The sequence below is a fragment of the Bidens hawaiensis genome, unplaced genomic scaffold (genome assembly GCF_021521415.1).
Source record: "Bidens hawaiensis isolate Kalapana, Puna unplaced genomic scaffold, B.hawaiensis_p1.1 tig00020785_1, whole genome shotgun sequence".
NCBI classification, from domain to species: Eukaryota; Viridiplantae; Streptophyta; class Magnoliopsida; order Asterales; family Asteraceae; genus Bidens; species Bidens hawaiensis.
In genome coordinates this window covers 203,688-275,776 of record NW_027493199.1, presented here as the reverse complement: position 1 = coordinate 275,776, position 72,089 = coordinate 203,688, and the positions used below count along the sequence as shown (strand labels likewise).

The window sequence follows — 72,089 nt, the reverse complement described above, 5'->3', positions numbered from 1 at the left end:
ACTTCGCCTAACATGCTAGGCGAAGTTGTCAATAACTTCGCTTGTTCCACAAGTTTGCTTATAACAGGCGAACTTGTGAAACAACTTAACTAAAACATAACACAACCAACTAACACGATTACAGACACTAGATACTGAACTACTGGCATCATGTACCAACATACTCCCCCTTGGCAGTAGCTTCATATCTTTAACTTCAATCACGTGTCTTGTAATCCCAAAACCCGAGTCACCCGTCTTCAAGCATTAACTCCTTCTCTGACACAAACGGAAACTACTCTCTGATATTTCTTGCCTTCTTCTTTCCATGCCGGAATATAGAATATTTTTTTCTCGTTCAGCACCTGCAAGTCAGCTTGAGACAAATTCACCAAGTGCATTGGATCATACACTCTCAGCAACTCTTGTTCATCTTCATCCTCCATCACCGCTTCAGCTGTTTCACTATCGACATACCACCATTTCAGATTCTTTAGGACATCCTTGGGCATCTGTTTCATCGGCACTTCTTTTAAACACCGGATCGGCTTATACTTCATTACCATCCAAGGCTTGCCATCAGCTCTCATACCTCTGTCTTTATCTTCAACGAGCTTTCCTTTCTGCGGCTTTAATAAGTCGAACTTTTTCTCTTTGATGCTTTCATTCCACACGATCTTTCCAATAATCCTAGACATATTGTCATCACTCCTGTTTATCAACCCCAACTTGGCTAAGTCCTTCACCTCACACTCCGGCAAGGTATTCAACGATCTCAACAATCTCTTGAAGTATTGAACTCCGTCAAAACGTTTAATCACAAACAGCCTCAACTGCTCATCGTATAACCAGCATATAATCCCCTTCTTCGATTCAGCATATCCTTTGATGCTGTAACTCTTCTTAAACATAGTAGGAACCGCCGGTTTCTTTGTCTTTACGAACCATTGAGCGTAGCCTTCTTTCCATCTCGGCTGCTCTTCTCAATCAGTCTCATCGCTTGCCATATCTTGACCCATATCTGACTTATCAACTTCGGGAATTTCATGCTCAACGTTTTCTTCCACAATCTCTCCCTCTTCAATCTCACTATCAATTACAATATCAGCCCCTATCTTCTCAATCTCTTCACTCGGTAACAGATCGTCATCACCTTCATCCTCAACATCCAACACCTCCTCAGCATCCACTACCACCACATCATCACCCCCCGATTCACCAGTTGCACCAGTAGACTCCCCCTGAGATGTGGAAGTCCCAAGAGCTTGTTCAGTTCTTGGCAACTCACCACCTGCACCTTTCAATGCATTGGGATCATCGTCTCGATCGTTACTCTTCTTCGTCCTCAGCTCATCACCCTTACAGCTCGTCTCCCCGTGAGATGCCAAGAAATGCTTCAAGGCATCAAAAAGTTTACCATGTTCAACTAGGAGGGACGACTGAATCTGATTCTCTGCAACAAGGCGTTGAATAGCGTGAGTCTGGATCAGATTTATTCTCGACTGTTCTGCCACGACCCTTTCAAGAGCTGCTATTCTTTCCGAGTCAGATAAGGTTGCATCAAAATCAAACCTCATATGTGAAATGTCTTGAGCGTACGGAGGAGGGATTCCCAAGGTAACCGGCACATCAGAAACATGCGTAAAAGTAACCGCAGGTGGTATCGTAACAAACAACCCTGCAGTGGCAACCAGTGTCGACTCAACAAATCTTGCAACGACCTCCGATGGAGTAAGAGTTGGAGGTGGCAAGGACACAATTTCTGGAGCCGAGAGCTGAAATGTAGTGGGTGGTATGCCAAAGGAGGATAAGGTAGTCAACACGGGAACACCCGAGGTGATCGGTCCTGTAACTGTCAACGATGTAGGAACCATAGTCATACCAGACAGTGCGGGTGGAGAAAAATGAACCACCCTCGAGCTCTCACCAGCTCCCGATCCTTCACCCGTTCTTGCCCTTCTCGCTCGACGAACCAACCGATGTAAATCCTCCTCAAAGTCTGATTCACTGTCATCTGTGTCTTTCTTTCTCTTCCCATGAATTCTTTCTTGAGTAATCAGAATCTGACTTGCTTCAGCAACATCATTATCTGAGGAATCAGAATCAGTTCTTTCGGAATCAGCCACAGTCGTAGCTGCCATCGACACATCCACACTAGAAACCTGTGCAGCCGAGACCTGTACCTCTTCCTCTGGATCAACACGTTCCATATCGAAAAATCCTTGACCGCCAAAAGCAGCTTCAAGGTCGACGTGTTCCTCCGGTGCCACAACAGGAGCAACAGGAAGAGATTGCTGTACCACAGGTGGTGGTTGAGGTGCTCCAGCCTGTTGCGGTGCCGGATCCCGAAACTCGTCCCCACGAGCTGCAACATACTCCGGGTTGATCAAGTACCCAAATAACGGAGTATGTCGAGGACGGAGCTCTGGTTTACTTCTAGCACTTGATGATCTACATTGGGCGAAGATTATCTTGCTGACACTCTCCACATACCGAATCGGACGGCGCTGAGGTAGCGTAGGAGCCACGTGATTCAAGATCATTTGTAAAAATCTTGGATACATCAAGAATCTCTCACGCGCCACCGCTCGTCTCTGACGGTCTATCTCATAGAACACCATCTGACTGAAGCTATAACGCTTGTTGTAAGTCAGTGCTGTCATTGGCGACTGCATCGTCGCACCCATTCCATCCGTACCAGCCTTTCTACCCGACATGCACACGATCATCACGTGCATGAGATAGCGTCATTGATCTAACAAAAACCCCTTGCGTCTCTGAGTATCCCCCAATGGACCAGAATAGCCCATTCTTAAAAAAGCACCATCTCTGAATGGAGCCACGAAGTCTGTAGGATCATCTCTCGTTTCATCCCCAAACTGCAAAGCAACCCGTATCTTTCTGATGAGAACTGCACTTCCTGATTGTTAACCGTTGCACGCATAACTGGGGGCTCGACTCTGCAATCATATTCAACCGTCTTCCAGAAATCTTCTATGTTTGGTAAAGAGATGGGCAGAGTTGTAGTAATAGCATGGAAGATACGCGAGTGGATAAGAAAAGTGGTTATCTCGCGGTAATCATCAACACCGCTAGCATCCGGGTCCAGTGTGATGTACATATTATGCCCCGGGAAAAATTGACGGTTGTTATCACCACCTTCGTCACCACCAGCACCACCGGCTCCTGCTACAGCCGCCATATCTGCACCACAAACGGTCTAAGTTAGAGAATCGTCAAGGCAGATCGTAACTTCGCTTATTACCATGAGCGAAGTTAAGATAAACATAAGTGTGCAAGCGAAGTTAGACATAGGGCGAAGTTGAGCACAACTTCGCCTATACAATAACTTCGCCTGACAACAGTTTAAATTGCAAATAATATTTAAAGCATCAGGCGAAGTTAAGCCTAAGGCGAAGTTAAGGATAACTTCGCCTAATCATAACTTCGCCCCTGATTAATTAAAATATAAAGTAACAGGGGAAGTTAAGCCTTAGGCGAAGTTGAGAACAACTTCGCCTAAACTATAACTTCGCCTGAACTGAAACGGCAAAGGTTTAGACGGCCAAACGAAGTGAATTTGGTGAGATTGGTGATTGTGGACAATAAAGACATGATACTAAAGAGATCTAGACGATCACATTATTTACGAACACGTTAAAATAAGTTTGAAAAGTAGGTGTTTAAAAGTTTGCAAGAACGAGATCTCGAATCGGACCGGAACGGCATCTTATTAACGTGATTAACATTGATTATACATTATCCCGACCCTACACACCTTTAATACGGGTTGAAATTGAGGAATAATAACAAGGTTTGATTCGATTGACAAGTTCGCCGAGGGTTGTTATGATAAGTTCGCCTGTATTTTTGAGAATATGAAAGGTTTGACCAAAAAGTTTCATTATATAGTGTTTATATTATACAGGCGAAGTTAGGGTTAACTTCGGTTACCCCTTAACTTCGCTTGTTAAACACGTTCGCCTTTAAAATCTGTTAAAACAACTTCGCTCAAAATTTACATAACAAATCCTTAAAAATTTAGCATTATGCTATTAACTTATGAAACTTCCTTTAAAGAGTTAAATGTTACGATCAAAGACCAAGTAACCAAGTTTTCAACCAAAAAACAAAATATGCAATGAAAATTTTAGAAGCAAAATACACGGGATCAAATTTCAGTCTTGACAGGGACTAACATGTTTTAGAAAAGAACCGAACAGGAATCAAACTAATTAGATGACTGTCACATAGATCCATGTTTAGCTGTATTATGACATAAAGAAACAGGTTGTAAGCAGGTAAACAACTTAGTATGGTTTTCATCGCTTCTGTGATACGGGTTAGGTTCAATTAAGCTCAAAATATAAATGGACACCACATCAGAGATTGTGATGCCTCCTATCTATTCTCAAAGCGTATTTGGCTTTCCCCACGTCACCCCGAGTTGACCTCGACCCATAGTGTCTGATTAAGCTGTAAATACATCTTGATCTTTTAGAGTCTTCGTCTCGTTCTCGTTCTTGCCTCTTGATTGATAAGTATTACATAATAGACTTCAAAAGGCTTTAATAATATATATATATTTTTAATGATTTACATAGCCTCAAACAGTAGACTACTGCAAGTCCCGAATCTGGATCACTGCAGTTTCTTGACACACTATATTCTCGCGAATCAAAACACTCACGGGCTCGTGTATGACTGGGTAATCACTTTTCTGCCTATCATTCAGAAAGATATATATGGAGACATACACAACTCTTAATGAGTTGTCCCTTTAAATCGAGAAGATTTAGTTAGAATCACCTCTACTTTTACGCACCATAAAAAGCTACCATAACATACAATGACTGTTCTAGAGTCTTTTAGGCCTAATAACTTCACTAGTTAAGCACACAGAAATAGTTTGTGTATCACTTTCCAAGGTTGGATCAATTTTCATATAAACATTGTATAGAAACTTCTTACGAAGTAGTAGACTTGAAAAATTATATCATCTCCCAAAAAAAATTTAAATTCTATCGCCCCGATCAAGTCAAAGTCATCAGGTAAACGGCTATCCTGAAGATCCAATGGATCAGCTGGACCGACCACATACGAATATGCGTCCTTTTAACTAAGTATGAACGACTATTTTTCAGTGACAGAATAAAAACACATCATAAACCGCCCCAGTCGCTTTCAGTCATCTGATTATTCCTTTCTCATCTCTCTTACATTTGAAAACCCATTTAGTGTCAATCGCATGCACATTCTTCGGTTTTGCAACCAATTTCCATACCTCCATATTCTCGAACTGGGCTAACTCTTCTTGCATGGCTTCGACCCACGAGCTGTCTTTTAGAGCCATTTAATAGTTCTTTGGTTCAATCTGGCTGATGAAGCAGGTGTACAAGCACTCGTTAATGATACCTGTTTCTTTAATGCTTGCGTAAACACAGGTGTGCTCATTCAAGCTTCGTCTTGTTTGTACACCGTCAGATAGATCACCTATTACATTCTCCAAAGGGTAATTTTTGTGAATTCCAGTAGTCGGAACCGAACTGACTTGCAGATTGTCTTCCAGGTTCGAAGAGAGATCATCAATGGGTGATTGATGTTGAGAGTGAAAAGGGTTGTAAAATTCTTCTTCAGTAGAGGCGGCAGGTGCATTAACGTCACTTGACGTGGAAGGTTGACTTTCGTCGTGTCGTGGACGTTGCACAATATTTTCCTCCTCATCATACAAAATCTGTGAAGCAATTTTCTCATCAACTTCTGCAAAATCCAAGTAAGGCATATTAAAGGATTTGAACAGTTTATCATAGTCAAAAACTTCAGCGGGTCCCGTGCTGGGTATTGGTGGTTTGTAACTCGTGATGTCGGTGTTACATACCACTTCAACCTTGCTGTTCGATAAATTAAAGACTCTTCTGTTGTGTGTCCCAACAACATATCCTACTAAAATACCTTTGTCGGCTTTCTCCCCAAATTTAGAGTTTGTCTTTAATATCGTACATGGGGACCCGAATGGTTCGAGACCATTCAAGTTTGGCTTTCGACCATGCATAAGTTCATAGCAAGTTTTATTTAGCCTTTTAACAGTTAGAACACGATTAAGGATATAACAGGCTGTGGCAACTGCTTCAGCCCAGAACACCACGGGAAGTTTAGCATCAGCCAGCATGGTTCTGGCTCCTTCAATTAGCGTCCTGTTCTTCCTCTCAGCCACCCCATTTTGTTGCGGAGTATACGGGGCGCTGTACTGGTGTTCTATCCCTTTCTGTAAGCAGAACAGCTCCATTTGGTAGTTTTTGAACTCTGTCCCATTATCACTCCTGATGTACTTTACCTTTCTCCCCATAATATTCTCAACCTTGGTAATCAAGTTAATTACCAATTGAACCGTCTCATCCTTTGTCTTCAGAAAATACACCCAAGAGTATCGCGAGTAATCATCAGTTACTACCAAGCAGTATGAAGTTCCACCAAGACTTATTACATTCACAGGACCAAAGAGATCCATGTGAAGTAGGTCTAGTGTACTGACAATTGAGTTGACCATCTTGGAGTGATGAGGTTTCTTGTGTTGTTTTCCCTTCTTGCACGATAAGCATTGATCTTCAAAGTTGAAATTCTTCAAGGGAACACCAAGCACCAGCCCATTCTTGACAATGTAGTTCATTTTTCTAAGATGTATATGCCCCATTCTTCGATGCCACAATTCGGACTCCGATTCAGTTGCCTTTGACAGAAGACATGATTCTTCTGTTGCCATCTCAGTTGACCTCATATCCATGACGTATGTGTTCTTTTCTCTTGGAGCTTTCATCACTACCCATGCCTCTGGTATCTTAAAACCAGGATACAGAACAATAGCTTCATTTTTAGTAAAGTGCACTGTGTAATCTTTGTCACAAATCTGAGACACGCTCAACAAATTATGCTTCAACTCCTCAACAAAATTCACCTTCTCTAGTTTCATTTTACCATTTGTCACTGTTCCAATACCCGTAATCCTACCACCGCTCTCTCCAACGAAACTTACTCTTCCTCCTTGAACAGGTTTCCATTCATGTAACAAATTCTTGTTACCAGTCATGTGCCGGGAACAGCCACTATCCACAACACACCGATTGTTTGCAGTCCTGTTCAACTGTTCCTGCACGATTAAATCAAAGGATTAAAATCTGGGGACCCAAGACCTATAGGTCTTGGGTCGATTAAATCTGTTAAACGGCATCCCGTACTTTGGCTGTTCAAAGTCAGTTTGAGAATAATTTCTGTAAGTTCTATAAGGATACCTTCTTGAGAATTGACTATGAGGCCATCCAAACCTTAGTGAATTAACTGAATTATAATTGTTGGTTCGGTTGTTTACTGGGAAAAACTGAGATCGATTTCTTTGAAATCTTGGATTAGTCCAATGTCTGAATTTTGGAGAGTTAACATTCTTACCATTATAGTAATTACTATTAGTTTTATTCTCAGTTTTCAGAGGCCTCGTACCTCTGAATCTCTGATTCAGAGGGCAATTAGCAATTAGGTGCCCGATTTGATTGCATCTAAAACAACTCCTGTGTTCAACTTTCGTCTCAACAGTTGTTTCAGATGTTGAGGTTGCATTACTATTTGTTTGTCTAACATATGGTGGGACAAACGGGTTTAGGGGAGAAATCTTTTCAGTTGGCTTATATTCCTCCCCACGTTTTAGTAATACTACCTCTTCTTTTATCTCACTAGATTCGGATGTCTTGTCGAATTTGATGAGACAGAACTAGGAACAGAAATCTTAACATCCGAAACAGGCGTACTTGTTTCGCTTCGACTAACTTCAGGTTCTTTAATCGAAACTTTGACAGGAACTGTCTGACTCATCTCATCATCAACAGATTTCTGATTACTAGTATTATACGTATAGTTATGATTATATGGTGGTGGAACTTCAGAATATCCAATTCCCCCTTTTTTAACTGGGGAACGTTGAACACTTACGATGTGATCAAGCATTGCAGAGGAATTTCTAAACTGTTCAATTTTTCTGTTCAGTTCCACCACTTTTACCTGGTAATCAGCTATCAGTTTATCCCTCTCAGCAATTAGTTTGGTTTTCTCTTCTACGACTTCATAACTAAGATCAATTACTTGTATTTTCTCAGCTAGACTGGCTTTAAGACTCCTGATATCTTTTTCACTAGCTTTTATTTTTACCTTGTAACTGTTTTCTCTAGTTTTAGTGTAATGATGATCTTCTTTTAATGTTTTAAATTGAGCGTAAACTAATAAACTGATCAGTTACGGTTTTCAATTGTTCAGACAGATTTTCACATTGCATACATGGGAGTTCAGGACTTATCTCAGAAAGCTGGTCGTTCACTTCTGCCATGTAAGCTTGAATTTCTCCTGTCTCTTTCTCACTTTCTGCAGTTTCGATGTTCACCAAATTTGTCTGTTCGAAGACTTCCTCAACCTGTAGATTCCAGTTATACCCACTATTGTGTCTAGATACCATAGCCTTATACTCACTATCTCCCCCATTCTGTTGTGCAGGCCTGGTCTGGCTGCGTTCGACTCTCTCATTTGTACATTCCTTGGCAAAGTGACCATTTTGTTGACAGTTATAGCATCGAACCTTTGACTTGTCAAACCTTGGTCTTTCACCAACGAACTTTCTACCTGTTTTCTTCATGAACCTTTTAACTCTTCTTACTATCATCGCCATCTGCCACTGCAAATCCATCTCTTCCAGATCATCAGCATCAATCTGATCATAGTCTTCATCCAAAGTTGCGGGATCGACTATTTTACCTTTGATGTAATTTTCATAAGATGCAATGAAAGATGCATAGAAGGCAAACTGCTGTTTAGCTGATTTAACACTCATGGGAATCTGTGAGTATTTGTTGGTTTGAGCATTTGATGAAAAGTTACCAGTTGTGGCTTGAGGTTTTGAAGAATTACTTCCTCCAGCTACAAAACATACATCACCATCCATGTTGAGAGTCACATGACCATCATGAGTTGAGTTTGAGCTTGAGTCTCCCTTTGAGTAGTAAGCAGATGATTCTGATCTTGAACTTGAACTTGAACTAACTTTTGCACCGTACATTCCCGGATCCTGAACCTGATCAGTTGGTGTCTCTTTCCAAACCATGTTTAGTTCAAAAGTTCGTAATTTATTGACTGCTGTTTCCAAATCAATATCGGCAAACTCTTTATCTTCTCTCATCAAAACCGTGTACATTTCCCATTTCGGTGGAAGAGCATCAAGAAGTTTCTCGACTATCTCTTCTTCTTTGTACACAATGGAGTAATTGCTGAGTTCGGTCATCAGGTGATAATATCTTGTGATGATATCATCAAGTGATTCATTTTTCAAATATTTGAACACCGAGAATTGGGTTTTTAGTAGTTTAATCTTGGATGCACGTATTCCCACATTACCTTCATATCGGTTTTCTAGAGCTTCCCAAAGCTCTCTAGCAGTTTTGTATTTCTTGAAGGTGTGTAAAATCTCTTGTGGAAGAGCCATGGTGATTGCTGCATGAGCTTTACTCTCTGCCTCATACATCTTCTTTTCTTTCTCTTCCATCTTATTGTACTTCTTAATCTGATCACGACCCTCAAACAAGGCCGTTGGTGGAATGTATCCATCTTGAATGCACACCCACATCTTAGCATCTTGATATTTAACATACTGCTCAAACCGATCTTTCCAAGCCACGAAATCGGTACCCTTAAGCATTTTCGGAGCCTTAGTAGCTGAACCTGCTTCCACCTCAATCTTCACCAGTTCCGTAATGTTTATAGAAGTCATCTTTGAAAGAAATACGACTCGAAAACACAAAGAAACTCAAAAATAATATTTTATTATTCTGAACAGTACCCAGTAGGTGAAGTTATTCTTAACTTCGCTTGAATACTTAACTTCGCTGAAACTCTTAACTTCGCTGAAACTTTTAACTTCGCTTTCTTCTTAAGTTCGCCTGATGTTAACTTCGCTTGATGACAACTTCGCTTATTTAAGCGAACTTGTGAGGCAGGCGAAGTTAAAGATAACTTCGCTTGAACTTATATCTTCGCCTAAACCCTACAAACAGTGGCGGCAACTTCGCCTGATGAACAAACGGTTTTTGCAAGTTTTAATTTGACGTATTGCGAGGTATGCGAAGGTGTAATGGGTTATATTTGATAGTGGGAGATGAGTAGGACACAAAAACTCGGTATTTCAACGTAAACTCGTTCCGTGAATAGTCGAACGGAACGATTTCTACACTCGTGTGATAATCCCAAACCACACAATCACGAGCAAACGCTCTGATACCAACTGTAGATTCCCAGCCGGATCTACACGGAAATATCTCGTATTACGTAGGTGCGGAATCTCTACGTAAGACGATACGAGTGTTAGACGCGTTATACGTTAAACCCAAGTACAAAGACACGTTACAATACTCAATAGACACGTTGTATTGCAACTCCTTTAACACGTGATAGCCAAATCACAATTACACGTACTGAACCACCGTTACAAAATAAGCCGTAGCTATACATATATATCATTCGACAACTTCGCCTAATATGCTAGGCGAAGTTGTCAATAACCTCGCTTGTTCCACAAGTTCGCTTATAACAGGCGAAATTGTGAAACAACTTAACTAAAACATAACACAACCAACTAACACGATTACAGACACTAGATACTGAACTACTAGCATCATGTACCAACAGAGCTACACGTTCACGTTTGAAGTTTACGGGTTTTATCATCTTCGATTCCCCATTCTTTATATTTTCACCATGCTTTCATTATTTGTTTTGTTTGATTTAGACTTTATGATGCTAGGCTAAATTTCATAAACTACCTAGGTCGTGATGAACCTTAGTTCGGTTTGATTTTTATTTGAATTTCATTTTGTTATGGATTTTATGTTCTAAGTAAACGGTTGAGTTTGATTTAATTGATGCGCATGATTGCTTGTTTTTGTTTACTTGAATTTATTGTTTCACATTGCCCTTGTTGATTGTTTCATAGGATAGGGTTTTGTTAGGTCATTTACTGTGTGTTCTTTGCTAGTTTGTGATTAATAAGCATTAAAAATCATAGAAACAATAAAATCAAGTAAATAGATAAAACTAAACTGCCAGCCTAGAAAGCTGTAAGGTGATAGGTTGTTGATAGATCTTTGCTTGTCAGGATTGCTAGATTTAGTTCTTCGTAAGGAGTCCGTCTAGGTTTGATTGTCAGCTTAGTCTATTAAGTTAATTGGGTCTACTTTGCTATCTTTTGAATTCCGCGCTGTAAAGTAGGTTTTCGTCATAAAAGATACTTAGACATAAGCAATTAAATAACCGTAAGGAAGTTTAATATAAAACTGGTGAGTCTTAAAACTTGTTAGAAATCCATAGGCGTCTTCTTGAAGTTCAAGGTCCTGTTCGGGTTTTATGTCAAGGGTCTATTTTATGATCCCAGTTCCATAACTTGAGTTTTCCATTTAATTAATAACCGTAACTTTAGGGATTCTAGCCTAGGTAGTTATCTTTGTCATCCGAATTAATCCAAGTTTTATAAATTGTTTATTAGTTTAAAGTAATTAGGGTTAAGTTTTTATTAATTAATTAATTAATTATTTTAAGGTTATGATTATGTTTTATTATTATTATATTAATTAGGGTTAGGTTTTAATTAGTTTATTATTAGTTTAATAGTTAAGTAATCATTAGTTAATTGTTAGTAAGTTAACTATTATTAGTTAATTATTATTTAGAGTTTTAATTAATTAGTATAAAATTCTTCCTCAAACATTATTAATAAATAGTCGTGTCTTGTAGTTGAGTCTAATTTGCTAGTTTCGTAATTTATAGAGTCATGTGGGTTCGATATTTCGGACTTACTTAGCTTTAGTACAATTGATCGGTTCACTTGCCGGTATTTTGTGTAGTTTAGTCTTAAGTCTAGTTTTTATTACTTGTTTAGTTTAGTTAATATTTAATTGACTGTTTTTAGCACATCAATTATCAAAATATTCTTTCTTTCAAGAACATGAACTGATCATGAATGATTGTCAATAATGATTGTCAATCACCGACTTTAAATTGTTGAATTAAGATAGTGAAACATTTCTCATCAAAAGATAATTGCAAAATAACCATGTATTTTACTAAATTAAATCGCATGTTAAGCATAATCATCAAGTAAAACAAAGTTTCTTCATAGCTTTTAGATGGTAAAAGGAGTTTAGCTCATAATGATCATGGTTATGAACTTTAAAAAAGATGAAGATAATGATGTATATAAAATTATACATCTTTTAAGCATCAAATAATCTCTAAAAACTGCAACTTTTATCAAATAACATAGCACAGAAGCGTACTTATCATAATAAAATGTAATTTCAAGTAAACCCAAGCCTCAAAAGAAGAAACAAGCGAAAAGACAAAGAAAAACGGAAGAAAAACAAGAAACATGCCCACATGCCTCAAGAAACACGCCCCATGCTTCTGAACACAAGAAAAGACAAAAATCTACAAAAATCTAAGCACATGTCAATAAAAGCACGGGGCCGTGCTCCTTTGGCCATGGGGCCGTGGTCACCTCCAGATAAAGACAAAAAGAATTGAAGCACACGTCAATAAAAGCACGGGGGCGTGCCTCTGAAAGCACACCCCCATGGTGAGTCATCATGTACGATCTGACAACATGAAACTGAGACACGTGGACACGGGGCCGTGCTTTATAAAGCACGAGGCCGTGCTTCTACCTCCAGACAGCCTATAAATAGAGGCTCTTGTGGCATTTGAGAAGTGTGATTGAAGAAGAATTCTAAACGGTTTTCACTTATAAAAACACCCACTAACACTCATATTGAAGATCTTGTGAGGATTTTGAAGGCTTGGAGGTTATCATCATCATCCATCATCATCAACACCATCATAATCCATCATTAAGAACGGAGACTCATCTACATTTGGTTAGATTGTTCTAAGTTTAATCTTGTGTTTGTTATCATCTCTTCTTATGTTCATAACAATGCTCATTATGAGCTAAACTCATTTTACCATCTATAATCTATGAAGAAGCTTTGTTTTACTTGGTGATTATATGAAACATGTGGTTTAGTTTGGTATAGTACATGGTTATATTGCAATTATCCATTGATGAATAAATGTTTTATCACTTTAATCCAATACATCAAGGTTGATTATTTATAATCATTCATGGTAATTCATGTTCTTGGAAACTAGAAATGGTAAAAAGAATACTTTTATACTTTATTTAAGACAAAACAGGGATCCTTATGTTGTACTTAGAAATGATGAGATATAAGTTATGATCTATTTCTCTAGTTTTGAATTTTGATAATTCTGAAATAACATTGTTAACACGATTGCTTAGGTTATCATGCTAGTTACAGAAATCATATGTTAATGGAATGTGTAATTATAATCTAATTAAATCAACCAAGGGGAGGTTGTGTGAGTTAACTACAACCACTCGAAGTTGTTAGAATTGGTATTTGAGAAATCAAAGTCAATCGTAATCATTCTATTATATCAAACTGCTTGTCTACTTAAATTGACATTCTTGTGGTAGCATGACATTAGGAAAGGATGGACTTTAAAATGCGCATGTTACTTTCTTTTATGTCATAGAATATGTTCACTTAGAAATGAGGGACTATTCTATCATATATTATTAGGACAAGTCTATCACATGTTTATTTAATAATCATCAAGGAACACGAAGTAGATTCTTGATATTAGATTGTAAACCTTCATATAATTGAATTACTCACTTAGAACTTCTCTTCTTGTCACCTATATATATTATATATTTCTATTTTATAAAAAGTTTAAAAATCAACCTCAAAATTATTAAACCTTTCGATTAAAGTAAAACGAAGATTTATTATTGGAAACATTGATGTGGTCTAAAATATACATAAATTATATTAATATGCCCTACACTTTTGAGTTGTTTTGAGTTGGTTTTTATAAAATATTAGTCTCAGTTGGCTCATATTTGGATTTTATAAAGTTTCATGAGACTACGAGTTAAAATAAAGTATTTTTGCTAAACTTGAGACCAACGAATAAATAGTCGAGTATATACTATTATTATTGTTATTATCATTTATAATTATACATGTAATTATATCGTTCAAAACTATAATTTAATTTTGGTACAAGATATGAATTTAATTATCATAGTAATATACAAACTAACATACGTTTCGAACGGTGAGTGGCATCAAAAAGGAATTTTATATGAGTAATTTGTAATATGACATTTATTAAAATTATTAGTATGTTTGGTGATGTGGCTCTGTAAGCAGAAATCAAAGTGGGCTTGGGCTGGAGCAACTTATTGGTTGTCGGCTATGGAAATTAAAACCTATAAACACACATGAAGGGACGGCTGATTGGGGATCATCACGTCAGGGAGTTTGGAGGGGGCTCCCCTGCTGGGAATCCGTGAACAAAGAATCAAAAAATTCAAGCAGCCAAGCACCTCTCAAAGTCACGGTCAGAAAGAAAGTAAGCAAGCAAGCAAGCAGGCTAGCAGGTCTTATTTATTATATTATTCTATGAACTTTAATAATTATCATATCTTTGTTTCGTCGAATATAATTATGAGAGGCTAACCTGTTATACTGCATGGGTTTGGATGAATACTTGTTAGACTCGTATTATTTTCGGTTTTGGATTATTATTAATTGGTTCATGCTTTGGTAAAGTTTTTATTTTATTTGGTTGTGATACATATGCGTATTTGGTATTAATTTATTATCAATTAATTGTTCCATATGTGTCTTTGTGAATGTCTTTCATGTATGGATGCGTATTAGGTTAGTTACTGTGTGTTTGTAACTAGTTTATGGTTAATAGTCGACGTTTTCCATAGGAGCGGTAATTGTGAGTTTAGAGATACCTTATATTCTGTCACTTGAGAGACCGGGAGGTAATTAAGTGTCGCATGTTTTGGTCTTTTGTGGGTTTGGGTAGTGATTGCACGGGAGTAAGTTACCCTAGATTCCTTTAGATTCTTACAGATCCGAATTATAACTGAATTTAATAAAAATACCTCTTTACGCCTTAGGGTGTTTTGTGTGATTAGAGAGACCGGGAGGTGATTTAATCTTTGGGTACCTTAGCATAGTTAGGTAAGGTGAGACCGGGAGGTAATCCGAACCATTAAACCGTTGAGCATACATGATATTTAAGGTTCTTAGGTATAGTTGGTGAGACCGGGAGGTGATCTAGCTTACTATAGTTATTCCTTAAATTTCATATTTTTAGAATACGGTACCAATCATAAATCCAATTCCGAGAGTTTACGAGTTGACTAGTAAGATTCCTTACCTAGGTAGTTGTTCCCCCTATTTGAGTTCTAAACCGATTTGTTCGTGTTAGTTTTAGAGTAAGTATTTTTTTAGTTTAAAATTAATAATTAAAAAAAACATAAAAATCAATTAAAAATCAATTTATTTAAGTTATTAGTCAAAGTCTAGTTTAGGTGTCGCTAGTGTCCTTTGGGTTCGATATCCGGACTTCATTAGGCTTTACTACAGTCGATAGGTACACTTGCCTGTCTAGTGGTCTAGCATTAGGAGAGTCTAGATTTATAAATTTAAAACTAGAGTGTCTAAGTTAGGTTAGGTTTTAATAGACCGTTTCGCACATCAAACATTTGTGTCCACGAATCGATACTTTGTTCTTACCAATACTATTCTACATATACGATAGGTACACTTGCCTATTTTATGTGTGTTTACTCTTAGTAGAAATCACTTTTATAAATTTAAAACACGATTTTATGCAAAAGCTAAATATCCAATCTCTTATATGTTAACTGCAACGCATGCAGCACATCAGATAACAAACACATGATTAAACTAGAGCAATCTAACAAAGTGTAGATAAATCTTCCTTCTTAATGATGATGGTGGATGATGATGATTATTATAATGATGGATGATGATGATAACATCCAAGCCTTCAAACTCTCCACAAGATCTTCAATATGAGTATTAGTGTGTGTTTTTATAAGAGAAAATCGTTTAGGAACCTTCTTCAAGCACACCAAATTGGCTTTTTCGCGTCGTTTCTGTCATCGTGGTCGACGGGGAAGAAAGAAATGAATGAATGTTCTTTTGGGAAAATGTAGAATAATACACCTACCGAGACGAAAGCCAAAGGTGAGTCTAGTAGGTGGACGTATCGAACCGAAATAAGATCTAAGATTGACATCTTGATACACTAATTTACCATAATAATAAATAGAGTCAATGCGGACTCCGCCGTGGGAAGAGCCGCTTCTTTCTTGCTTGATAGGGGGGCTTCCATTCACCAGCGCAGACTAAAAGTGCTCTCCGAACCGTGCTGGATAGTCACCCATCACACGGCTCTCAAACCCAACCTGTGGTGGATCCCGGGTGACAAAGTAAAAGCCTTTGATCCTTTGCCCCATACTTTGAGATGCTCCACAGCTCAGTCTTTTTGGTTCTTGAGAATGGTCGCCACCTCTCCCAGGACCGGAATGATTATCCCTGCCTGATGGGTCTACATCCATCCCTGAATGTCGTCGGGTACTGTTAACTTCCCCACCATTCTTGTAACTGTCACCTGTAATCCGCGCAGGTGTGTCCGCACCCCCCTGAGTGGACGAGAAATATTTATATGTTGTCTGGAGGAAGGAGCACGACCCCGTGCTTTATGAGGCACGGCCCCGTGTCCACGTGTCCCAGTTGCATGTTGTCAGATCGTACATGATGACTCACCAAGGGGGTATGCTTCTGAGGCACGCCCCCGTGCTTTTTATTGACATGTGCCTAAATCCTTTTTGTCTTATCTGAGGGTGACCACGGCCCCGTTATTTTGTCTTTTCTTGTAGATTTTTGTCTTTTCTTGTGATCAGAAGCATGGGGGTGTGTTTCTTGTTTTTCTTCTGTTTTTCTTCTGAAATTTATTCTTCGGGATCTTCCTCAGATTCTTCCCCCATCCACATTTCTTCATCATCTTTATTTAGATCTACTTGTATCCTCACATTTTATTGAGGTTGCATCACCTTCATTTTCGGTCTCCTTGATGGACCTGCTATAGAATCAGGGTTAGAATCCGTTGGGTTATAATTTGGAGTTCCAAAATGCCATCTTTGTTGATTGGAATGACATTGCATCCAACCGGATGTGTCTTGCTCGGATTCGTACTTAATTGGTTCGTCAACTTGCATTTCATTGGAAGGATGATAATCCGGAATATAGGACGGATGATATTCGGGAGTTGGTGGATCACTTGGTATATGGATTGGCATTTGCTCTGTTCTGGGAAAATAAACTGGTTGGCTTCCATGGGGTACCACGGGTATGATCGGACGATCTTGGCTAAAGAAGTTATCATAGTAGCTGTCACTTTAGTCTCATTTGAGAATAGCTGGCTCGGGACAATTTGCCATCCTTCGTTCCTTGCAAAAGGTATCCATATACTTTTTGAACGATATCTATTAGTTTTAGAATAATGAGGGATAGGAAAGAGTATCAACCTATCTTATCCCTATAATATAATAAAATATTGAAACATTATCCCTTGATCAAAGCCTAGGTACAATTAAATATCTAATTCATTAAGATCGATGGCTCTGATACCAACCTGTCACACTCACACCCCAACTTAGGGTCTAGGTGTGTGACCAATAGTTGGCACATATTTTGTAAATATATCAGAGTTTATGGTTGTAAAGCAGAAGTCTTGATTAAAATATTAATATAATTCAAAAGTCGGGAATTAAACACCCGATAGTTGGTACAAAAGTGTTTGAATGAAAACCATAATTTACATTATTTTAATATTTAAAACTTCATATGAGCAATCAGATCTTCTAATGGCTATCCTCCATCTCCAAACACCTACTCATGATTACCTGTAAAATTGTTTATAAACTACGTCAGTAACGCATGTTGGTGAACACATGACACAAAATATTTTATTTCTTAATTATTTCCTCAATACATAACTTAGGTCTCGACCCAACTTGGCTTATAAAATAATCAAGTTCTGAAATCTGAATAACAATGACAAACTCCAGCTCAACTCAAAACCGCTCAGCAAACACCGTGGCGTTCGAGATTACTTAGCTACTAGCAATATACACAAGATAATCCTCACTCGAACATTACTTAGGATCGGCCCAACGTGGCAGGGGCATTATCAAGCGTGATGCGGTGTGCTCACCGTCGAACCACATATGTAAGGATCCAGGCAAACGTATATGATAGCCTGAGGTCCAGCGATTACTTTTGTTTATAACGTTTTAAGGATACACAATCCCATGTAAATAGTTAAAGACACTATTTATAAAGTTGTAAAGAGTTTGGACATATTCACCTTTGTTATGATCATTGTATCTCATCGATGTATTCTTCTTGTTACATCGGACCTATAGTACGAGAATAATCTTTTATAAATACTAGATCAACGATCTAGCTTTAGACCTTTAGTCTTTTTGCATAATCATTACCTTGGTAATCATTTCTCTTTTTATAAAATACTTGTACCTTTAGTCCAAGAGATTTCATCATTTAAATACTACATTTCTTCATGATGAAGAAACGTATATACTATGTTTCTTATTTCTTAAGAAACATTTAAAAATCTTTATAATCATAAAGAGATAATACTTTATATATACCCTCGTCTTATGAAAACTATGTTTCACTTATTAATTAATCAAGGTATAGACTATATCTCCGACTAGAGTCTAAGTCATATATAATAAAATCATCGAGCAGAACTCCTACCTTGTATGGCTAGTTTATATGAAATGCCTAGGCTTGTGCGGCCAGCACTTCTACTTGTCGACGGGTAGTCAAAGAAACAAACGAACAGAACTTCTACACTTTACACGTACTTCGAGCAATCGGGATCGTGGAACGTATTTTGAAAAAAGTGAGTGTGAAGTGGATTTGGGATGCAAGAATGCAAAGCCCGACACCCCTATTTATAAGCTAAGTTTTCTGACTCATCGCGTATCGGGATGGAGCTTTAAGGGGATCCATCTCGTATCACGATGGATCGCTCTACCGTCTCTGAATATTTTAATCATTCGCGTAACACGACGGGTGTTTAGGGTGGCCATCGTGTATCGCGAAGACGCACACTAGGAATGATTGGTCATCTAGTAGACCTGCCACGTGTTTCCACGTGGCGACATGTGGTTGGACACGTGTCCATAGTTCTTTCGCCTACCCAAAAAGTTTGGACGATCGCGTATCGTGATGCTGCCCTTTCTGAGGTGTTGTGTTGTACCCATCGCGTAATGCGATGGGTTATCTCCTTATCCATCGTGTATCGCTATGTGTCTTGAAATCCAGATTTTTCAATTTAGTCCCATGACTTTGATAACTTGTCACATCTTGGCTTCGTTTCTATTTTCCAAAAATATTAAGGCGGCTCTCAAGCGGTTCGCAACGATGCGAGCGTGCGCCATCAAAGCGCCACGTTATGCCCATCGTCCGAGCCCGTGCCCGTGCGCGTCAGGTGCTTTGCACCCTCTGCTAGGACCGTTGGGTGAATGTTTGGCATAAAAGAATATTACTATGGAAACTCATTTTCTTATAAAGAGCTTCCGAATTTTTCTTACTTTCCATATGGGATGTGTTTACCTCTTCTATATATACCTATGTGAAAGACTTTCATTTTCTTTCTTGTTTCATGTGGGATGGATTCATTTTCTCATTTTCTTAACATGTGATGCTAACAACTATTTAACATCTTACCATGTCATAAAAATTATTTTTGGGTCCTTCGACTTTTAAACTTGACATTTTCACCCAAAATAAATATGAAATTTTTTGAGATGTTACACAATTTAGTGTTAAGCACTACATATTTTGTTACGTAAAATGTATGAACCCGGGGATAAATGACATAAGCAATGTGTATAATTTTATACATATAAAGACACCAAAATCACTGATCTTCACTATGCCATTGGAAACTAGAACATTCACCGACTTTAGGTCATGGTGAATGTAGCCGTTGCGGTGCATGCATCAAAAACCTTTAAAGATTTGATAGCACACTCGTATAACCTCGGTTTCCAAGAATGGTTTCGTTCGGTGAACCATATGGCCGTAGAGACTGCCTTGCAACATGTATTGAAATACCAAGAAGATGATTTTGCGCTTATCAATTGTTTCCTTGAGTTTGATGATGTTTTCATGGTTGTTAAATACAATTGATTTGACTTCTCTTTTGATCATGATCTTGTTCGATGATGATTTGTACTTTTTTTCCAAACGGTAAACTTTTATAAACAAACACCAACACACAAAGAGCAACCTCCACAACCAGAGCAAAGCCACCAAACAAACAAAAACAAAGGAACTACACTAACAAAAATTTACACCACTTCGACTATTCTGAATTCCTATTGTTTGACTTATTCTTGTACCAAATAAAGTCAAACGACTTTATATCTCCTATTAACTCTTAACACTAACAATACACATAAATCCCATTTTAAAACTTTCTAATGTTATTAATACTAATGTTACAATAGTTTAACTAATAACTTGTACGCAATGAAAATAGAAAGGGAATTTCTGAAGTGTTCTTAAAGAAGAAAGTACAAATGAGCAACATGATCAAATTCGAACCAATAATAATTTAGTCTCACTTGATTAAAATTATATAAATCCGCTAACTATTTTATCAAATGTAACAAATTCACAGGATGACTTATCAAATTAATGACGGTTGTCTAATTTGAATAACTTTGTCAAGAAAACACCAACTGAATTTGAATTGAAGTGGACGCCTACTTTTGGAACTATTGACTAGTAGTATGAAGAAGGGACATAACAGTAGTCAATTCAAGGCTTGGTTTGACTATTTGGAAGCTACTAACATATAACAATATAACAAATAATAATAATATTATTAAAGTATTAATAAACCGGCCTTTTCATTTCTGTGAGACTACGACACACACGTAAGCACCACTACATATGTCAAACCAATTTAACGTGCAAGGTTTAGATAACTTCACCGTTTTCTTAAGTCTTGCTTTTGGTTGTTTAATTATTATCAGTACTATATTAAAGTAAAGGTAATTAAATTCTTGGTTTGTTGATAATATTTTTTTAAGTTAATAAAAGTTATTTGGGTTTTAAATACTGTAGAGATCATGTCTGCTATCTAGTCATACCAGGCCTTATACGTCACACGATGCATTCGCCTGTGTATATAACTAAAAATATACAAGTTTCAATCTTATAGCAGAAGTTCATGATGTTTGGTTTTGCATGTTGGTTTTACCGTTTTTGGCATAGCATAAGAACCAATCTGTATCATACTCTTGATTACCCAACAAAAGTGTAGATGCAAACCAAATCGAAACAAAAACCAACCATAGTCCATATATGAGTTTAATCACATGTGGCTTTTGCGACCAAACAACTGACCACCGAGATCGAAGAACCAGCCGTTGGATCCAATGAGAGGAAATAATTAAGACCTGAAATCACATGCAACTAATTGGTTTACCTTTGTGATTAGATGGAAGGCGGTGACGGTTTGATGACCTTCAGCAGACATGACGCAACAGTGAGAACACATAACTCTTGAAAAATTAAAATTTAGATTATTATTATTATTATTATATATTTTGTAGCATTAAATTTGATTCCCAAAATCTAACTACGTCGACTTATTAATTATTGCATAACCTTTGACCAACAACTAGAATCCTTGATAAATTAAATTACTATATGAGTCAAATATTGTATTTTATTTAAAGTGAAAAAGCACTCTATATTCTTCATGTTATTTTCTTATCAAATATACATATATTTTGTTTAGGGGTAATAGGCTTAACGAGGGTACCTCTTGCTGGTATACTACTCGCAAACCAAACACCACTGCAGGTGGTTTAAGTTGTAGTTCAGGTACCCGAAAAACGGGTACTATTACCCGATTTGATATAGCCTTGGACCATTTTTGACCTTTGCACCATGTATTAAATTCTACAATTAAAAGATTTTCTTTTCCTATTTTAAACCCACATTTTTACCATTTTAATCAGACAAACTAAAATATAAACACTACTAGCTTTAGATCTTGTGTAACACATGGGGATTATCTAATACAAATAAAGCAATACATAATGTATATAGAAAATTGTATTACATCGATACTTGTATCATTATGCATAAATTGATTTTATTTATATCACTAAATGTTTTTTTCCAAAAAAAATGAACTTGAGCCAGATGTAGTCGATTTGTATCAAACGATCTATTTACCAATTTTTAACCCGTAACACTTAAATTTAAGTTTCACAAAAGACCTTAAGCAATCCTCGATAAAAAAAACCCAATAAACTAAATATGATAAGTATATTTGAAATTGATTGGTATATAATATCCTTACAATTTAACATATATATGTATAGTTTACTAAATTAACCGAAAAATAAATAGATAGATTTCATTCATATATTTATAATTTATAAATTTATATTAAAAAAACTAATAAATAAATAAATGAATTTATTTTTAAAAATTGGATACACTTTTAAACATATATTAATAATTTAATGATTAAAAAATTATTTCGTAAATTGAAAGCATATTAGAGTTGTTGTTTATGTACAATCTTCAACAATATACATAATATAGTATGTTAATGATGACATTTCAAATTATATTCTTTTCAATATTTAACAAATACGGGTTGTTGATTTTTGGATTTTACCAAGTATGTTGTTAAATATATATAACAATTTATAGTAGTATAATATATAAATATTTATTTTTATAAAAGTGTATAGATATAATATAAACAAAGTTTTAAAAAAAGTGAAATAAAACAATTATAGAGATAATATAAAATAATCACAAACTGATACGTGCCTACGATTATTTTAGTTATCACAATATGTAGATTCTACACACATAACCTTCAATCTTCATGGAAAACTTAAAAATTCAAGTGACCAAAAAATCCTCTAAAACCCGAGGAATATGATTGACCTTGTGATTTTTAAACTTTTATATATTTTTTTAAGTTATTTTATAATGTAATATTTAAGTTTCAATGGAACGTTAGTTTTATTTTTCATAATATATATTTACTTTTTATTCAAAAATGAATAAAGAAAAAAAGAGTTTTTTGAGGTACTTAAAAGAAATGATGCATTTTGTTTAAGTGAGTTTGAAATAGTTAATGTAAATGACATGATAAGATGGATGGACATCGAGATTCTTAAAATATAATGATAAATCCGTAAATGCAGTGGCGGATCTAGCATTTTTTTCCAGTGGGTTCACTATCAGGTCGGTTTGACGATTTGGATCGATTCGACAGTTCGGGTCAATTAAGGTGTATCACATAACAAAAATACAATACAATAACAAAAACCAAGCATCGTCATTAGAAACTGAATATGATGGTAGTTTTGAATTAAAAGCAAATGCGGTTCGGATCATTCCGATGGTTCAGTCCAGTTAAGATTTATCACATAAATATGGTGGTGTTCTTGAATTTTAAAAAATAGTATTAAGTGTTCTCTACAATGACTACAAAGAAAACATAAGGCATTCCCTTGGTGATCTGCACCAATTTTCCCACACCATCGGATTGTAATGTCAAACAGTATTAGCTGTTCTTCAATCTTGATCTCCTTTGAATCCATATGTAAGTTCGTTTAAAATATTTTGTCATCTTCAACCTTTTTAAATTGTTCAATGACCTTCTAAAAGTTAATTGGTTAAAAGAAATTTAAAAAACAAAGAAGAAAACAAAACCCTCAAAGACTGAGAGTCGAACCTGGGTAGTTACTTAGAAAGGTCCAAGTGTTTACCACTAAACCAAAGTCTCACTTTGCTTATGGGTTCACTCATAATTTATATGTGGGTTCACTTTCATATTTTATAAAGACATTCTACATAAAATCCAAAACTCAGTGGGTTCCCGTGAACCCACACTCGTATATATAGATCCGCATCTGCGTAAATGCTTCTTATAACAATAATATCATTCATACTACACGATCAAATAATGAAAAAAGTGTTCGACTTATAAAAATGTTTTGTTAGCAAACTTAATTAAAAATAAAAAATAAAAAGCATTTTATAAAAAGAAGTAATTATTATTTAATGAAAGAGAAAAGTGAAAATCACAAAATTTTATTTTTTAAGAAAAACAAAGGAACATGAAAAATAAAATAAAATGATGATAACGCGTTAAAAAATGACGCGTGACAAAAAAACTGCTCTTTTATTATGTTGATGATATACACATATAGATCGGCAGAAATAATTACTTCTTTTCATAAAACGATAGAATAGTATAAATACATGATTTTAACACGTTAAGCGTCATCATACTAATTAAAATTTTATAACCTTTAGATTTTTTCGGATATTTATTTAAATATTGATTAAATTACTTTTAAATAACACACTTAATAATTACTCTAATATTTTTTTAATATAAAATAACAATTATAAAAAAAAGTAAAAAGAAATAAAATAAATTTTAGACCCTTAAAATTCCAACCAATTCGGGTCCATCCCCAACAAACCGTACATTTATTTCATTTATAAATATATAAATATATAGAAAAAAAAACAAAGCCCCAAATTCCTCTGTCAACAAATTACTTGGTTAATCAATCAAAATCCAATGGAAGAAGAAGAAGCCTGCTGTTAATCACACATACACACACACAGACAATACAATAAAATACAATCAGCTCATCACACAACGACAAAAAAAGATTCAATCTTTTCATTTCCATCAGGTTCTTCATCACTTACCCATTTCAATTTCACTTTTTTTTTCATGTATTCTATCATCAAAAATTGATTTTGACTTCAGATCTTTGGTTTTCATGACTTAATTTCATCTGGGTTGTTTTTATATTTTGTTAATTTGGGCGTAATTTATGTGAATTGTTGTGGGGTTTTTGTGTATAATTAGAATCTTGAAATATGATTGGTGTTTTTTTTACCACAAGTGGAAATTGAATCATTGGGTTTTATTTGTTTTGTTGTTGTTATGTAATCATTTTTGTTTTGTCAGTGCAGAAAGTAAATAAATGTTGTGGTTACTGTTTTAAGCTCAGTGATTTGTTTTTGTTTGCTTAAAATGGGAAAAATGATTTGATATTTGAAACTGCAGTTTTACCGTTACTAGCGCTGTAAACGGACCGTTCGTTTTTGGAGATTTTATCTGACAAATGAACGGTTTGCGAACAGCTAACCAATAGGAAATGAACTTGTTCGTGGTTCATGAACAAAAAGAAACGAACATGAACAATGTTTTATTTTTTAATTTGGCTAACCGAGAAATGAGATAGGTAGCGTCATGTGGTCAGTCTGTCTACCGAGTTTGTGTTGGTATTTTATTTAATATTTGTATTCATATGTTAATTTTACATATTCATTAATTACATAATTATTTTGGTCAAATCTATATGACAAGATTAGAAAAGTCATTAAAAAGTTATTAAAAACTTTTAATTTTAATGAACAAAGTAAACAAACAAACGCAACGGACGTAAAAAACACGTTACTTTCTTACTGAATGTTCACGAACACAGTTGAACGGACATGGTCTCTGTTCGTGTTTGTTCATTTAGTTAATTGAACAGAATTTTTTGCTCATGTTTGTTCATTTATTAAACAAACAAACGCAATCGAACAGTTTGTCAAACGTTTAGTTTGTTTACAGCTCTAATTGTTACTAAATATGTTTGATGTTATTTCTGTTATCATTAGCTGATATTGAAGTAAGGAGCATTGACTTTTGATGGGTGGATTTGATGACAACGGTGCGATAAGTGGAGATTGGAGGCCACACAACCCTAACCCTAACGATGGCGGGTTCTCATTTCCTGGACCAGATCGACAAACGGGGTCCGAAAACAATGATAATCAAAGAGGTCAGACGGGTAATTTTGGTGAGCAGAAAACAGGCCAGCGGGGGGGCCTTGTTGAAAGGATGGCAGCTAGAGCGGTCATAATGCGCCTAGGTTGAATACTGATATTATTAAGCCTGCAGATGGTTCACAAAACCAACACGCTCAGTCAGCATACTTGACTAATTCACCTAGTATCAGCCCGGGTGCTTTTTTGGATTTGCCTGTTTTTCTGTCAAACTCACTGGTAAGCTAATCATAATACTTATAGAACTATTGTAACATACATTATTGTTTTTGGGTTCTTATTTATATTTAGATATGTTTGAAGATGAATCTTTTTTTTTTAATTATTTGTGGTTTTATATAGGTTCAACGTCTCCAACAACTGGGAAGTTTCAGTTTGCTTTAACTGACAACGATGGTAATAAGAGTAAAGATAATTTCTTTGAGGAATCTAATAACGCATCTTTTGCCTTCAAACCTTTCCCAGATTCAGCTCCTTTACCTCGTGAACATGTAAGCAAATAACATACAGTAAGCGTTTGTCTTATGTTTATGCAGTTGTGGCAATGTTGACACATTTTAGTATCAATGAGTCAATTTTGGTTGTGTTCCTTTATCTCAGACGGGCCAAATCAATAAATTTAGTTTAAAGGGTAATGGGTCAATCAGGATTCAGGTTGAAGGTCAACTAAAATTTAATCTTTGATTCATACAAGTATACGATCTCTTAAGTCGTTTTATTTTAAAAATATATATTGTTATCGTAGTAAGTTTTCTTAGTTATCCTAATTTATGATTTTTTTTTAATAAAAATATGGAAAAAAAGTGTTTGCGGGTCAAGTTGGCCGATTTTGACTTGTATTAAAGATGATTTGTTTTAGTGTTTCGCCCCAAAACTGCTTTGACTCATTATCTGAATTCATTTGACTCCTATTTTTCTGCCACGTTTATATTTGATGAGTATCATTACAGAACTGAAAAAAATTTTAAGAACTTGAAGGAACCCTTGAAAACTAACGTTTTTTATAAAAATTTTTGTATGTTAATGTTATTTGAGTGTAGTTTTATAATTTTTTATATCTATATTTACGATTACAATTTTGAAAATTAGTTTTTATACATATCTATGTTTTGTTTTACACTTATGTAAATTTGTTAGTACATAAATTTTACACATGTTTAAACTTGTGATTAATATATGTAATAAAAGAATTTTATATAAAATATGATAATACTCTTAAATAATGTTAATATATAAAAAAAAATTTAAAAGAAATGTTTGGTTGTTTAGAGTTCCTAAAAGTTCTTAAATGATACCAACACGTTTGTTATATATATTATCTTTTTAACTTTTTTAAATGCTAATGATTGTTTCCTTCTAATCATTTAGGTCAATCCACCCTTTATGTCTGCACAATCTTTTCAAACTAATGAAGCTGCAGCTCAACCCGAGAAACAATTCCCACCTCAAAAGACTGAACCGACCCAAAAATATCCCGACTTTACTGAAAAGAACAACTTTTCTCTACAAATGGCTCCATTTCAAGCTCTTAATGGCAATTCAGATCGATCACAGCACCATCACGAAGAACAACATCATGATGATAATGCTAATGCTAATGCTAATGCTAACAGTGCATCATCTGATGACGGATATAATTGGCGAAAATATGGTCAGAAACAAGTGAAAGGAAGTGAGTATCCGAGAAGCTACTATAAATGCACTAACTCAAACTGTTCTGTTAAAAAGAAAGTTGAGCGGTCGCACGAGGGTCATATTACTGAGATTATTTACAAAGGGGCCCACAACCACCCGAAACTTGCTCCTAGCCGTAGATCGGGAATCGGGTCATCAAACATGTTGAGTGATATGCAAGGTGATGTGAATGACCAAAATGGGGTTGATGGAGGTTCAGTTTGGGGACAAGAAAATAATTTTGAGGCGACATCATTGGGGATGGCTATGCAGGGGCAGAATGGTCAATTTGAGTCAAGTGATGCGGTTGATGGGTCGTCTACTTTTTCAAATGATGAAGAAGATGATCGAGCAACGTATGGTAGTGTGTCACTTGGTTATGATGGTGAAGGAGATGAATCTGAGTCAAAAAGAAGGTTTGACTATCTATGTTATGTTTAAGTTACATGCGGTTTTAGTCTGTTTGACCCGATTAACTGTTTTAAGTCCAAACGTCCAAATTTGAGATTTTTAGTCTGATAGTTTGATCTTCGTATCAATTACACTCTAGTACACTGACCCCATCCAACTCTAAGGTACCGGCGGTTTAAACTTTTGTAATTGATATGAAAGTCAAACTATTGGACCAAAAATAGTCAAATTTAAACTTTTAGACTAAACAGTTATTCACTTATTTGGGTCAAACCATAGGGGCTAAAATTGTATTTAACTTTTTTCTTTTCTGAAGTAATTTATTTTTGGTTTTTAATGTTTGATAACAACTCCTAATTTTTAAGTCTTGTTTGCTATAACAGAAAAGTCGAAGCGTATGCAGCGGATGTAAGTGGGGCCACCCGAGCCATCAGGGAACCGAGAGTTGTCGTTCAAACAACCAGTGAAGTGGATATTCTTGATGACGGTTATCGCTGGCGCAAGTATGGACAGAAAGTCGTGAAAGGAAACCCGAACCCGAGGTTATTATTTCGTGTTTTTATGTTTATATGCTGTATTTTAAGGTAAACATGTCGTGTTTTGAAATGATGTTAAATTTTTTTTTTTTTTTGACACAGGAGTTACTACAAGTGCACAAGTGCGGGCTGCACGGTGAGAAAACACGTGGAAAGAGCATCACATGACCTGAAATCAGTTATAACAACATATGAAGGAAAACACAACCATGATGTGCCTGCTCGGAAAAACAGCCATAATAACAACTCCATGGCGGCTGCACAACAGATTCAAGTTCACATGCCTGAGCCAACACGTATTCAAAACAACATGGCTAGGTTCCAAAGGCCGCCTTATGGTTTACCCAATGGTCAGCAGCTGGGCCCCACTACAACCCATGGTTATGGTTACCCAATGAACCAAGGACCGGGAGGGTTAGCTCATATGGCTATGGCTAAACAAGGGCAAATGCATGTTCGTCCTGTTCATCATTTTATGAACCAACCACAACAAATAAATGAGATGGGATTCATGGTGCCAAAAAGTGAACCGAAGGTGGAGCCCACGTTGGACCCTGGTTTGAACTTAGCTAATGGTGCGCTGAACTACCGTCAGATGATGAACCGGTTACCGCTCGGGCCTCAGATGTAAATTTTGATCAGAATAAGCTTTCCGTCTTCAAGGGTTTTTGGGAGAGTAGAAATATTTAAGCTTTATATTACAGTATCTTTTTCTTTTTTATTGTTACAAACTTTGAGGAATTTTCTTGTTTTTAAGTATGTGTTTTCAAGAATCTGAAGTTACAATCAGATAAAGTTTTATCATTTTACAACAATTTTCAAGTTTGTTAAACTTTACATGTCAATTATATATAGAAGTTTTGGCATGGAAGATAATTTATATATCATGTATAAGGGCAAAATAGATTAAAAAAATAAAATAAAAATAATTTTATTTTGATGATGTATAGATTAACAAAAAAATATAACAAGCAACATGTTCTCTTAGTTATGACTAAATCTATAGTCAGAAATGGGTAATAACAAGCAACACCACCTTCAACTATTTTAACTCCAAAACTTCAACAAACTATATCATTTTGCGCATCAAGAGACCATATCATATTGTCATTATCTTAATAAAACTACAATAACTACCCAATGAAAGATGTCTTTTCTTCAATATGATCTTTGCCGATCCCTGTTCCCTTGCGATTGATCTCCTCACTGCACCACAACGTCGACAATTCATCTTTAAAAAGTTATAAAAAAAAACACGGTCCTTTTTATTAAATGTTCCCCAGAAAACCAAATAGTAACATGCATAGTTTTTGGTTGTAACCTGAGACAGCTCCAGATTGAATGGTAATAAATAATAGCAACAATCTTTCGTTTTCTTTCATCATGAAAATCAACACCACGTTGTATCACAGGCAGTTGTCTTACGTCTCTTGCCTCCATTAACGTTTTAGCAGTCGCCAAATCAGTATCGGGATAACACGTTATAAGCCCACGCTTTAGCCCTCGGTAGTTTATCCCACGAGTGCAAATGGAAGAAACAGAATAATCACTTAACTGCAAAAAGAAGTTAGTTTGATCACATTATAAAAACTTATAGATGCACGTGCCAACAATTCACATACATCTGAAGTTGAACCGGTTTCTGAAATGTTCCTTCTAATATCACCATAAGTCAAAATTCCTTCTAAATGATCTTCAGAGTCAACAACAATAACACAGCTTTGTTTTTTCTCATCCAAGCAATTTACCGCCTGTTTAACAGTTGATGAACTTTTGGATAGTTGTTTGACATAGCCTGAGAAACCTGATTGTTGATATAAAACCATACTCGGTTCAGTAGTTCGGTTATTATAGACTGGTTTTTATAAAATAAAAACTTAATAAGTACCTTCAAATCCTCCAAAATAATATCCTCATCAATGGTGTCTTGGTTATCACCGGGTCCCATTATGCAAAGTTCCAGATCATCTTCACCATTTTGTGTCAAATCGTCGGTTTGATCATCAACTGATGAAATAACCGAATAATAGCCTCTTGATGAACTCCTTGTATTAGATCCTTCACCATCGTTACACTTGTTTGCAAGAGATGGCACCCATATTGCTAACCCAACAGCTCCCTGATAGATTGCAACATTGAAGAGAAAAATTAAGTATTATTCCCAAATCCTGATGTTAAATTTAAAACTTATAAAAAAATTAAAAGAAACCAAAATATGTTACCATAAGAGGAAGCACGATTCTATAATCTTTGGTCAACTCAAACAAAAGTAGAACTGAAGTCAAGGGTACAGAACAAACTGAAGCCAAGGTGGCAGCCATTCCAACCTGTAATGTAATAATGGAAGTTAGAATTATTAGAATAGAGGAAAAAAAATTGGCACGTGAAAGCTGTAAATAGAGAGAGCAATTTTAGACCAACGCTTAGAAAAAATGGGTCAAAAGTTGACGCCCAAAGCCCCAAAGTCTATTTTTAATGCATACACACTACTAAATCGTTTTATCGAAATATTTTGATTATCATAATGATAATAATACTGTTTTTGTCATCACAGTTAGTGCATTAACTACAAATAACTCCTTTTTTAGATGGGAAAAACAGTATTTTCGGGTCAACATAATGTGACGCGTTTCAACCTGTATTAAAATGGCCCGTGCAGACGTGCAACTACTAAAATCATTTTTTCCATATGTAGTAATATCATTGTTGTAATATATTTAACACATAATGATTTACACTGAAATGTTGAAAATGGACAAAATGTATTTTCAGGTCAATGCAACTCGTTCCGGTCCGTTTTGACGGGCATAAAAAGGTATGTTTCAGGTCAACCACCTATATTAATTTTTTTTTCCAGATTTAGTACTATTATATTTGAGAACATAATAAACAAATTAACTGTTTATACTGAAATGTTGAAAAGGGACAAAAGGTATTTTCAAGTCAACGCAACTTGCTTCAGTCTGTTTTGACCGGTTGACCAAAAGGTATTTTTCAGGTCAACCACCTAAACCATTGTTTTTTTCTTCAGATTTAGTACCCATAACTACATCTGTAAACGAACTGAACGTTCAGTGACCCATTTAAAAACTGTTCGGCGGGAAGTTCATTTATTTAATAAATGAACGAACATGAACAAATTTTTTGTTCATTTAGTTAAATGAATGAACACATGTCTCATACATTCATTCATACATTTATGTTCGCTCATTTATTCTTATTTATTTTGTTCGGTTACATTCAATTATGTCCGTAGTTTACGTTCATTTATGTATGTTAGTTTACATGTGTCTGAGTTCGTTTATATAATTCAGTTCATTTTTTTAGGGCCACTACAATTTAGTCCAACTTTGTTAAATTTTAGGCCCCATTGATTGATGTTGACGTTAAATTATAATTGGTATTCACTCGTTCGTTCGTTTATGTTCGTGAACCGCCTATTTATACTACTAAGAAACAAACATAAAAGAACACGAATACGAACAAGAGAAGCCCGCTCGTTTAACTGTTACTGTTTGTTCGGCTCGTTTACAGTCCTACCCATAACCCAGTCCACCTATTTCGCCACCTCTAGTTATAAAAGTTACAGGAAAGTAAAAACATTACTAAAGCATACGCCTGCGGTTCAGCAATGGCAGAATTTCCAGGCACGGCTGAGTTGACTATTTCCATAGCCAAACCACCAAAAACCACACCAACCGCAGCACCAATCATCAAACTCGGTGCATACAAACCACCAACAAGCCCAGAACTTTTGCAAAGAGCAGTAGCCACAACTTTAGCTGCAGCCAATTGGGCCAATAACCAGATTCCTGGTGCTGAAGCCATTTTCCCGGCATGCAAAATTTCATCTACATTAGTGAATCCCCAATAAAAGACTCCAGGATATTTAAGAGCTATTAATCCCGCCATTAAACCACCTAAAGCTGGAGTAGCAATGGTGGGCAGTCCAAACTTTTGTTTAATGTATTTAAAAGCTTTATCGAACCAAGAAACCAGTCGAGTAAATAACACACTAATTACACCGCATAGCATGCCCAGGATCAAGTAGAGGGGTAGTTCTGTATATAAGAGATAAACCATGTGTAAATGTTAACACTAAAGAGGGGTCAAAATGAGCGGTTGGGCAGGTTGGATAAAAGGTCAAAATAGATAAACTTTTGTGCAGGTTGGATAACGGGTCAAAACGGATCAACTTTTGTGCAGGTTGAAACAGGGTGCATCGGATTGATCTGTAAATGATATTTTGTCCACTTTTTCAGATTTTATTCTAAAAAATAATGTGCTGAATTTGTATATTATCGCAATGATTATCTAAATGTTTGATTAAACCAATTTACGAAATTATATGCTTTAAGAGTAAATACTTGGAGACAGCACTATAAACGACCAGATGTATATACCATTTTCTCCACTTTTCCAGATTTTATTTCTAAAAAATAATACGTTAAACATGTTTATAATCGCCATAATAATCTAAATGTTTGATTAAACCAATTTAGGAAATTATATGTTATAAATAACAAACACTGGGAGATAGCACTATAAACGCAGAGCAGAGCAGAGCCTGGGTGGGCTCAGGCTTGACTCGTTTATCTTAATGAGCTGAAATGTTGGGTTCGCGCTCGGCTCGTCAAAAGCTCAAGCCAGCCTGTTTATTTTTAAAATATATATTTTTTATACATATTGATATATAAGAAGCTAAAAATAATATTTGAACGTACATATAATACAGAATTTATATACTCTAGGATTCATAATTAATATATATTAAAAAATGGGTTATAACTTTGAGTTATAATTTATGTATATATTAAAATTTGGGATTTACAGCTTTAAGTTATATTTAAAATATATAGAGAAGCTTCATTATTTTTTTCATTAATAATGCCATACAGCTTTGAGTTTGAGTTATATGCATATTAAACACTCACACACACACATATACATTTGGGCTTTAATTTAAACGAGCCAACGAACGAGATACAAGCCAACCAAGCTTAGCTCGGGCTGGGCTCGTTTATAGGCCTGGACGAGAAGATTTCGATCGAGCCGCGAACTTTTTGAACAGCCATACCGAGACCCTAATCCATCAAGCCCATTAAAATAACTGTGGGATGAAGTATGATATGGGTAACAAGATTTCAAACCACGTGAATTCATTTTACAGCAACAGGTAACAGAACAAGAGTGAAAAAAAATACCAGCAACAGATTTTAAATCATATTTTGGCACTGTGAAAGCCTGTTTTTCTCCAAGTATAGCACTCGAAGTGGTCGATGAAATAACTGATGCTAATATTATCATAGCAGTTGTGAAAGGCGGAGAGTGTTCAGCACGAAGAGGCCTTAGCACAGTCTCAATAGCAAAGAAACAACCAGCAACTGCTGCATTAAAGCCTGAAAAAAAAATCAAACCAGATAATCAACAAATTATCACATAAACAAGAACTTTCAAAGTCAAGTCAAACCTGAAGATATGCCAGCAGCAGCACCAGCTGCAACAAGAGCTATCATTTGTTCTTTATTATTATCCATCATTAACGAGCATCCATTAGCACAAGATTTCCCAATATCTACACTAGGTCCTTCAGGACCCAGAGAACAACCAGTACCTAAAGTTACAGCAGCTTGGATAGCTCTCACAGTTGGAAAAATTCCAGGAGTTGACTTTTTTATCTGGTCAACTATTTCAAGTAAACCATGAAGCACCCCTACAATGATCCCACCAGTGACTGGTATTAGCAGTATTCGATGCCACGTGTCCGCGAGTCTCTGCAAACGAAGCCATGTGGCACCTTCATTTGGAATTCCAGCCCATGACCATTCATGTATTACATGAACCTGTATCCATTAAGTTTACTATAATTTCATTCTAATTTCAATTTGATGTTGAATTTCAATTTCTCATGGTTAGGGCTGTAAACGAACCGAACGTTCGGCTCACTGTTTGGCGGGAAGTTTGTTTATGTTTGTTCGTTTAATAAATGAACAATCACAAACATAGGCCACGTTCGTTCAATTGTGTTTGTGAGCATTCGATAATGTGTTCGTTTATGTCCGTTTATGTTCGTTAATGTTTGTTCATTTAAACTTTTTCAAATTTCTAATCTTATCATATAGATTCAAGCAAAGATATTAACTATAAACAAAAATATAAATGAATATTATGTCATTATGTGATTAATTTATTTGAAATTAACATATGAATATGAATGTTACATACGTGTTCTTTCGCTCGCCATTCATGAACAAATTCATTTCCTTAATAAACAAACAAAAACATGACATTTCGTTCGGTTCGTCTACAGCCTACTTATGGTAACTCGACAAATTACGGGGAAAAACTTCAACTAACCAGAAGATTAAACGCAGCGACACATAGACCCGTAGCAAGGCCAAGTAAACATCGAAGCTCCATCCGCAACGCTCTCATCTCCGTGATCGCCACTCATTCCATAATTACAATCCGGCCTAGGCAACCTCTGCTTCACACTGAGCCTTCGACCGTTAAAACCGCTGATCCAGTTGCTTCCATATACTCTTCACACTTTCACTACTTCTAACATACACTACTCGGCCTTCCGAATCGCCTCCGCAAGACATAATTGCACCGTGATCATTATTCTGATCACCACCGGACATAATTGCACCTTAACTTACACATACACTGATCCGATTAACCGATTAACCCTAACTTATATAATAATTTTAACACATCGGTGTTTTGAATTCTAATAACAAGTTTAATTTGATTATTATCTGAAGCTACGTGTCACGTACGTTAACACAATTGCGTGAGGTGCTAGCGAACACGTTATTATTATTAGGCAAAAAATGTGAGAGGCTAATTTACCTTGTGTAAAATTTTGTATGTAGAAGTGTAGGGTTACCGGTGATGGTGTTTTGACGGTTACCGGCGGGAATAGAAAAAGATGAAGATGAAATAACGGTGAAATAAATTGGACTTTTGTTTTGGTAGTAGACTGATGATTACAAAGTGGGAATTTGGTTGGATTCGACTCATAAGTTCGTGGACTTTGACTAATATGATATTTTGGAAAATTCCCATTTTATAAACGTGGTTTCAAGTTTGTCCCCCAAATTCAAGTTTTCAATTTTGTCTCTTTGGTATCTCGTCGTCGGCGACATATTAGCGAACACCGACGATGTGTTAACATAACATAGGGTTGACAATGCGTTATGTTGCTAACATAGGGTAGCAGCGATGCGTTAATGATTAAAGCAGGGGTTCAACGATGCGTTAGCTGATAACGCATCGCTGCTACCCTATGCTAGCAACATAAACGTATCTTGCCGCCGGCGACATGTTAGCGAACACCGACGATGTGCTAACATAACATAGGGTTGACGATGCGTTTATGTTGTTAACATAGGGTAGCAGCGATGCGTTATCAACTAACGCATCGCTGTTACCATACGTTAGCAACATAGCGCATCGCCACTACCCTACGTTAGCAACATAACGCATCGTCAACACAGATTTCGGCCACGTGTCGTTATCCTATTTGTTTCAGTAACGCATCGTCGGTGTTCGCTATCATGTCGTCGGCGACGAGATACCAAAGGGACAAAGTTGGAAACTTGAATTAGTAGGGATAATCTTAGAAATACATTCTCTAAATGGGCTATTATGGGAATTTTCCCTATTTTGAAATATTATTAAATAATTACTCATGGTAATTTATCGGGTGTCTTTACAAGGGGGGGTAAGTGGGTGTCGAACTCGGGAGACCGAAGCTTCCTGAACAACGCTAGCTGTTGAAACGGGCATCTGGAAATAGCTAAGATAACGTGAAGAACTACGTAAGAAAGGTGAGAATCGTAGTTTATTGGATTATAAGTGTGTTTGTGTGTGTTAAATGTGAAAATGTTGAGTGTATCGAATGCTCTTAATCTAGTTGTTGAGGTTGTATTTATAATGTCTCAAAAAGGTTTATCGATGATATTTAATGTTATTATTGTTCATGGTCTATTTTGATTTTGGATGTGTTTTGCTTTCATGAACACAGGGGCGGATCTATAGTAGAAATGGGTGGTTCCCCGGAACCACCCGAGTTTCGAAATAATAATGTATTTGTATATATAAAACATTAGAGGAACCACCTTATAAATTAGGAAGGAACCACCTTAAAAACATTTGAAACGCTTGGCCAGCTGGTAAGGTGCTGGTTTTGTAACTTGAAGGTCACAAGTTCAATTCCGGATTTCCATATAATTTTTGAACTTTTTTTAACTACTGCACAACCCATTTAGGGTTTTATTAGTCAAAAAATAAAACACACCGACACTAAACACAATGGCGCCTGCGATCTCCCCTGTCCCCTCGTCCCCGTCGGCCGTTCCCCGACCACCACCGCAGCTTTTCCGGCCGTTCGCCACTGCATGAACATTGCTTCATTTACAAGGTCTTGTTAGGGTGATTCTTGACTTGGAAAGAAAACTGGTTCTAGAGTCATTGGGACTTGGCACGCCACAACAGTCAAATAGGTAAAGTTTGTCACGTTAATCTAGATGATGATAAGTCCGAAGCCTAGGATCCAAAAACGTTGTTACCTCCAGATTCATGATATTACGTGAGTAGTATGTATGCTTGCCATGCGTCAATTATATCTGGATCTGACATTCATCGCCCATGTGGATCAATTTTGATTAATTCTGGAATTAAACCGTTCAAGTTGGCATTTGAAACATCATGTATGTCGAAGCTTAGCTTGTACGCTTTAACGTGTCGCTCTGTGATTGGGCAGTTTCTCTTCGCTTTGTCCGTTTGTCAAAAGAAGAATTTCAGGTTTGTTACCTTTCCTATTTTCATAATGTCAAAAACTGATATGAACGAGCGTAAATGTACTTTTTCCTCGAAGGAGTTGCGTATTCATTAGGTATGGTATTCCGAATGTATTGGAACCGACCCTTCATAACCTTACAGATATGGTGACAGATTGCCCTAACGATATGGTGTGCATCTATATGAAGCATATTGATTTTGCAAACATTCTGCTTCCCTTTTCGAAATATTTCTTAATGTTTCGAAAGCTTTATCATAGCACAACTATTGCCCCATGCTTCTTAAGAAATAGGGAATTTTGAGGTCGCTTTCCGAGCTCATGACGGTGTTCTGACCATTTCTCTCTCGTAACTTTTGCCAGCTTGCTCATGCCACTGACGGGTATAGTATAAACCGTCATGGGGGCAGGTCGAATTACATTATTGCCGGTTCTACTTGTTTGAAAGAATGGAAAAACCATTTTGACTAGATTTCCAATAGGTCTTTTGGTTTGCCCTCACCTAGAGGAAAGCTTCACACAAGCTTAATCCTATCGATTCGACCATATATATTTATGGCGCGCACTTGAAGACAAAGTTGGTTGGACACCCTATGTTGCTTATAGAACGGATTTATGGAACACTTTATGTAATCAACTGGAGGGCACTCCTATGTGCTACATGATTGGTAAGACGTCGTAGTTTAACTGTTAAAAATATAAAGTATACATGTTCTTTCAATCAGGGCCGGCTCAACGTCCTCGGAGGCCTAAAACTAACTAAAATATTGAGGCCTTTTTATTTTCTTTTCTTTATGCGTATAGCGCTAGAGTATACAAGAATTATAGAATATGGATAATATGTCGTGATAATTAATATGAAGCAATCATCCTTAGCTTGTGACTCATCATTGAGTTACTAATTCTAAAAGAGCTCTACTTTTAAAATCATAATACATGACTCTTATTTAAGATGGAGGCCCTATAAATCTAGAGGCTTAAAGTCATTGCCTCATTTAGCTTACCCACGAGACGGCCCTGCTTTCAATATGTATCCAAATAATATATGTTTTTTTATTTTGTGTATTTTGCATGTGGGCTTGTTCAGTGATCAATGGGCTCGGATGCAAGCGAGATGGTTTTGGGCTTTTAGGAGTTTGGTCGCGGGCTTAAGGATTGTAGACTGAAGTTGTTGCAATTGATAAACATAAAAGAGACGACAATCCGACATCATCTAGATTTGATGATCTGCGTTGAAAGTTTTACTCTCTCAACATTCAAGAAGAAATCTACATCAAATTTACCATAGTGATCATTAGCTGTTCGACATTCTGGTTTTATATCAAAATTATTATCTATCTTATTAGTCCCTATTAGGCCTCGTTTCGGTTTTATGATCTAGGGTTTGCAATTGTATTTTGATCGTCTCTTTCGTATTCTTGAGCGATTATAACCATTCATCACAATGATGATTGATGTTATTTGTTAGCTGTTGGCTAGATCGTTTTGTTGATTCCATCTTTGGTTTGCTTTGAGTAAAAGATCTGTATGTATTATGCGTTTATCATTGTAATTAATAAGAAGATTTTAAGTTCGTGAGATTAACAATATGAAATGTCTTGTTATATTAATTGAGAAACTATGACTGAAAGGTACACATACCTAATTAGTGAAAAAAGACACGTGGTTGTGTAATTTTGACTAATTCAGTCCTACATAAAATATTTGAGATCACTTCCAAGTACATGAAATGTTATGTAATGATTACCAGAGGAAACCATGACTAGAAGAGATTAACTCTTACTTAACTGCATGAAATGTTAAAAACATATGAGGTGAAGTTAAATCAAGATAAAAAGTTGAGCTCGGGAGTTAGAAATGTTGACGAATACACTCATGGTGGAGCTTAGTTTGGTGATTTGGTCAAATGGGATACCATCATCATCTTCTCATCATGAAAGTGTAAAATCTGATGTAACTTTTCATCACCCACGTGAATCAATGATGGATGTTCTAGTTATTAATGGATCAACTTCAAATATATGGCCATATGTCAATCATTACAAATATGACGTATGCATACATACTTCAAAGTTGTCATAACTTGTAACTTGTTAGGTCATGTTAATGTTTAACTTGTTGGGTCTGGATCAACTTTAAATTAGTTGTTGTAATTTGTTCGGTCAGGTCAATTTAATGTTTCTTGAGTTAGAGATAAGTGAATTTGTAGTGATAATTTGTTGGGTGCATTTAATGTTAAAATTATCTAGATCTTGCTTAATCGGAGTAATTCCATAAGACGGGATTGGTTGCTTAGGTGGAATTTATGGCTTCCCTTAAAAGTTTATTTCTGGTTGGCGGACAAAGTTGGGTCGAATATGGACTCTGACGGCTTTGAGCAGAAGGCGGGTAGCTATTCCTTTAGTTATTTGTCCTCCTTGTGGAGTTGTTGAGGAATCGACGGGTCACTTATCTAGGGCTTGCTACATTTCGACATTGATCGACAACACATCGGTGCTTGGTGTATAGTTTTAAGTCTTTATATATGGTAATGATTCTAGATAAATCATGTGTATACATATTGTATTCAAATATTTTCAAAAAGGAGATGATTTATGGAAAATATAATATGAAAGCATTAAAATTAAAATTTATTCTCTCTCCCACATATACGATCTAAAGGAATGTTATTGTATATAGGCTTCTTATTCGTATAAAGCATAAGAAGAGATGAATAAAAGAACGCGGTATCATAAATATAAACTTTTTCACTCTTTTTTTTTGATACCATAATTATTTTTTCATTTTATGTGTAAATATGGTGTGAGAGAACCGTGCACACATTAATGAATAAGGAGCCTATGTGTTTAAATCTTTTCCATATTATTTAATATGTTATTTAACTAGGTTAGTTACCCATGTACAACACGGTTTAACAAATTTAATTTTATAAACATGCAAAATATAAATAATAAAAAGTCTTGATAACAAATTTGAGTATTAAATATAAAACGTACAAACATACATTCCGGTTAAATAATATATATTTTTTTAATAATACATTTACCATAAAACATGCAAAATATTAAATGATCGAACACAAAATAAATGTTTGTTAAAAAATTAAGTGTGAATAATAAATACAATAATGCATAATCAATCCAAGACTAGAATATTGAATTAGTTGGTCTTCTAAAATGGAACCGTACTTCGACCCATAAAAGTTGGTGCAAATTTTATATCTGTTTGCCAACGGAAGATTTTCTGGGCATTCTTCACATGCTTGGGTTTAGCGTGGTTGTTGTGTAGTGCGGGCCTATAAATAAAGTAGCATGAATTCTTTTGGAGATGTTCTTCAAACTTAGGAAAGTAAGGTTTGAACACGCTTATTTGGATCTTCATTCCATAAAAGTTTAACCTAGTTGTAATAGTTGAATATTAAATATAAAATAATGACATTAAATATTTTATATTTAGCACCTCATCATTAAAATCATTTCAATTAACCAAATTTCGTTAACACGTTTGTTGTTTGGTTTTATCTGTTGTCTCTCAATTTAATCAAAAAAAATTTTGCTCCATTACGTATTAGAGACATTGATAAAAGAATTAATTACATAATTTGTTGTGTATGGTAATTAATAAAATATTACAAAATACGATGATCAATACAGGAAAACAGAAAAACATACTTGGATGGTAAAAACGTTTTACCAAAAGATGCAGAAGAGTTAATACTATATGTTTTTGTCATCACGTTATGGTATTTATTATAGAATTATGAATCATTTAATGAGTTAATCGGTAATTTAAAAACAGAACAACTATTTTGAGTATGAATCAATCAATTTATTTTTAAAGGATTACATGTAATTTAAAAAAATATCCTTAATTTGATTAAAATGTCAAAAATATGCAATTAACATAAATACTTTAAATTAAAAATTCAAACATAATATGAGGTGTAATTAGCAATATTTAAATCTTTGTTGAATCTTTTTAATTTAGAGAAGTATAATTATGGCGTAAATTACGAAAATAACATAATTAGAAGTTTATATTTAAATAAGTAATATATATTGTATTCTTAAATTAGTTGACTCTAATTAATAAATAGAATGACAAAATACTAAATTACAATATCTATTTATATATGGTATATATTCTATTAATTGGATCGAGTATGGAAATGAACCGAGTTTGTAAAATGAGTGTGGTGGGAGGCGGGAAATTGAGAGGAATGTTGGGCTAGGTAGATGACACGTGGCATAAGGAAACATTTATTTATTAATTAGTATAGATACAGAAATAAACTTATTAATGTAAAAATAGAAGTTACTAATTATATTATTTACAATAATATAGTTAATCATCAATTATAACACCATATATTATGTAATGTAATTCATATAAGGTGTGAACTTAAAAGTTACTAATTTTTATATATATATGTAACTCAATGGTTAATTAGAAAATCGTAATTAAAAGTCAATGTTTACAACAATAAGTCAATGGGTCAACAATGGATTTGTAACTCAATTGTTATTGTTAAACAGTAATAAGTGAATTTGTATTATAATTGTTAAAACTCAATGACCGTAATTAAATCAATGGGTCAATGGGTCAACATCAGTAAATATGGTAAAACTTAATTATTGTCATTTAATGTTTAATTTACATTCAAATTTACACCATAATTTATACAATAATTAATTCATATTTACAAATTAATTACATTCAAAGAATATACAATAATAAATTCAAATTTACAAATTCTGTAATTAAACCATTACCTTAATCAAATGGGTCATCATTTCCTATATTGAACATGAATGGTACAAACCTTTACAACATTATGAATTTGATAATTTTAAATAAATATAATATTTTAACAAAATTTTAATATTTTAAATCGGTAATCTCTCTAGATTATATATATATTATCTGCAATGTCTATATTAAATCCGTAATCTCTTCTATTGATGAAATATCAAATAATTATCTAAATTATCTATCTATTCTAATAAATAACTACCTATTTTTGCCACTTGTCACTCTCATAGTCCTCTTCACCCTTTCTTTAACATTTCAATATATGATCCTTATATTTTAAGTTATTTAAATATATGAATTCAAGTTTATTTTTATTAAATGTAAATCATATTTGATTCATTCATTAACATTAATGATGAAAGATAAGAAAACAAGGAAATATCAAAATTGATGTTGTAGATCTATTAGAATAAATTTTAAAAATCATTGGTTATTAAAATCATAGTAAACTATAACTTGTTTTAAACTGGGATTGGAGCATTCATGCATAATTTTTTACATAAGATTAGTTTAAAATTTGAATTAAAATTTTTCTCATATGTATTTGAACTCAAGAAAATATGTATTTTCTTAATTTCTCCAAATATTTTATATAAATATTGCAAAATGAAGAATACATATTATATATATCTTGGTGTTTAGCATTAAATCATCGAAGTTGAATATTATAATTATAATCTATATGAATAACGATTTACTATATGAATTATCTATCATTTATTTATATAACTTTTTTTATGTAGTATAAATGGTTAGCAACAAGAAGATCAATATTTAGTTTTCAATATTTTTCTTTCATAACTCAAACAAAAATGTTCCAGAAACATATATTTTATGATTTGATTTATACTTTTTTTATACATTTAAATATATTTAATTTATTATGTCTTATAAGATAAATTACTTATTTAAAAGCATTCAAAATTTTAAACCAAAAAAAATGTTTCAATCCCCTATTTCCACTATTTTCGCTTTCCAAAAATCATTTAGGATATGGAAACCTAGAATATCGTTTTCATGATCAGTTATTTACATCATTTCAATATTATATTAACTTCAGTAATTTTATTTTTATACAAATACAACGATTTGAGGTTATGTTAATGTTACATGTTGGGTGATACATAATTAAAGTGTCTAATAAAGTTTATATTCAAAATAATAAAGCTATACACAATTTTATTTTTAAAAAGTTATTGTTAGTTGAACATGAGCTTAAGGTTATTATTTATTTGTCATTTTCCACTCATATGAAATGAAACAAATTATTTTGTTATATTTAAATTTTGGGTTTTATCTGTTTCTTGATTATATAATTTTTAATTTTAATATATAAACTTAATTAAAATTTGTCATATGCAGTATATTAATAACAACAAATAATTTATTATGATCAATCAATTTCAGATTCTAAAGACTCTAAGGATGATTATATCATCAAAGTTCAGGTAATATGTTTTTTTGGAATAATCATGTTTTTTTTATAAACATGAGCGAATAATCTCAAATGACATCATATATATTAATTGATCGAATGTATGACATTTTATGTGTATGAATATTTTTTTTGTTAGTATCATGGATATATATTATCATTTATCTAGGGTTGTGGTATGTACTTGAATAACCTTATTTGTCACACAGATAACTATACATGGCTATATCAAGAGTTATAAGCAGACATATATGTTACTTTAACAAGAGTTACAAGCATATATGGACAAAAGATTTTGACTTTTGATAAGTAATGTATATCAACTGATACAATCACAAATTTAGTGTACAATAAAATTTTTGCTTATTTGTAACATATTTGTGTAATGTTATTTATGTAATTTTTATATAAATTGTATTAACAATAAATGATGATTTTGTTGACTGTAATTCACTTCATAGTTAAAGTTTAAAATTTTTATCAATTACCCGTGTAATACGCGGGACTCAAACTAGTATATTATATATTATATATTATCTAAAAAATAAACAAAGGTGGTGAATGAAATCAACCAAAAATAATAAAATATTTAAAATGAAATTTTGAATATTTGGTTTTAGAAACTATAGCTACGATTTTAATATATTACATTAATTAGAATATTCAAAATGAAAAATTAAACATTAAATGAAATATGAAAGATAATACTTTAATAGTATTGATGAATCTTATTTTAATTTATTATTGATTTATTTTATTAAGATGAAAAATAGAGAAGTCATTGATATACATGGAAAGAATGAGAATCAACCAATAGAAAGGAGAAATTTTGACATAAAGCCTATTGCTTTAATAGTATAGTTAGATAGTTTTAAGAAACTAACAACCTAATAAGCTGTATAGTGTAATTTAATATTTCATAATTAACATTTGTTCAATAAATATATAAAATAAATTAAGATTTAGAAGAAAAATAAAACATGATATAGATCCTTAAGCTATGTGGTTAAAGTGTGTTCAAGTATGACATTTAATCAAATTGTTATGGTTTCTAATATTAATTGAAATATAAGGTAAAATAAATGGGAAAAAAAATATAGATATTGGTTGTTAAAAAAAAGCTATGAAAATGGGTTTTTTCACATGTGATAGGTTTTCTCATGATGATAGTCTCCAAATTCTTTTATGAAGAATGAAGATGATCGATAGATTAGTGATCCATCATTGACTCAAATAATCGTTCAGAAAAGCATCAGGGGCAAGAGACCTAAATGTATCAAAAGCAAAAGGAATGAAGGCATGTTGATTCCCAACACACGTCTTCTCGTGCTTAGCAATTTTTTTTGCTTCTGCCTTAAGCACAGCCTGCCTAGCATCAAACCCGGTGTCCCTTAGCCCGACAAGAGGGGACACCCCAGTAAGGTCCACACAAGCATGCTTCCCCCCGCCCATCCAAACACAAAAATGTCCGTCAGTTCCTTCACGCGGATCCGACAAGAAATTCACATGAGCCTCTTTTCTTGCCGAAATTCCCGCCCGTTTTAACACATCAAAAAGGACATCCCTAACCAAATCATGTCTATATTTAAACCCTGGGAGTTCTTTGCAACGAACCGCGTGTTCAACAAAATTATCTAAACAAACTTTACGGCAGACCGGGCATAACTCATCAACGGGGAACAGGGGGATCATTAAACGATATTTAAGAATGGCTCGGTACTCCACTGCTGACATGAACGATAACTTTGTTTTCAGTAGGATCGGTTTACCATTCGAAAAGGGATGGTGGCACAGATTGTTACCCGCTTATCTGCCTCTATATTGTATTTAGATCCATTCATGAATTGATTACTTAAAAAAGTTCTCTTCATAAAAGAAAAATAAAACATCATTCCAACAACACTTAATGGACACGCCACTATAATAATGTTATGTGATAAATAACTAATTACGTGTCTACGTCATTCAAAATCAACCATGTTATTGTTAATATCCACGTTATCTATCTTCAAAAAAGAAAATATAGCTTGGAACTTGGAAGTGTACCATCCACTAACATAATGGGTTGACCAAATCTCAACTTCGTTATCCACTATTTCTGTCCAAATTCAGATTTCAGTGCATAGCATAAAGTCCTATTAGTTTTTTTTTTCAACTAAACCAATTTTTATCTCATCAAAGTTCAAGCCTGTCAATGGAGGTGCCCTTTATATATTACAAATTTAATTTCAAATAAAGAAACGCATGAACCATATAACATTTGTATATAATGTTTTACGTATATACTTAAAACAGAAAAGACGAGGCGGTTATAAGATAACATAAATGAATTTATGCAAGAATTAAAGCAATATTTTTCGTATTTAATGAATATTAAGTTAAGAACACTTTATATATGTTGCTAAAAATGTGTGAGCCAGTGAGATGTTATATTAAAGACATGATAGCTTTACTAACGTAGAAGTCACTTTTAATAAAAACAAGGATGAATAGAATATACAAAAGTAAGAAAGATAGTATATATTTCAACAATGATCAACCAATTTGTATGGGTTCTTGAGAAAACTGCTATAATTCTTCTCATTCATCCATAGTTTTTGGAACAATGATAGACAAGATCACATGTGGATGTTGGGAAACATACCATGAATGTCCCCTCAATGGTGAAATCATAGTATAAAAGGTTGTTAATCTTGACTTTTATTAATTCTCATCAATGGCTCCAAGAAAACATATTTCCTTATATGCTTTGGAAGGTTTTGGAAGTAGGGTGCCATGCAATCTTATGATTGGTTTGCATATAAGATTTATTAGCAAAACATTGGCATTGGCATCGGTCCCACACAACGGGAGCTTGGGAATCTCCAAAGAAGAGACTTAACATTCAAACACCATAAACTGCAGTTTGTGATTACATACAACTCATAAAATTGTAAAAAGGGGATTTGTACGGTTTATCTAAAAGAGACGAGTTACATAAATCTTGTGAATTAATGTCGCACTAAAGATGAAGGCGATACCACAATATCACTAGATCTTTGATCTTGTCCATCCACACGTCAAACACAATATTCCTTTTGCTACAATTTTCATTTTGAAGTTCATTTTACATATGGTAGACTTGTAGAGACTAGAGAGGACTCAAATGACCAATCTTTATGAAATTGTGAATTATAGGTGTTGCTTGTAAAGATTTGATGCAAAATTTGATGTTCCAAAGCAAAGTTTATGTTTTCATGTAATATTATGACTAGCTTCAAGCTTCAAAGTTCTAACTCTTCGACCTCACGCCACGTGTTATCTTGAACGCATGTATTAAAAAATCTCTTAAAACTATTAAAATTACAAAAAGTATATTTTTAGTAAGGCAAAAACCAAAAGTAAATATGGAAAGACATTTACGTGTATTGTTGATTGCGTGAACACCTAAAACAACATTTACGAGTATTGTTGATTGCGTGAACACCTAAAACAAAATAAAAATTCATGTTTTTTATTTCGTATTGGTATAACTGTAATATTATCTTATTGCTCGTTTATCATATAACATATCGTTAAATGTAATTTCAGACTTCAAGTTATAAATCGGTGAACTTGAGGGACCAATAATAACAAGTCGGTTATGTTTCCTAATTGTTGGTTGTGTTTCCTATTTTTTTTACAATTATAATAGGTAATGTCTTTGCTAACAAGTTAGGTTAGTCTATGTAAACCAAGTCATGGTTACCGTTATAGAAAATATGAGATGCAAATACACACAAAATGTAACCGAGTTAGGGTTCATCTAGACGCAACCAAGTTAGGGTTCATCAAGAGTCAACTCGAGTTAGCTTTAAGGGTATGTTTGGTATGGGGCAATGGAATAGATGAGTGAATGGAATGCACATTGTAATGGAATAGACAAAGGAATGAAAAAGATCATTATCATTCCATTACTATGTTTGGTCACCATATAAAAATGGAATGATTAATCACTTTATTATTATTACTAGTTTTTATTCCCCTACGGGGGTTGTTTTACCTTATTCGTTTATAATATTTATATATTTTTTGAAAATTTTATTTTATTTATTATATGAAAATTAATTATATACTTAGTATTTGATGATTAAAGAATTTCACATGTAAATGAGAGGTTATAACATGGTTTAAAAGTTATTTGGGTTTGATAAAACTCATGACTCGCTTATAAAATTCTTTTTTAATTATAAATAATATATTTTTTTAAAGAAATCATATATTAAATTTTAGTATATCTCTATTTTATAGGATTTTCATATCAAATATTTGGCGAGATTAATTTTTAATTTAATGAGATGTTATAACCCGTTTAAGGAATATTTGGGTTTGGTAAGACCCATACCCGTGAATTTGGGTCAAATGTATGAGAAGCCTTCATTTATAAATATTGCAATTTGGTGGCTTGAGAGAATGCAGGAAACAACCAAAGAGTTTTAAATGTTTCGTTTATATACATTAAAAGTAAAATTATATAATATTAATAATAATATGAATATTTATAATAATTAATTTTTAGGACCCTCGTGCTGCAGCGAAATCGTTAAACCGAATAAAAATTATTATAATAATATTTAATCACGTATGTGCGTTGTGAAATGTTAACTCTTTAACCTAATAATAATAATAATATTAAAAATGTAGTACTAATATTAATATCATAATAATTATATTATAATATACAAGACAATAATGAATAGTTATATAATAATATAATAACTATATTCGGAAAATAATAATAATAATTATAATATCATCTATAAAATATATAAACGAAGATCCAAAAATCCTTGGTGTCGCGATGTGGACGCTTCCCTTTTTTTGGAGTCACCAGATTTGCTTGATTTTTAAATGGAGGCTTCTCATGCATTTGACCAAATTCATGGGTATGGGTCTTACCAAACTCAGATATTCCATAAACGGGTTATAAAATCTCATTAAATTAAAAGTTATTCTCACCAACTTATTGATGTAAAAATCCTATAAAATAGGATATAATAAAAATTAATATCTTATTTATTTTAAAAAAGATATATATATATATATATATATATATATATATTATTTAAATTAAAAAACCAATTTTATAGTAAAAAAAATAAACAGGTCTTGGGTCTCATCAAACCATAAGTATATTATTAACTTTCATAAATATTATTTATTATTAAAAACCAATTTTATAGTAAACAAAATAAATGGGTCTTGGGTCTCAACAAAACCATATAGCTTTTAAATCAGGTTATAACATCTCATTCATTTGTGAAACAATTTATCATCAAACCATAAGTATATTATTAACTTTCATACAATAAAAAAATATAAATTCAAAAAATAAATATATATTATAACAAACAATATAAAACAACCCCCATAATACGAGGGATAAAAACTAGTTATAATTATATAATAGTAATAATGATTGTTGACTATTTTGGCTTTTTCATTTATTGAAAGAATGGAAGAAAAATACATACCCAAAAGAATGAAAATCTTAAAAATGGAAGGAAATTCATTTATTGTGGAATGATTCCATTTATGCATGATAACCAAACACGTTTTTTTCATTCATTTGGAATGAATTCCACCTTCCATTCATCCATAACAAATACTACATAAGAGTTGTAATCAGTTTTTAGAGTAATATTTTCTGATAAATAAACGAGGGTTAGTCGTTTACTTTATGTTCGTTTATCGACAGGGACTTGACATACAGATAAAAATGTATAGGTTATGCGAAGTTAATGTTAGCTACACATAAAGGTGTACAGACTAAACAGGTTGAGACCGGCTCACTACAATCTGACCCGAACAGGTTTTAGCCAAACCAGTTCTCAAACCGATCCAACTCGCCAATTCTAGTACTCGTTCTCCTTTTGGAACTACCAAACCGGTTCTAAACCGGACCGATTTGAAAAAAAACGGTTTTAAGACATGTTAACTGATTTATAAACCAAATCGAATCAGTGCTGACCAATTCAAACATTCATGCTCTTAAATCGGTTCGGGTCAAACTGGTTTTTACCGGGCATTGACCAAACCAATTCGGTTAAATAGATCATGAACATCCAAAAAAGAAAAGAAGAAAAGGAAAAAAAAAGGAAAAAATAATAATCATTACTAAAGTTATAAAGGGTATAAAAGTTACGCTAACCGGGGCGCTAACCGGGGCGCTAGAGCCCCTCCGCTCGCGCCCCGGGGCGCTAACCCCACACCACCGGGGCGCGAGCAGGGGCGCGAGCGCGGAAATCCAGGCAGGCGTGAGGCTGGTCGCGGGAGAAGAGAGATAAAAGGTGTCTTGGAGTTCGAAAAAGAGCCGTTGAGGGGTGTGGAATTAATTAAAAAATATAAATTAGCTGGAGCCCCTCCACACCAGGGCCAGGGGCTCCAACGGGGGCTCCAACACCCCCCTTATCCAGTTTCTCTCTCTGCCACACGTCATAATATTATTGGCTGGAGCCCCCACTAGACCCCCCCACACCCCTTAGCCTTATCACATTACTAAAATAATAATCACAATAAAAGTTAAGAAAATAAAAAAAAATCATTACATGTATAAATCCAAGCCCATGAAATAGTCATTTTAGTCATCACAGTATTTGTTCTTTCTTCTTCTTTTCAAAACCATCCCTGTATTATTTTCAATCTTATTATTCTTCCTGTAACAATAATAATAATAATAATAATAATAAGCCTCCATTAAAATATCCGACCAACCAAACACAACACTATAGCTATTAACTATATAAGTATACATACATGCTCACTTTCTCTCTCCGCCGTGTCACCGGCGATCGGACCTTCACCCACCACCGTCCAATTTAACTCCGACCACCGCATATTATTCCTCACAGGTACACGTCAACGCCTTTTCATAATATTATTATTATTATTTTGACTTCGTAAAAGTCAAATTAAGTCTTCCAATTTATCAATTTCAATTCCAATTATTCGATCTGGGTTTCATACCATTTGATTCAATTCGATTTAGTTATTCAGTTGATTCAGTTATTATTATATGGGTTTTCTTGTATATCCAATTGCTTACACTTTAATTTGAATTTGTTTAGGTTTATAATCCTTTTAGGGCTACATAATTAGTTAATTATGCAAAGGCATCGTAATCCGGCAAATGGGTTTCGGTCGAATCCCATCGGAATCGGACCCGGTGGCGGTCCGGGTCACCGGGGTTACAATCGAGGGGTTTTCGGTAGGGGGCAGCCGCCTCCGGTTCGTAGGATTGATGTGTTTATGGAAGCTGGGAAATTGGCAGCTGAGTATTTAGCTTCCAAGGGTTTAGTTCCGCCGAATTCGGGTAATGGGAAGTGGCAAAATGGTAATTTGAAGAATCAGGTTGGTGGTGCGGGTGCGGGTGGTGAGGATGCGGTTTCGGGTAGTGGGAGGAGACGATTTTCGGATGAAGTTAGGGGTAGGAGAAGTGTTGGGTCGGTTAAAAGCCCTGCGGTTGAAGTGAACCGGGACCGTGAAGAAGTTGTTAACCGGAGTTCTTCGTATACGGAAAAAGTTAAAGATGAAGAACAGAAAGTTGTTAGAGACGGTGGTAACGAAGACCAGAAATCGGTATCAGGTGACCAACATAATCAACCGCTTGATGATAATGCAGACGTCAAGACTCCGGTTTCGGAGTTGAAGAACGTGAACGCGAGTACAGATGACGTGGCGATGGATGACGGTGACATCGAGACGGAGAAACCGACTGTTAAAGAAGAAGAGGATTTAGCAGAGGATATTATTAATAATAATAATAATAAGGGTAACGTTGAATCATCGAACAATTACAGTAGTGATTTGCTAACGCTAATCAGGGTTAACAAAGTTCCGACCAAAACGCGATCTTCCGTGACTCTCAAAGGATCGAAAAGTGACCCGGTGTTGATTTCTGGAGATGAAAAGAAGAACAAACAGGAGGACGAAAATCAAGAACCAGAAGTGAAGAGGTAGGTCCCAGCAGAGCCCAGTTGGACCCGCAAGACTCACCTTGAAGAGGGACGTCTGCGCAGAAACCAACTGGATCCGCAGGACCAACCATGCTCAGAGACGTGACGTCCTTACGCGCAGTACGCAAGCTGGTCCCGCAGGAAATGCCTCCCGATGGTGAAGGACTCCGCCTGTCCCCGCAGCCTCGGATACAAGCCATCAGGGAAGGCCACCCGCGCAGCAAGGCTACACGCACAAGGCACTTAGCTCTCAATCACTCAGTGTCACCTGAAGGAATGAGCGAAGCCGGGGACTATCCCGCACAAGGGCGGGAGGGGGAATACTCCCGCCCAAATAAGCCAGTCCGTACGATACAGGAAGATCTTCTGTACTGTACCTGACGAGGTATGGGAAAAAGATCTGACTAAAGATACGACAGCTTACTGACACAGTATGGCGAGCAGCATGCTCCTGTACTGTGTCACTATTAGCCGCTGCCTACTCACCAACTACCGCCATACCACGTGCGTAGCCGGCAGTTGGTAGAAAAGGAATAGTACACAGCAGGCCTGGTCACTATCAGCCGCTGCCTACCCACCAACTACCAGCAGGGCACGTGCGTAGGCCACTGTTGGTGGAACAGGAACACTGTTGCAGCCGGCCATACCTCCTTGGAAACCTACCTTCGGCTATAAATACCCCAAATGGTATGACCATCTCATCTTATCTTGTATTATCATATTATACCTGATATCTGCTCTAGCAATCTCTTAACATACATTTATATTTAAAGAGCAATCTAGTCTGATTCTCACGCCGGAGGGTGGTCACAAGGAGGAACCCCCCCCCCATTCTCAGTGACAAGCTCACGGTGTCTGTTTTGCAGGTGATCAGAAGAACCATCTTCTCAGGGTCTAACCCCTCGTGGGAAACTGCTATCTAACCCCCAGGTTATCCGTAATCTGCCCGGGGTCCGGTTAGTGTTTCTTCATTGGCGCCATCCGTGCATAAAGCTAGAACTTTATTCTTCTCCAGTTTTTTCAAACTTCCAAGATGGTTAAAGAAACTCCGGTAACCACAACCCCAGCTACTGGGGGGAATACCGGCAACACAGTTTTTACAAACACTACCCCGGCTACCCAAGCCGGGGCAAGTGAAGTAAACTTTACGAACACTACCCCAGCTACACAAGCTGGGGCAAGTGCAGTAAATAATCGCTCACTGGGATTCACCGATACCCAGTTAGAGAAACGAACAAGACTCCCCCGCCAAACACTCGATGAAGTTAAGGCATGGGCGGAAGCACGACAGAGGGAATTCCAAGCTGAGTTGGACGAACGCTTGCGTTCCGTCCAACAGGCTGACGAATTCGAAAATTACTTCGATGACTCGGAGGAATCCGACTCCGACGCGAACCCTCGCCATAGGGCAAAAGGGAAGCGTAAGGAAACGGATCCCCAACCGAGAAGACATTTTGGACAAGCCTTCAAACCAAAAAGCACAGGTGGAAGTCCGCGAGACTTCTCCAAAACATTCAGACCAAACGTTGCAAATGCGGGAACGTCCAAATTTGCAAGGGACATTGCGGAAGCAATCGCCCCTAAAAGTGCCAAACAAATGTCCAGCATAGGCACATATGATGGTATATCCGACCCAGATGATCATTTGAACAGATTCATAGCGGGGGCAACCGTCAGTAGTTGGACGGAACCTACATGGTGTTACATGTTCCAAATGACACTGGTCGGGGCTGCTAGAGCATGGTTCGACCGTCTACCGGTCAACCACATCTACGACTGGGCGGACTTTCAACAGAAGTTTAGCCAACACTTCAGCCAGCAAAGAAAGTATACCGAGGAGCAATGGACAATCCTCAAGTGCACTCGAGAAAAAGATGAATCTTTGCTGGACTTCATCACTCGCTTCAACTCGAAGAAGCTAAGTCTGGGTAACATTAGCGAAGATCTTGTTCGCGCTGCCTTTATTCAGGGCGCGAACGACCCAGAGCTCATCCGCACCTTAACGGGTAAAGATGGCATGCCATCCACATGGGATGCCATCATGACAGCAGCCAAACGCTTTGCGGAAACGGAGAGGCAACTGGGTAGAGATCTCCCACAGAGCACAAACCTCTACACCCAGAAAACAAGAGAAGACAACGTTCTCACCGCCCGATTAAACAAAAAGCGGAAGCTAGGCATTTGGCAGTCAAGGGTAAACTTTGACACCTCATCCGGCTTGCAGCATCGGTTAGGCGGAAGGGATAACGTACAGTCAAATAAGAACTCCAGATGGACGCCGCTCACTAAAAGCGTCACCGAGATATTCGCCACCGAGGAGCTCCCATGGCCAAAGCCTCAAATAATCCGACATCGCCACAATGCTGATCGGAGCAAATACTGTGAATTTCACAGGACAAAAGGCCACAACACCGAAGAATGCATAGACGTGAAGGACATGGTCGAGGCATTCGTCAGAGATGGGACGCTCGCGCACCTCGTGGCGCAATGAACGCTGAGCAGGCTGATGCGTGTAGAACCCCAGCTGGGGAAAACACGAATAAAATTCCAGCTTCAATATGGAGACTACATGCTGCGTAAAGAACGAGATCCCGAACCAGGTGCGTATCGGCTCGATGGCACTCTCATCCCAACAACATGGAAGAGAGCTCATTTACACAGTTTGCATGTAAATCAATTCCAAATTTGTAAAGAAAAGGCCAAGAGCCACTTCTAATGGAAACGATTCTCCTTAAAACATTGACGCTGATGATTTTACATTTTTATGATCAACACGGATATGCCGGTTTTCACCGCATAAATACGTGGAAAGTCGTTGCGTGGGGAAGGCGGCAAAACCCGCATAAACCCAATAAACGACAAACCTTCACGCAGGTCAGTCGAAGGGGAAAAGTTCAGTCCTCCCATTAAAAGAAAGTGCCGGTCTATCCGCATAAATCATGAAAAAGGGAACTGAACAGTAACCTATTGACAACCGCGCGTCGAACGGTTAATTTATTCAACACGGATATGCCAGGTTTTCACCGCATAAATACGTGGAAAGTCGTTGCGTGGGGAAGGCGGCAAAACCCGCATAAACCCAAAAAACGACAAACCTTCACGCGGGTCAGTCGAAGGGGAAAAGTTCAGTCCCACTAAATGAAAGTGCCTGTCTATCCGCATGAATCATGAAAAAGGGAACTGAACACTAACCTATTGACAGACGCGCGTCGAACGGATCAAGACAATTTCTAACAAAGGAGGAAAACCTACACGCAGGTCAGATGGTAAAGTTTAGCCATCCTACTACGTGCAAGTGACGGTCCTACCCGCACAATCACGGAAGAGGAAGCAAAACTTCACACCTATCTACCACGTTCAAAGGTTAACTTATTCTAAACACTTGGAAAATTGCTAATTTAAACTAAAGTATGCAAGTCATACAACGTTTACAAAGCAAAGAACCCAACGAAAGTAGCGGTCTTACCCGCAAAAAGATTTATATTTCACAAAGATTCATTACAAGAATGGCCGGGTAACTACCCGCCTACAAGAAGAAAAAAATCTATACAAGCTAAATCTATCCTAGCAGTGGGAAGGGATCTTCAGGATCAGGCTTCAGGGCCACTTCCACTTGGACCAGCCCCATCAGTAGAGCGTGGCAGTTCAAGGAAAGCCTTAAGGATAGCTAGCCCATCATCAGCAGCAGCAATTTCATTCACCTTCTCCACCACCGGATGCGGGAAGGCGGCGTATTGATTTACTGCTTGGTCATATATGGCTTCAGTATCTACATTGTACAAAGGGAAGTTGGATGGCGGGACGCCTTTCTCAACGAACCCTAGACCAAGCAGGAAGCCGACCTTTTCCCCATCCTCGTGAGAAGCGTTGAGGGCTGCGCTCATAGCATCGTCGTAAGATGTCTCTGAGAAGACCCGATGCACAACCTACAAAGAAAAATACAAGTGTCAGAACCTTTCCTATTTATAAGAAAAAGCGTAAAGACAAGAAAAGATTACCTGAGACAACGCTTCTCGAAGAAGCCATTCCTTGGCAACCAGAGCTTCTTGGAGGGCAGCTTGAGCTTCGTTACGGGCGCGATCGGCTTCACTCTTGTTGAGGTTGGCAAGCAACACTTCTTTAGCCGCAGCCTCTTCGACGCCCTTCAGCTTACGCTCAGCATGGTCAAGCACCCCCCTCTGGTCCAGGATTTCTTGGAGCTTTTTGGCGTCTTCCATCGCCAAGGCATCATGAGCCCGCTGGAGAGCCTCTAATTTGGCTTTGAGTTCTTCATTCTCCACGCGTAGAGACTCAGCAACAGCTTCAGCCTTGGTGGCCCTCTCGGTTGCGTTCCTTGCAGTTTCCTTAGCCAGCCGAAGCTGTTCATTAACAGCTTGGGCAGCCTTGGAACGGGCCTCAAGTCGAGCCTGAACTTCAACCTCGAGGGCCTTGAAGGCCTTCTCCTTTTCCGCAGCTACGGCGGATAGCCTTTGGTTCTCCTCCCGGACAGTCCGCGCCTGAGCCACTTCTTTAGCGCGAGCTGCTTTCAACTTGTCGTTTTCACGACAAAGCAGCTCGACGCGCGGCTGCATCCGGGCAAGGAGAACCCGAAGCTCATTGCTAAGCCTACCCTCCTGGTAGCTAGCCATGGCTTCCCCCAACGCACCCATGGGAGCAGCGTGACGAGCCCACTCCACGCACTCCACAGGGGTGCGAAGGGTTGTTCCTCGGCGAATGTTCCAGCGTGGAACATACACTTCATTGGAATCCGACACTGCAAAAAACACAAAGCAGTTAGGAAAAGATGATAAAGAAAATATATATATAAAATAGGCCAAAAGAACCCTACGCACCTGTAGGGTCAATTACAGGCCGATAGCCGCCGAACCCATCACCTGAACCCAAGGGAAATCCATCCAAGAGGTCAGGCAGATGGGAAGGTAGCAGAGATTGGTGAGAAGTCCCATGCGTACCTGATGGATCGGCCGTTGTTGCCGATGGCGGGGGCATGGTAGCAGCCGCCGCGGTCGTCGCCGCGGTATCCGCAGCAAAAGTTACCGCCGGCTCGGTGAAAGATGCTGTAAAAATCGCACTCACAGCCGGCGGTGACGTCATCTCGGCTGGAACAGTCGGCTCAAAGGAGTGAGCAACTGGACCAGCGGAAGCAGGCGCAGGCGCCTGGGTCGTCGCCTCAGGTAGGCTGACCAAGCCTACCGTCATTGGCGGAGAAGTACTACTCTGCACTCCACCCTGGAATGCGTCAACATCCACGCCTGCACAAAGAAGATAAGTGGTAAACGATATTAAACTATGAAGATAAAAGCTAAAGGAAAGTTGTACTTACGGGTTTTCTTGAGCCTAAAGGTACGGAGAGGCGGGGACGGACCCGATGGAGCCGGCCTCTTTGCGCCGGTCACCGTCGTCTTCTTTGGCTCTCCGGAGGTGACAGTCGTAACCTCTGGAGCGGTGGTCTTATCACCACCGGGATTCCCCGCCACCTCTTCGCTCTCGGTCTCCGAGTCAGACCGAGGCGCTGGATCAGCTGTGGAGGCCACCTTCTCCTTCCCCTTCCCGCCGGCAGCCTTCTTCTTCCGCACCAACGGAGGACCATCTGCGGATTCCTCATCAGAACATACGATTAGAGGAATTCCAGCAGAGGTTTCAGCATTGAGGGGTACAGGGTCGAATAGCGCCTTACCTGGCCGACGGGCGCTAAGGATCTCATGGCCTAGCGGATAGACCTCCACGAACCGATCCGCCGTTTGTTCCAGGATGGGCAACTCGTTCTCGTCCAGAGCGCGAGTACCCATCCGAGCGGGACCGTCAGTCTCCCGCGGGTTTAGGAGCGACTGCAAGTCGTTCCCCTCTGAAATAAACAAGAAAGAAGTTAGAAGAAATTCATAATTAACAAAAGGGAAAAAGGCATACCGTAAGGAACAGAGTTCGAACCGTATTCGAGGACGATCGGAATCTTGCGCGCATCAGCCTCCTTCCACACCCGGCTCATCCCCAACATAACCATCCCGGATTCCGCAAACCGGTAAACCGGAGATTGGACCCGAGATATCTTCGAGAACCATTCCGCCTCCTGGTAGCTGGAGGCGTGAAGGCTTGGGAGAGCTTGCCCATTCTTAAACTTCATGGCAATGGGGATGGCGCGAGCGGATATGAAGAAGAACTCCCGCTTCCACGCCCGAAGACTGCGCTCGGTCGCGCAAATCTTCAAACCCTTAATTCGGGTAGTCAGGGTATACCACCCCTGGATGCACCTCCAAGTATAGAAGGTCATCAGGCGGTCAACATAGGGCTCAACGCCCAAAATCCGGCACACCCACTCGAAGTGGCGAATCTTGGCGATCGCCATGGGGTGCAACTCGGTCAAATGAACACCGTGCCTCTCGAGGACACGGTAAACAAACTTTGTCAATGGGAACCTAAGATTCCCATAAACAAAGAATGCTGCATAAACCCCGATCTTGCCTCTGGGGGCATCGTACACGGTCTGATGGGGTTCAGGAAACTCAGGCTCGAGGGACTCGAGCATGAACTTCCGGACAACATACCGGTACAGATCGCCGGGCAGAGCACACTGGCACTCGCCAGCAGTACTCTTGTCATCGGCTGTGGATTCAACATCACGAGACATCTTGTGAAGGAAAGAAGAAAACGATTTCGGGAGAATGCTTGCCTGAAAAGGGGAGTATTCGCCGGAAATCGCTTAAAAGATGAAGAGAAGAGTGAAAGTGTGGATTACAAAGAACCCTCCCCCCCTTTATATACTAATCGCAATTAATGCGATGAAATTAATGCGGAAGAGAGAGAAAACGAAGGTGCAATGAAACTATGACACGTGGCAAAAAGCAAGCTGGCAACAGCTGTTGACAGGACGCGTACCATTAATTTCGCAGCCACGCGCACGAAAAATCGCGCCCACGCGCCTGTAAAAGCGTCTGGAATGACCATGTACTGTCACGTCACCATAACTTCCTGCACGATCTGACACAGTCAGAAGAAACCGTCGCACGACGTTTCAGAGTTTTGGACTGTTCTTCTTTCCACCAACTCTTCGAATTTCAAAATTCAAAAAGATCAAAAAGTAGGCGGGAAAATACCCCTTACCTTGGCGAACAAGTAACCGTAAGACGGCTGCGGGTACAGTGTTAAGGCAAAACCCTTCACATACCTAGCACCCGCAGGGAATTGAAGCCAAGAAAACCTTGGCGAACAAGTAACCGTAAGACGGCTGCGGGTACAGTGTTAAGGCAAAACCCTTCACATACCTAGCACCCGCAGGGAATTGAAGCCAAGTAAACCTTGGCGAACAAGTAACCGTAAGACGGCTGCGGGTACAGTGTTAAGGCAAAACCCTTCACATACCTAGCACCCGCAGGGAATTGAAGCCAAGTATTCCTCGGCAACCAACTACAAGACGGGTGCGGGTACAGTGTAAAGGCAAAACCCTTCACATACCTAGCACCCGCAGGGAATTGACGCCAGGAATACCTTGGAAGTAAAGTAACCATAAGACGAGCGCAGGTACAGTGTTAAGGCAAAACCCTTCACATACCTAGCGCTCCGCTGGGAATTGAAATCAAGAAGGATCTTCTGGGCAATGCTTGCGGAAACGGAAATAACATCCCCGCATAGCGGGAACGTCGAGAACTACGTTGTTTGAAGCTCCAGGATGGAGTTGGTGGTTTTAACATAATTGATCACTATGTTCAAAACTACCAAAACCTCATGGAGAATCCACACAAGTGGGACTCAACGCTCCTGACTTGCGAGGAGGTTACAGACCTGCCCGCATCATACCCAAAGACCAAGCAGGAAACTCAAGAATTTCTGCAAGTGACAAGGACTTCCGCGGGAAGAATCCCCATGGAAAACCTTAAAAAACCCTTTTCAAAACCCTCTGCTTAAAGTCCAAAAGTTCACCTCACTTTATTAAACACTCATGAGAAGAACATTGGACTGGGGGGACTTGAAGAGGTAGGTCCCAGCAGAGCCCAGTTGGACCCGCAAGACTCACCTTGAAGAGGGACGTCTGCGCAGAAACCAACTGGATCCGCAGGACCAACCATGCTCAGAGACGTGACGTCCTTACGCGCAGTACGCAAGCTGGTCCCGCAGGAAATGCCTCCCGATGGTGAAGGACTCCGCCTGTCCCCGCAGCCTCGGATACAAGCCATCAGGGAAGGCCACCCGCGCAGCAAGGCTACACGCACAAGGCACTTAGCTCTCAATCACTCAGTGTCACCTGAAGGAATGAGCGAAGCCGGGGACTATCCCGCACAAGGGCGGGAGGGGGAATACTCCCGCCCAAATAAGCCAGTCCGTACGATACAGGAAGATCTTCTATACTGTACCTGACGAGGTATGGGAAAAAGATCTGACTAAAGATACGACAGCTTACTGACACAGTATGGCGAGCAGCATGCTCCTGTACTGTGTCACTATTAGCCGCTGCCTACTCACCAACTACCGCCATACCACGTGCGTAGCCGGCAGTTGGTAGAAAAGGAATAGTACACAGCAGGCCTGGTCACTATCAGCCGCTGCCTACCCACCAACTACCAGCAGGGCACGTGCGTAGGCCACTGTTGGTGGAACAGGAACACTGTTGCAGCCAGCCATACCTCCTTGGAAACCTACCTTCGGCTATAAATACCCCAAATGGTATGACCATCTCATCTTATCTTGTATTATCATATTATACCTGATATCTGCTCTAGCAATCTCTTAATATACATTTATATTTAAAGAGCAATCTAGTCTGATTCTCACGCCGGAGGGTGGTCACAAGGAGGAACCCCCCCCATTCTCAGTGACAAGCTCACGGTGTCTGTTTTGCAGGTGATCAGAAGAACCATCTTCTCAGGGTCTAACCCCTCGTGGGAAACTGCTATCTAACCCCCAGGTTATCCGTAATCTGCCCGGGGTCCGGTTAGTGTTTCTTCAAGAAGTGAAGATTGAAGACGATCGTAGTTATGAATTTGCGCAAGGATTACACGCGCGGTCTTTATCGTTTCCCCAAAGATCATCAATTTCTGATCATGGATTAGATGAAGGTCAACACGGGTATTCTAGAAGCTTTTCGGCTTTAATGGACGGAGGCGAGAAACGACCGTTCGAATTTGAAGTCGATGATAACACAGAAGCAATCAAGAAACCTAAACATTGGGCCTCGGCGACTACAAATCATCAAGCGGATGACTTTTTTCATATTTCAACTTCACGGGACCGAGCGTCTTCTCAAGAAGGTACGCCTGGAATAACCGAAGAAAAGCAGTTCTTTCCTAGTGATTTTAAGATGTGTGACCTCAATGTAATGGATGTTTCTGGTGCGCGTAACAATCATGGTACAAATTCAGCCATTGGGTTTTCGTCCGTTGGCCAACCAAAGCAAGAACCGATGTCTGTTGACTTTGATTTGACCATGAATAGTAGTTGTGATATAACCGATAGACATGGTAAAGGGGTCGAGGTCATTGATTTGGATTGTGATTCCATGCAAGAAGACGATGACAATGATAACGACAATGACGATAATAACTCAGAGCGGAGGCAAGTTCATTTATTTATTTTATTATACTTTTAATTTATTCGTAACTTGGTGTATTAGATACATGACATATTGACGTTGCGTTATCTTTGTTGTTTATTTTCTGTAATAAATAGGGAGGCAGCAATATTTACAGGTCTTGAGAGCTTTCCCGACAGTATGCAGAGGGTCAGTGACATGCCTCAAGATGGTTACGGGCTCATGATTTCCGAGTTATTAGATGCTGATATTCCTAATTCTTCTGTATCAACGGGTGTTAATTCTATGCATAATGAAATGAGTCTCCCAAATGAAGTGGTATATCCTTATTTTCTTGATTATAGATATAGCAACTCATTAGGATGTTATCCAGTTTATTTATGGAAATATTAATTCTTTAAAGCTTATTGTCAGGATATACGTGTCAGCCAATGCTAATATACGTGTATTGATGATTTTTTTCAATATATATGTCATTGGGAGAGATACCGATAAGTATGCCAAAACTCTAAATTTTATTGGTAATATTAATTGTTTATCCAGTTAAAAAGATGTTGATACGTGCTTTCATATGCCAAAACGCCTTAAAATCTGTATGACTGTATCGGTTTGAACATAATAATAACGTATGCTAATCTCCTATATTTAGAGCTACTTACTTAAAAAAATTATGTTCTTGTCATATAACGAATAATGTAGTTATATATATATATTGGATTTGATATGTGCACGATTCTCATATTGCGTGATGTTTAATGGAGCCTGTTGACCACTTGACACGTTTATTTAATAACCGGTCAATACAATTTGGAATTTGAGCAACGTTTACTTCGTGTTTTAAAGATTGAAACTTTATTACTATGTGTGGACTTATGGTTTGGTTGCTGCGTGACAGGTTTCGTGCCAGTCTGGGATCAGCAGCCGTCACAGGGATATGATAAGCGTTATTAAAAATGGCCCGAGATATTTGAGAGTGTAACGGGGTATGTTAATCTGCTATTCTAGTCGGTTTTTTTAAGCTCCAGACTATTTTATGGTTTTATGTAGTTTGCTTAGTTTTATAATACATAGAACATAGCTAGTAATCATGATTGTTATACAAGACAGCCTGTAAACATAAACCATTAATGTTTTTTCGGTTTATTCTAGTGGTTGATTTTTATAGTTAGTTATTAATAAACAAATATCCATGATTCCATGTTAATGATTCCGTGTATGACAAACGAAAGTTGCTGAAGTTATGACCCGGTTCGGTTACACATTGAGTTTGATGACAGCTTTAGGTCCAAATCGGAAACTCGAGTAACCATCAAAAGGTTTTCCTAAAATGCTATTTGTACTTATTTTTTCATGATCTAAATTTTTTCCGTGTCTGTTGGGTGTAATCGAATCTCAGTCGGGATGGATTGAAGTAGTGTGTTTCGTTTAGTTTAACGTTTTGCGAATTGCAAGTTGAGATCGAGACAGGCTTGTTTCATTTTAATTTAATCTCGAGCTCGTGTTAAGATGATATCGAGTAGCTAAGATTATCTCTATTTCTTGTGTAGTTTTGTTTTCTAGTAACAAATTCATGTGTGATGAAAATTTTTAAATGGACATGGGTAATTTCTACAGGTTTAAGTTATATTGTGTAGCTACATAGTAATATTTTTGCTTGCCAAAGTGTTCATTTTTGGATGAAAGTAGCGAAGTTTTAGTTTTTCGCTCGTTGAAGTGTAATTTTCCGAAAACTAAAGCTTCTTTTTTTATGAACGTGATGAAAATGAACAAACAATTCATTAAAAATGAATACCATGCGGAAATGTTTAATTTTTGGTGAAGACGAATATCATTTTTTTATCGAAACAAGACTAAATGTTCTTCAACAAATTTGTAATCTTGTATCTATTCGCATCCTGTATGTTTTGAAGGACAGATTTTACGAAATGATGGCTATTCTTGTTTTTGATTGTTCTTCTTTCCGTTTACTTTAAATGAATCAAAAGTTCACCTTTAAAGTGAACAAAATACTTCACCTTCACAACATCATATATAAAACGAAATACTCACACTTTCTAACGCTAAAATCTATAGTCTTTTCGCATAAGGCTAATTAAACTTAAAAACATGGTCTATCATTGAAAAAAAGCATATGCACTTTTTCAAATTTCAAAAGTGGGTACTAAACGAGTTAATATTCCGTCTGAACCTAGTGGCTTGTCTTTGAAGCATTCTAAGGTATTTTTTTATATATTTTCAAGTTGCCAACAAAAAAGAACAGCGGGCCAGTTTTTTACTCTGGGTTGTCAATGATCTTTTTGGCGTTCTCAAGACTCGAGGACGAGTCTTTTTCAAAGACGGGGAGAAGGAGGTGGAGAGACTCGACAACCCTGTCGACTCCGGTGGCACAGATTTAGAGCAAGGTGCGGCGTATTATAAAGTTGAGCTTTTTGGGTGGGTCATGGTGGTAACGATTATGAATCGAGTTGATATTCCTTTCGATCCAGGTGGTTTGGTCAAGACAAAACTTGAGGACGAGATTTTTCGAAGACTGGGAGTATGATGCAGGATGTATTATTAGCTTATCTTTTATTATTTTGCGTTTATCTCGTTTCCATATTTATCTCCTTTTCTTTTAGTATAAATAGGGTGTTAGGATTTCTTTGTTATTCAGTTTTTGATCAAGTTTTATTGATAAGAACATTGTTTTTGGAACCTTTGGTTCGTTTATTCGTCTTTGATTAATCATGAGTTTCTCAAGCCATTGATGGCTTCCAAAACTGCATCAGTACTGATGCAGTTTTGAAAGTGATCAATAGCTCGAGAGACTCATGATTAATCAAATATGATAAAATCGAACCAAAGGTTTAAAGAGCAATGTTCTTATAACAAAACTTAAGAAACTAAACAATCATGGATCCCTATTTATACAAAACAATAAAAAAGATAAACTACGGAACGAGGTAAACTTAAATAATAAAAGATATTAAAATCTTAATTCAAATTAGGAAATAAATCTGCATCAATTCCTTTATAACATGGTTACATGAAATAACTATATATCTAGTGTATAAAATACTTTTATCATGTGATAGAGATATACACTCTATGCAAACTATTATATGATATGGTAACGTTATCAACATTCTTAAACAAACATAAAAAAGTTTTAAAGATACACACCCGTGTCTTTACATAGCTGGGCCGCCACTAACACCAAGAAACGAAAGCTAGGGGAACGAATGTAGTTAGATACCCCAAATACTAGGAGCTGTGTGTATCGACCCGTACAGTTTGGGAAAATCGTGTGGTTTTATGAAACCATGTGATATGGCTCGAATCCGTTGTCAAATCATTTTTCCGACAGAGACAATTGACAATTGAACCCGATTTTTCCATTATTTTCATACCCGCAATAGTGTGAAAAGAAGGCCCCGCCCCAAATCTATGCATACTATTAAAGCAAGGAGCAATTTCCACATGTCACCATTCTATGGTGTCCACATAGGATGCCACCTCATTGCCATGTCACCCATTACATTTCTTAAGCATACCAACTCATCAAATAACCTATATTTAACCCATAACATTTCTTAATTATTTACCCTAATCAACTTTTTCTCTCTTTTTATAGTTTAGCCGGATCTCCTTTCTCCTATTCATATATTCCGACGAATATGGATGTAGATTTGTATTAATTTTCCGGTAAGTATATATTTTATAATAGACTTCCGATCTTGATCTATCAATTTCCGGCAACATTAAATTTTTTTCGGTTATTGTTTCCTCTAACCTTTTTATCTTTATTTTCATTGTTAACTGATTTTATTAAAATCAGTTTAGGTTGTAAATCATAAACGACGATGAAGACTATATGTGGACGTATTAATTTTTACCGGTAAGATTTTCCGTTGAGTTTTTCCGGCTATGTGTTATACCTTTAACAATGGTTTCTTTTAATTATTTCAGGTTATCTACCCGATTTATTTGCTCAAGTTTTCTTTTTAGTTTGTTAATCAAAACCTTATATTCCATTTTTTCGTTTTTCCGGTTAGGTTTTCCGGATGTTTGTTTTACCTATAACAATGGTTGCATAATATCAATATTAATATTCTACTTTATAATTTCAGGTGAGTGTCACGGCTTATACAATCTATTTTCCGGTGACACCTTTAATTTTCCTGTTTCCGGTAACATCTTTTATTTTTTCCGGTTATTAGTTATAATTAAAATAATCCAAAATATCAATATTAATATTCATTTTTATTATTTCAGGTAATTGTCCGACTCATATAATCCAATTTCACGGATTGATAATGAGTTTATAATATGTACAGATTTTAATTTTAGTATTGATGTATATTTCATTTTTGAATATTCATGTATATTCATTTTAAATTTTGTTACATAAAAGAAAATATTATTGTACATAGTAGATCCGAGATTAGTTGATCTGTATTTTTTTTTCGGCGTGTGTTAATCTATTGTCCCAAAATTTATTATTAGTTTGACTTTCCTTATTTTTTAAATAGCATAATTAACATGAATATTGTAATTTATATACTTTAACTATCCCATTAACACATTTTATATACTTTGACTTTCCTTAATTTATAAACAAACAGTTTTTTAATTTAATTTGAATTATTTCTAAATAATTACTTGATATTCAAAGTGAATAAGTTTATTTGGTATTCGAAAATATTCAAGTTATTATTAAACTTAATTTTAATGTTTTTTGACCTTCAAGTAAATAAGTTAATTTGTTATATTTTTTGTACAAGTTAATATAAAAATAATTATCCATATTTTGCATAATAATAAGTTTTCTAAAATCGACAAAAAAAATTATTGCCGTGTTTTGATTAATTTAAATATGATTTCAATTTATAGTACAATATATTATAATTATAGAATTATTTATCATTATTAATTTATACTACATAATCTATAAATAACTAATGAAGTTAATATTAAAGTAAATAAGTTAATTCTTTTTATATTTACAATAAATTAATTGTCAAAGTTTAAAATTGTATATTGTTAGAAGCTAATATTAAAGCTATTAAAGTAAATAAGTAAATAAGGAAATAAGTAAATAATTAAACGAATTAAGGTAAGTCGTTTGAATTTTAAAGTATCCATATATTTTTGGTATATATTGACTATATTGATATTCGAAACTATGGAAGTTAATATTAAAGTAAATAAGATAATTATTTTTATATTAATAATAAATTAATTTTCAAAGTTTAAAATGGAATATTGTTACTTCAAAGATATTTACAATTTTAAAGTAAATATTAATTGATTTTTTTATGTTGACTAAATTGATTTTTTAATCTTTGAAGTTAATATTAAAGTAAATAAGTTAATTCTTTTTATATTTACAATAAATTAATTGTTAAAGTTTAAAATTGTATATTGTTAGTTCAAATATTAAAGCTAATATTAAAGCTATTAAAGTAAATAAGAAACTAAGTAAATAATTAAACAAATTAAGGTAAGTCGTTTGAATATTAAAGTATTCATATATTTTTTGTACATGTTGACTAAATTGATTTTCGAAACTATTGAAGTTAATATTAAAGTAAATAAGGTAATTGTTTTTATATTAACAATAAATTAATTGTCAAAGTTTAAAATGGAATATTGTTACTTCAAAGATTAAAGTTAATACGTTAATGTTAAGTAAATAACTAAATAAGGAAATAAGTAAATATTCAATCGAATTAAAGACAAATAATTAGATGTTTTATTGATGTTGTTATGTAAAATCAAAAACTTACATAATACTGAGTAAAAAACGACATGATTTCTCGGTAATATTATAGTATGTTTTAATTTACAAAATTATGTCTCATTTCGATTTATATTATATTTTATAAATTCATGTACATCTTATTTCTACACTTTCATATTTACAAAAATACATAATCGTTATAGACAATCATATAATTTTATAAATAACTAATATTTACCAATTCACACCTTCAACCATTTTCCAGATTATAATATACAATTATTCCATAATCGATAAATATTATATTTTACATAATCGATAAATAAGTAAATAACGAAATAATGATAATTAATCTTCCATAATAATGATTTGACTAACATTAACATGGAATATATATTTACATATTATATTATAAAAGAAATTCACAATTTATGTTTATATGAAAGTCAAATTTGTGCATCTTATTTCTACACTTTCATAATTTACAATTATTCTAACTAACCATTTTCGAGATTATATTTTACAATTATTCCAAATCATTTTTTTTAAACCGAATGAACAACCCTTTTTTATGTTTTTAATTCTTTCCATTTTAATAAACTCATTCCTTAATATGGTTTGACCGAAATAATAATCTAATTATCCCATTATTACAATTTATTTGGTTTAACTTTCCTTATTTGTTAAAAAAACCGAATGAAGAAGTTATAAATTAAATAAAATTTCCGACCGATTTAAGTATTTGACCATTCACATTAAATCGTTTTTTACCATTCATATTAAATCGTTTTAAATTTTAAATAACTTTCACATAGTCAATATAACTTTCTTGAAATATACCAACATGATTTAAGTACTAATAAATTTAATATTTGCACTCACAAATTATATTCATATAAAAATTAACATACATTTGTGTTGACTATTGTAACGTTTTTAATTAAATATTCTTATACAATCTATTATTATGTTATTAAGAGTTACTAATAATGTTGAAAATAGTAACCGTAAATTTTTTAATGGCCTTTAAGTGAAACATAATTTATGCATGTTTATACATATAATTGTGTATTTATCAATAATAATAAATTGGAATTGAATTATGTTTTGACCGAAATCAAATAATTAATTTGTATTAATTGTATTAACTTTGCTTCAAGCAAAAGAAAAGACCGTGGACACATTTTGGATTTTAAAAAAATGCATATATATTATGTTGACATTTTGAAGTCAAAATATGTCATTTTAAAATTAGACATTTTAATTCAAACATGGTTTGTTAATTTTTTTTCAAGATGATAGGTTACTAACTATAAATTTTTCACGATGGTATTATTTAATTCAAACATGATTTGTAATAAATGTTTTAAATTGATGTGCAAATAAACACGTGTACTATCTTAGAGTAATAAATATTACAGTTATTGATGTGTAATAAATGTCTTAGATAGTCTTTGTTAGTCTTTGTACGTTTTTGTATTTGATTCAAATAAGTTATAATGTCTTATAATTCATGTAAAAGTATCATTTATTTATAAGTACAACATTTGCATTTCATATAATTTATAGTATGTTACATATATATTATGTTTTTAAATATGTTCCATCGTGTGTAACACGGGTGCTATCCTAAATCAATATTGAAATCCAATGATCTGTTTAACTTGCTAATGTTATAAAGAAAGGGCATATTTAGATTTGGAAAATGAAGTTAGTGATAAATGATTTTCAAGATGACAATATTTAATTCAAACATGATTTGTAATAAATTTTTTAAAATGATGTGCAAATAAAAACGAATACTATTTTTGAGTAATAAATATTACAGTTATTGATATGTAATAAATGTCTTAAACAGAGTTAATCTTTTGAATCAACATTGAGAAAAAGTTTTGTTGAATCGACATTGTAGAATTGTTTTATTGATTTGGAGACTAATTTCCTTTGTTTGCTTATTATTGTACTAATGATATAAGTTATAAAATTTTTTAACTTTTCATTTATCTTTGTTAGTTTTTGAATGTTTTTGTATTTGATTCAAATAAGTTATGATCTTTTATAATTCATGTAAAAGCATAATTTATTTATAAATACGACATTTGCATTTCATTAAATTTATATGATGTTACATATAAATTATGTTTTTAAATATGTTCTACCGTGTGTAACACATGTACTATCCTAAATCAATATTGGAATCCAAAGATATGTTTCTTTTAAGAGATTTTGATCACTTGAAGCTTGCTAATGTTATAAAAGAAATGACACATTTGGATTTGGAAAATGAAGTTAGTGAGAAAGTAAAATGGTGGTTAGAGTGTGAGAATTATGAGCCAAATTTTGATGATCTTTCAAACTCTTTGGAATCTGAAGATAAAATTTAAGGTAACACCAATAACTTAGTTATGTAGTTGATTACTCTAAATTTTTAACTTTCATTGTTTACTTTGTGTTTTCTATTTAAGTTACTAGTTTAGTTTATAACTAGAAACTTCCAAAAACATACAATAAACTTCTATAATCGTTTATTTTGTTTGTCAAGTTGTGAAGGTAATTTGTTTTTTTGGTGAAATTTTGAAGAATTTGATGGTTGGTAAATTTGTCTATATTGATTTTGTTATTTATCTATTTTCAATAATATGATAGTTTGAATATTCTTTGATTTTATAACTGTTATACACATTTTTTTTTATTTCTGGCTATAAAGTTGTGTTACATTTTCACATTTTGTGTTTAGTGCAACAAAATTATTTACATATTTATGTTCACATAAAGTCATTATGAAATACGTTAACATTTTTGTTTAATACTTAATTGAGTTCCATGGTTTGTTTGTTTTTTTCAGGCTTTAAGACCGGATGATTTTGTGGGAGGACGGAAATTATGAAGATCATGTTGGTATAAGACTGTTAATATCTAATATTTTCATGACTTTTGTTATAAACTTAAGTTTGTTTAATTAGTAACTTTATATGTAGACAATGTTATTTTCTATATCTTCAGTATAGAGATATATGATATCTTTTTGTTTGTAAATTTTATGAAATCTTATGGTTGTTTATATACACTTTATTACATATCAAATTTCAACCCGTGTGTAACATGGGTTATATCCTAGTTGTTCAATAAGGAATATCATATTAATATATTATCATCATCAAATGGTGACAAAGTAACTCAACGTTTTCTAATTGTCACGCATTTGTAGTGGATAACTTGTTACGAAATAATGATGCACGATAAACACATACAAATACATATTAGAACTTTTAAAGGTAAATAAAGCAAAACCAACTTTGCTATCTCTCCTACGTGGCTACTACATACTTGCAAACACGAAAACAAAATGAAAATCACACAGTTAATGTAACCTCTTATTTTAGACTTAACAACAACCTATATTGTATTGTATAGTTAAAATGAAGTCATAAACATCAAATCAAAAACATATTCTTTAACTTGAAATAGAAAATACATTTACAAATTTCTATAGTAAGAATTTGACACGAACATGTAATCAACATAAAAATAAGAACCTAAAGTTGTATTTGAAAAAGATAACTTGATATTGCAAACAATTGTTGGAACCAAAACTCCAACTGTAATGGTCTAAAACGTTTTCTTCAATAACTCAATAACGCAATAACATGAAAATAGTAAAATACGCCAACAATTTTACTAATAGCCCAATCTCACACACATACACATGTATTGTACATGAGTGGGTTCTAGTACAAAGTCAAATTAGCGTGTGAAGTTAGAAAGCCACCAGACGCGACACATGACTCGGGTGTGAGGGCTAAATGTCTTCGCATCATAGTTATGCACAATGTTCGATAGCTACTTGAACATATATAACTAAATGTACAAAATACATAATATATAAAGCTAGTTACATTTAAAAATTACACAACCTTTTGTTTATGATAAGGCATGTTATACCTCTGGCACATTAATGGCTTTTGTAGATATGTGTATGGTATGAGTTAACACACAAATGAATTTAACATGTGAATTGGTATGAAACGAAGAGCAAAATTCATACAATGATAGTACTATAAATATTCAAATCTAATATAAGCATCGTAATTCTTAACATAACTAGACTAATTAATTTACTTTGTATAGTTATAGTAAATATCATTATAGTACAATTACTTTAGTCATTTAGTCAGAAGAAAAATAATTGCTTTAGTGTAATTAGTTTGTATACCTAGAGCAAAATTAATTGTAGTGTAATTTACTCATGTTATAGGAAGAGTAATTATTCCAGTTACAAGTCTTAGGTAACGTTTGGTATGCAAAAATGACAGGAGAAATGAAATGATTTATTACATGTGAATGAAGAAAGTGGTGTTTGGTTACTTAATGCAATTGAATAATCCATTACACATGGAATCTCATTCCTTTCCACCCACATTCTTTTTTTTTTCATTCCATTTTCCCTCGCCATACTTTCTCAACACCACCACTACCATCACCACCACCACCTGATCGTCACCTTCACCGTCACCACCACCTTACCACCAGCGCTACCACCGTCACCACCACCATTTTCGTCGCCGAAACTACCACAACCACCATCGCCATTTCAGTTATTTTTCTGTAAAAAAAATATTTTTTGGGATAGGAATATTTTTATTATTTCTATTTCATTTATATTTTATTCCTATAATTTTTTTATGCCAAACTACATAAAAGAATTATTCATTTCATTCTCATAGGTTAACTAAACAAGCCAAAGGAATGGTAATGACCTATTTTATTCCCTTATTTATTCCATTGTTGTACTTATTTTGTATAATCTCTTTATTATTATATAATTAGATTGTATTTTCATGTATATCGCTTGTAAGTTGCAACCATAAATATCTCCTTTGAGATTGGAATGAGATCGGTGAATACGTAGGCGTAATTGTTAGTATAACTAAAGTAATTATTTTGTATAACAAGAGTCCATGTTATTGTAGTATAATTACTCTATTTATAAGTAGTGTAACTATAAGTATAACTAGAGTAATTATTTTCGATAACTAGAGTAAATATCATTGTAGTGTAATTACTTTAGTTATACAAAGTAAAGTAATTGCTCTATTTATACTAGCAATCATCCTATTTACACTTTGCTTCGTATGTTCTCTTTCCTGAAAGCCTTTTCATCAATAGCTTTCCACAATGCACACCACATCAATAGAAACACCAAGAACAATGTTTTTTTTGATTGACATGCTAATGTTCTTTCCATGGTAAAGCTAAAATCCCTACTACATAGAGTGATAAGAGATTT

General features: G+C 35.6%; 2 protein-coding genes and 2 pseudogenes across 4 annotated transcripts; 3 read left to right on the top strand and 1 right to left on the bottom strand.

The window, feature by feature from the left end:
* The first annotated feature begins 25,683 nt into the window (after positions 1-25,683).
* LOC143561765 (putative WRKY transcription factor 2) lies at positions 25,684-29,316 on the top strand (annotated as a pseudogene). Its single transcript, XR_013140371.1, has 5 exons — positions 25,684-26,140; positions 26,263-26,404; positions 27,282-28,003; positions 28,382-28,540; positions 28,637-29,316. The product of XR_013140371.1 is annotated as a putative WRKY transcription factor 2 (transcript).
* Positions 29,317-29,502: 186 nt separating this feature from the next.
* Positions 29,503-35,453, bottom strand: LOC143561764 (chloride channel protein CLC-f-like; annotated as a pseudogene). The gene is made up of 9 exons (XR_013140370.1): positions 34,892-35,453; positions 34,005-34,377; positions 33,739-33,933; positions 32,141-32,595; positions 30,757-30,861; positions 30,423-30,653; positions 30,157-30,338; positions 29,856-30,088; positions 29,503-29,740 (listed from the first exon to the last, which is right to left on the bottom strand). The product of XR_013140370.1 is annotated as a chloride channel protein CLC-f-like (transcript).
* A 14,752-nt stretch (positions 35,454-50,205) lies between these two features.
* LOC143561768 (uncharacterized protein At4g26450-like) lies at positions 50,206-51,564 on the top strand. The gene is made up of 2 exons (XM_077049752.1): positions 50,206-50,456; positions 50,673-51,564. The coding sequence occupies exon 2, from the start codon at positions 50,710-50,712 to the stop codon at positions 51,562-51,564; it is 855 nt and encodes a 284-aa protein (XP_076905867.1). The 5' UTR covers positions 50,206-50,456; positions 50,673-50,709.
* Positions 51,565-56,547: 4,983 nt separating this feature from the next.
* LOC143561759 (uncharacterized) lies at positions 56,548-62,035 on the top strand. Its single transcript, XM_077049749.1, has 4 exons — positions 56,548-56,607; positions 60,457-61,107; positions 61,222-61,601; positions 61,976-62,035. Exons 1-3 carry the CDS (start codon positions 56,548-56,550, stop codon positions 61,471-61,473), a joined length of 963 nt encoding a protein of 320 aa, XP_076905864.1. The 3' UTR covers positions 61,474-61,601; positions 61,976-62,035.
* Positions 62,036-72,089: the final 10,054 nt, after the last annotated feature.

Excerpts from the sequence above, each read along its gene's own strand:
- LOC143561768 (XM_077049752.1), top strand. The coding sequence starts at position 50,710 with ATGCAAAGGCATCGTAATCCGGCAAATGGGTTTCGGTCGAATCCCATC.
- LOC143561759 (XM_077049749.1), top strand. The coding sequence starts at position 56,548 with ATGGTAGCAGCCGCCGCGGTCGTCGCCGCGGTATCCGCAGCAAAAGTT. Across the intron at positions 56,608-60,456 it reads CAAAAGTTACCGCCGGCTCG|GTTATCCGTAATCTGCCCGG; the intron begins GTGAAAGATGCT and ends TCTAACCCCCAG. Across the intron at positions 61,108-61,221 it reads ATAACTCAGAGCGGAGGCAA|GCAGCAATATTTACAGGTCT; the intron begins GTTCATTTATTT and ends ATAAATAGGGAG.